The following is a 72,089-nucleotide window of genomic DNA, read 5'->3' as shown; positions in this document are numbered from 1 at the left end:
GTTCACCTGTTCGGGTTTATTTGGCTCAGCTCGTATAGCCCCGTCCCCCTTTGTCCGTGGGAAAAGTTTTTTGTTTCCAGATGCAACGAGGATTCCCCTGGCAGAAACATTACGTACCGGTACTCTATGCACACATTCGAAAATCAGCTTACGATTCGTTCAGAAATCAACTTAGAATGTGTTCAATGATATCTGAAAAGCAACAGGGATGCGTTTCAAAATTATATGAATAATCGATAGACCAACATGCGCTGGATGCTAGACGCTTTGTGAAATAAGATTTTTTTTTCGTCAAGAATTTGATTTTGACGCCCCATGAAATTGCCGCCTGGGGTAGATACCACATTTTGCCTCCTACCCCACCTCCACCCCCCCTTCCTCCGGATCCGGGCCTGCAGAAGTAGTACCATAATACGCCTGGATGAAAGCCTACTGATAAAAGCTTATTGATGAAACAAATCGAAACTTTGAAAGTGTCCAAGCGAACCATTTTAGACGCTTTTAGTGCCGACATTTGCAGATGCCAATAGTAAACTGTAGATGCATGCTATCTTGCTCAATTAAATTGCGATGTTATATGCTCTTTTATACTTTGTAATTGTGACAGTCTGCAACATCTTCTAATACATTGGGTCTCGACTCTTTGGGTCGTTAGTTCGTACCCACTTTGAGTGGACTGTTCCTGTTGCTCTAAAGGTGAAAGTCGTGTATTGCTTGAACAGCCACCTTTAGGTTCAGGTTCTTCCTGCCCAAAATCAGTATGCTTTCCAGCGTAACGTTATGTATTTCTGTGTCATCCTATTATATTTCTGAATTATTATGTTACATATTATATCTACGAACACACTGTCCTCAATCCCGATTTCATTTACATATTCACAGTTCGTTGCAACTTTGTCCCAAATATCTGGACCATATTCGTAGGATTATTTCGCTTCATAATATCACTGTACAAGTATTAACAGCAACCCTTACGCGAACACTGCAAAAGACACTTGCGTACAGTAGTTACACCGTTCACGCAGCTTTAGCACTTGCTAGTGCAGCTACAACAAGCCACTGTCTGATAGAAGCGCAATAAGTCAGTAAAACGTAACTGTCTCGATGTTGCAAACAAAGTGACTCCTAAAAACTTTAGTAGGCCTACAGTTTTGCTTGCTGACAGCCACGGAAGAGGAATTGCACGAATTCTTCGCTTCCAGCAGGATCTCAATGTGACAAGTGTTGTGAAACCTGGAGCAGGCCTAAAAGAAGTTTTGAAAAACTATAAAAACAATAATCACGTGACACAAAGTGAATGCATTGTAATATTGGGCGGTGCAAACGATGTATATAAGAATGAACAAATAGAAGCAAACAGAGTGCTAAGAGATGCGCTACGTACAACAGAGGATCAAAAAGTTATTGTTGTAGGCATTCCACACAGACATGACCTTACTGAATCTTCTTGTGTGAACAGAGAAATCCAAAAAGCAAACAGGATGTATGAAAAGATCTGCAAGACCACTTCAAATGCTTTTTTCCTCAGTATTGACGATCTTGAAAGACAGCACTTCACAACACATGGTATGCATTTAAATAAATGGGGCAAATCGCTGCTCAGTCAAAAGATCAAAATGGTAGTGGATATTGTTTCTCCTAGATGTAAGAAAAGTGATCCTATTCCACTACCACTGATAAAGGACGCCTGCAAAGTATCTTCCCTACCATGTACTCCAGTTGCAGCAGTAACACAACATCAGGTATCACTGATTACAAAAGAATGTGCTGGGAGAGAGGAAGCTGTAACTACAGTTACAACAGGTAGAACACCTCATTCAGGAACTAGGATAACAGAAACAGCAAAAATGGCAGCATATTCAGCAACAAGTGTACCAACAGGTGATCCAGCTGTCCATTCTGCAGCAACATTTGAACTACCTACAGTGGGAACCCAGCCACTTAGATCATGCCATGAACAAGAAGACGCGAAGAGACCTCCAAGAGTAGAAGCGGTATCAAGTGTAGCGGGCAAACGGAAAACTGTACCTCCATTACGTCTAAATGATTTTTTAGTAGAAGGCAGCAAGGGGAAGAAGCCCATAAGATAAATAGTGCCAGAGATTTAATAGCCTCTCAGCAAAATAGTGCATCTGTAAAGAAAGACAGGTTTGATTTTATAATCTGTTATCTTAACATTGAAGGAGTAAGGGATAAAGAATTTATTGTCAATGACTTTGGATTAGAAAATAAGTTTGATATCTTTTGTTTAAGTGAACACTGGGCTAGTGAGAGTGAACTTACATTTATTAAATTTGATGATTTTATTCTAGCCAGTAGCTACTGCAGAAAATTGCATTTAAGAGGTGGTGTGGCAATATATGTTAACAAGTCACTTAGCGGTACATTCAATAGATTAGATCTAGATTTTCTGTGTGATGAGCAGAACTTTGAAGCTGCTGGTATAGTAATAGACAGTTTTAAGTTAGTTGTAATTTCCCTGTACAGGTCACCTAAGGGTATAACCAATGTATTTTTAGAAAAACTGGATCTGCTGTTACATGTACTTACAGATACTAGATGGATACATTATGATATTATGATAGGTGGAGATGTGAATGCTGAATTCGATGTCACAACACAAAAACGTACTGTCACTAAACTCCAAAACCTACTAAGACAGTGCAACTTACATTCAGTCAATAACAAACCTACAAGAGAACATGCATGTCTTGACAATATTTTTGTAAATTTTAAAACAACAGAAGAATCATGTTTTGTGACGGTATTTCCATATTCTGATCATGATTCAGTATCTTTAAATTATACAAGTAGGTTCCCTCTTGATAAGAGTTATGTAAATAAGTTTGTCCCAGAAGTTGTGGTCACTAGACCAGTCACAGATAAGAAAATTGACACGTTTCGTACGTCCCTTTCTAACAGAGGTTGGTTTGGCCTGTGTTATGAGGAGACACATTATACTCTAAGCAATTATCTGCCAGCAAAGGTACTATTTGATAGGTTTCTCAAAGCATTTTTGGGACACTTTAATGACTGCATACCAATAAAGAAATGCAAAGTAACTGACAGAGTCCTAAAAGCAAAAGTTCCAAATAGACAAAATACATGGTACACAAAACAGCTGTCTACTATGAAAAATCAAGTTATGTTGTTGTACAATATTTATAAAAATCTGAAAACCAACCATGCTAAACTAGCCTATGTTAGATCTAGGAATGAGTACAAAAAAGCAATTGTGGAAGCCAAACAAGCACACAATCTCAGAAGTATTGAGAAATCCACCAATAAGTGCAAAGCAGCATGGACTCTAATAAATAGTGTCGCCAAAGATAAAAGAAGTGACAAAATTAGTATCTCTCCCCAGGAATTTAATGACTTTTTTATTAAATCAGTTGAGGAAGTAGGAAGTGCTATAATTAAACCTGAAATCAGCTCATCACAGTTACTGTCAAAAAATATTGCTAGGTCATCAACAAAAACAAGTACCTTCAATTTTTCTGAGGTCTCACCTGGTTTTGCATTAAGAATGGTGAAGCAGTTAAAATCATCAGACAGTGTAGACATATATGACCTGTCTTGTAACATGCTTAAGAAAGTAATAGACTGTATAGTGTACCCCCTAACATATTGTATAAACAAGTGTATACTGGAGGGTTTTTTCCCTGATGAGCTTAAACTGTCTAAGGTAGTTCCAGTACATAAAAAAGGAGATAAAAATTCTGTCTCAAGTTACAGGCCAATATCCATAGTCCCAGTATTCTCAAAAGTTCTAGAATGCATAATTTACCAACAATTATCTGTTTACTTTGATAACATAGGATTAATAAGTGGATCACAGTATGGCTTTAGGAAAAACCTGTCAACCATTGATGCCATAGACAATGTTGTTAAATACGTCCATCAAGTATTTGAAGATAAATTCTTTGCCCAAGTGACTTTTTGTGACCTAAGCAAAGCCTTTGACTGTGTAGAACATACACTACTACTCGAAAAAATGGACTTTTACGGTGTTAAAGGTAACAGCCTTAAGCTATTAAGATTATATTTACAAAACCGTAAGCAAGCCGTCTGTGTTGGGAAAGAAATGTCCAGTACAGAACAAGTTGAAGTAGGTGTTCCGCAGGGATCCGTGCTGGGCCCTTTCCTTTTCCTAATAATGATAAATGACCTGCCATCATTTATCAAATCCAGAACAGTACTCTATGCTGATGATACAACATTTCTGAACAGCAGTAATGATCTTAATAGCCTTAAAACATGTGTTACAGAGACAATTGAGCAAGCTTCACTCTGGTTTAAAGCAAATGGGTTCTTGCTTAATGAAAGCAAAACCCAGCAGATGGTATTTAGTTTAAAAGACAAGTTTCCATCAGATGATCCTAGTTGTGTTAAATTTTTGGGGGTATATTTGGATGATAAACTTTCTTGGAATCCACATATTAAGTATATTAGCGGTAAATTGTCTAGGGTAATCTATTTGTTAAGGCGATTAATGCACTGTGTACCTAAAAATTATGTTAGAGTATCTTACTACTCATTTTTCCAAAGCATCATATCCTATGGCATTATTTTATGGGGAAACTCCACTTGTGTGCATGATATACTATTGCTGCAAAAGAAAGCTATTAGGATAATTACAGGCTCACCACACAAGGCTCATTGTAAACCTTCGTTTACTCAACAAAAAATCATGACAGTAATAAACCTATATATTTATTATGTTTTAATCTACACAAAAAAGAACTTACGTAAAGTAAAACGCAGGGCAAATATACATTGTTACAGCACTAGGACAAACAGCTCTATCTATACGCCCTACCACAGACTGTCAAAATCAGTTAACAGTTATGAACTTATGGGCCACAAATTATTTAACAAACTTCCACAAAGTATACAAAATTTACCAGAGCAACAATACAAACAAACACTTTATGACTGGTTAGTTGTAAACCCATTCTACAATGTAAAGGATTTCATGACCTGTGATATTAAACTGTAAAGTTCTTAACAATTCTGTCCTTCTATAGCATTTACTGTACTGTATTGTATTATATGTATGACTTTGTCTATTGCTGTAATGGCTTAAGGACAATAAAATTATTATTATTATTAGTGATAGCGGACAAGTGCGGTGTTTTGCATGGAAATGACACAGACCACCGGTGTTTCTACGACAGATATTAGTCTAAGCATGGTTTCGTGTCGTTCTGGGCGTTTGAGATCAAAGGTGACACTTGTTAAAACTATGTAGCGAAACTACATTGCTGCCCTCAGGTCTTGCTCAGGGCCAGTTCCTCACCGTGACTACTTCCATCGTTGACCTTTAAAATAAGGGACATACTCCCAAGATTATACCAGGCTGACTATATATTTCTATAATGGAAGGAAACATTCCACGTGGGAAAAATTATATATAAAAACAAAGATGAGGTGACTTACCGAACAAAAGCGCTGGCAGGTCGATAGACACACAAACAAACACAAACACACACACAAAATTCAAGCTTTCGCAACAAACTGTTGCCTCATCAGGAAAGAGGTAAGGAGAGGGGAAGACGAAAGGAAGTGGGTTTTAAAGGAGAGGGTAAGGAGTCATTCCAATCCCGGGAGCGGAAAGACTTACCTTAGGGGGAAAAAAGGACAGGTATACACTCGCACACACGCACATATCCATCCACACATACAGACACAAGCAGACATATTTAAAGACAAAGAGTTTCAAACTCTTTGTCTTTAAATATGTCTGCTTGTGTCTGTATGTGTGGATGGATATGTGCGTGTGTGCGAGTGTATACCTGTCCTTTTTTCCCCCTAAGGTAAGTCTTTCCGCTCCCGGGATTGGAATGACTCCTTACCCTCTCCTTTAAAACCCACTTCCTTTCGTCTTCCCCTCTCCTTACCTCTTTCCTGATGAGGCAACAGTTTGTTGCGAAAGCTTGAATTTTGTGTGTGTGTTTGTGTTTGTTTGTGTGTCTATCGACCTGCCAGCGCTTTTGTTCGGTAAGTCACCTCATCTTTGTTTTTATATATGACTATATATTTCTTATGTTATATTTAACTTTATGGCTATCATCAACTTGGAATCTCCACTTGTATCGCTTAATGTCACAACATTTGTGGAGGGTCCCTCGTCCTGCTCATTACCTCAAAAATAACCAACAAACCATATTTCACTGTTAGGCCTCTTGCCATGCTTCTGCACAAACAGCTTCTAACTCTGTATTCCACACTTAAAAACTAAAAGTTACACTCTTACTAAATCGTCCTTGACACACCACTTTCAACAAAACATGGTCTGCCTGCATTAAACTCTTAAACTTGGCATCTCATCCGTCTATCCAGTGGTTTTTTTAACCCTTTGTTTTGGAATAACTTTCAGAACTTTCTCATTGCAACAACAGTTAACCTTACGCTTTCCCTGCAAACATAATACCAGAACTACCCTCACGAGAAAACCACATACACCACAACCAATCACAATACTTCGACAAGTACTCCCACTTATTCCTCCCACTGTATCATTCACTCCAAACTCAATTGCCCTTGAAATTGTTGGTTTTCCAGTAACCTTTCTGAACCAAAACAGATTCCTGGTGCCTGGTGGCATCATACCATGCGAATCACACCTTAGTGGATTTGTACACAGTTTAAGTGTTTCCCTTGCACATTAGTCACACCTCATCACAGCTCTACACTGGAAACACCTTTCTGTAACCGTAGGTTAACTCTGGTATGAAGTTCAGTTAGAATGTTTACTTTCAGGCTTGCCTTGTGTTCTTCAACCACTCTCCATTTGTCGTGTCACCGTGTGTCGTGATACCGACTCAGCATTAAATAGCTCACTGCGTATGTCAGCAATTCTGTGAATCAGTGCTTGTGCCCACACTACATTTTGAATCTCTGGCATACACTCTTCAATCCTGACAACGAGATCATCCGTTCTACGAACTTGTCTGCTCTTCCTTTTCCTTTGTTCGCCCTGCTTCTGAGGACATACAAGTGCCTATACCATTTCTGCCTCAACTGTCATCAACTTCTCATTCATTTCCTGTTGTACCTAAAACAACATCGTATGTACCTCCATTTTGCAAGACACAAACATGACAGGCATATGCACTTCCTTACTTACAAGTTGTTTTCTAGGCCACGTGGAACTGTACACCTTTTTGAGTCATCAGTCTTCTGACTCGTTGTGTGTGGCCAGCCACAAACTCCTCTTCAGTGGCAACCTTTTCATGTCAAAATAGCACTTGCAATCTGCTTCCTCAATAATATGCTGCATGTATTCCAATCTCCATCTTCCTTTACATTTTTAACCCTCTACAGTTCCCTGTAGTGCAGTAGAAGTTATTCCCCGTTCTCTTAGCAGATATCGTATCATCCTGTCCCTTCTTCTTCTCAGGGTTTACCATACACTACTTTCCTTGCTGATTCTGTGGAAAACCACCTCATCTCTTACCTTATAAGTCCACCTAATTTTCAATATTCTTCTGTAGCACCACATCTCAAATGATTTGTTTCTCTTCTGTTCTGGTTTTCCCATAGTCCATGTTTCAACAATCATACAATGCTATGCTTCGAAAAACACATTCTCAGAAATTTCTTCCTCAAATGAAGGCCGACGTTTAGCTCTAGTAGACTACTTTTGGCCAGGAATGCCCTTTTTGCTAATGCTACTCTGCTTTTTATGTCCTCCTTGCTCAATCCATAATGAGTTACTTTGCTCCCTAGGTAGCAGAGTTCCATAACATAGCCTACTTCGTGATCACCAATTCTAAGTGTCTTGCTTTTCTCATTTGTACTATTTCTCGTTACTTTCATTCTTCTTTGATTTACTGTCAATCTATATTTTGAAATTATTAGACTATTCATTCCATTCGTCACACCCTGTAATTCTTCTTCACTTTCACTGAGGACAGCAATTCATCAGCAAATCTTGTCAGTGATATCCCATCTTGAATTTTAATTCCCCTCTTGAGCCTTTCTTTTATTTCAATTGAAAGGTGGCACGTCACTAACTCTTTAACAACATTGTCAATCAGATTAACACATGTTAGGTCACGATCTCATTGTTGCCCAGTTCTACATTTGCTACACGTGGTTTATGACTTTTTTGCATGGGGAAATTGTGGGCAAAATGTTCTTATAACTGCATGTGTACCCTGTAGACAACTTGTACTCAAAAGGTCATGGTGAAGGCAACATAAAACTGGAAGAGAAATGAATTGGGAGCCATAAATGCTGAGTGCAGTGACCTGGCCATGTGAGTGATTTTGGAAATCAATGTTCATAGGACCGTTCCTGCTGGGGGGGGGCTTCTGGCCAAAGCTCTCTCCTCCTTCCACTTAGGACTGGACAGAAGGGCGCCAGATTACAAAACATTATACCTGGGCCAGACAGCAGTCCATTAGAAAGGCAACCAGACGGTCGAAAGTGGGTGGAGGAAGCCATTTACGAGAGACTGCTGTAAACTGAGCTTTTGTGCAAACGGTGGGAAGGTCATACAACTCCGTGCATTCTCATGTTAGAAGTTGGTACAATAAAGACAGAGCGGCTGGTGTACGTGTTTAGTGGAGGCAGAACTGTAGTCCCCCTGATGCCAGGGTGTCGCTAGGTTCTTCCAGTGAGTGGTAAAAACTTATATTTCACGGGCACGACTGTTTGGGCAGCTTACCAGTCTTCTTTCAGAAATTGGAAATGGTTGTCTGGGAAGATTAGATCGCTCTATATGTGATGGATTGTAGTTCTCTTTAGGTAGATGTTTTTTGCCAAAACATGACCTTTCTTACCATGAGAATGATGCTTCCCTGGTCTAAAATCATCTTTTTTCAGACAGATCCAGAGTCGCTGATTGGCTCCTCTCAGGATATACAAAGTAGAGGCTGGGACCTGACAAAAATGGAACTTAACCACAAATCCTTAAGCACTACAAATTATTAAAAAGCTGGTAAAGCATGTCTTTGTGGCAGCTGTTATTTGACGATATCTGTGCACCAATTTTTGAGAGTTATTGGTCAGTTTCAGAGGCAAATGTAAATTTGTGCACAAGTCTGATCCATCCTGACAGAACAATAAGGAGTGTACAGATGACGGTGGGCAGTATTCGTCCCAGATAACCACATTAGTGTCACCATACAATAAGTTGGCATCAGGAAAGTATCAAAGTCCAGAGTAATGTAAAATAGAGACGGCTAGATATAGCTGGACTTGCAATGTGTAGAATATAATTAGAAGTAAATGTTGCATGGTGTGAGAGTGCTTGAAGTATGACTGTGCAGGCTGTGCCAACTTATCCCATTGGAGTGCATGAGTGGCGTTGGGGAAACTAACAAAACACTGATATACACTACAGCAACATAAATTCAGCACTAGAAAATGCTTAGTTTATTTCTTTTAGATGAGTGTTAATTATCAATGTTTATTAAAATCATATAAGATCTGTAAAGGTTCTTTTTTTGGTTATGGAACCTTAATACAAACATAGATTAAATAAAACGATAAGGCATGTTACAATTTGTTGCAGTCATCAATTGTAAAGATCTAGCTGCATATTGTTAATGTATTTTGTTGTGATTTTCAATGTGTATTTTTGTAAACACTCATTGTAAAAACACCACACTAAAATACGCACAAAGGATTGTGCAGAGGACTATGGTGTTTTAAACAGCAATCTATAAGTAGACCCGCACAGGCCACAGCTGGAGGGATGCAGCGTGGCTAGATGCTGGGCAGGCAGGGCTGGTGTGATATAGTGTGACCTCGCAGGCAGCTGGCAGTGTGACACCACAACATGGTGACCACGCATAATGAGTGACCAGCTGACATGACATACCACATGGCCACACCAAAGCTGTCAGCTACAGGCAACTGCTGGCCGAAGTTCTCTCCTCCTACTAAGTCAGACAGAAGGGCGCCAGATTGCGAAACATTTTACCTGGGCCAGCCAACAGTCCATCACAAAGGCCGAAAGTGGGTAGAGGAAGCCATTTAAGAAAGACTGCTATAAACTAAGTTTTTTTGCATCCCCTGATGCCAGGAAGTCATGTTCTTTTAGTGAGTGACAAAAACATACTTCATGATCATGACCGTCTGGGAAGCTCAACGGCCTTCTTTCAGAAATTGGAAATGGTTAGCCAAGTAAATGAGGGACTGTGGTCCCATCTAAATAGATGTGTTTTGCCACAACACGGCCTTCATTGCCGTGAGAATGATGCCTCCCTAGTCTAATACCTTCTTTTTTCAGACTAGAGAAATCTGGAGTCACTGACTAGCTCCTCTCACAATATGCAAAGCAGATGATTGCTCCCCCAGTGTGGGAACCTCAGTGCTGTGTCTGGATCGGTTAACAAGCCCACAGAACAGTGAAGAGGGGAGATTCAATGAGTAGAGAATAGTTCTGTGAGGCTTGGTGGAAAGTGGTGGTGACAGAACTTCAGGTCTTCCCCTAGTGGGTGAGACGTGTGATCTGTATCTTGTGGTGGACTAAGAGCCAGTGACAGTTTTCGACTGTACCAACAGTGGAACTGCACATCATGGGCATATCGTGTGTCACGAGGGTGAACTTATTCATCCTGAATCAGCCATCTGACATTTGACAATTCCACTGTGAGCTGTTTGTGCCTGTGAGCCAAATTGGTTTGGCCAAACCAATGAATAAGTGCATCTCATACTGAAATCTGCTGGGATTTCAGGAGTGATAGGGAAGTTTCCCGCATTCTGATAATCAAAATGCCAGGGAACATAGTTTGCATATTTTCATGGATGTATCAGAACATACAGCTGCCATAGTGCACCACTCCTCGCCCACAATGTGCCATTTTCGGCTGCCACCTAAATCACGGTGAAAGGGTAAAGTATTGCTGTACCAGGGTAAGGTTGTTAAATGATATTCATAGCTCTCTTTTCTCAGGTATAACAAAGTTTGTGGATTCCATTTGAAGAGAGCTGGGCCTCACAGTGGACTCATGTAAACCAAGTCAGACTGGGTAGTAAAATGGATTACTTCAGGGGACAATTAGTATAGCTTCTACCCCAATGTATGCTTTGCCTATCAAAAACCATTCCTTAAACAATTTGTGTTTGTCATAAATTGTAGTTACTAAAAATTTAATAAAATTTGTCATTATTTTGTAAACTTCAATAGATCACTGTTATTCTTATGTTCTATACCATTCACTGTTTTTATGGTAATGTTGCGGTAGAGGGGCACATTAGCAATTTAAGGTTCAGTCTTATTAAATTAATTAATTTGTTTATTAGTTAGAGTTCTGAAAGTGATACAGGCACAGTGCAACAAAAGTGTGATGTTAAATTCAATAATTCATACATGAAAATTTGAAAGTTATTGCCATGATATTTTTCTTTATGTAAAGATAACAACATTTAGTTCACTCAGACATACACTACTGGTCATTAAAATTGCTACACCATGAAGATAACGTGCTACAGACACGAAATTTAACCGACAGGATGAAGATGCTGTGATATGCAAATGATTAGATTTTCAGAGCATTCACACAAAGTTGACGCCAGTGGGGACGCCTACAACGTGCTGACATGAGGAAAGTTTCCAACCGATTGCTTATACACAAACAGCAGTTGACCGGCGTTGCCTGGTGAAACATTGTGATGCCTCGTGTAAGGAGGAGAAATGCGCACCATCACGTTTCCGACTTTGATAAAGGTCGGATTGTAGCCTATCATTATTGCTGTTTATCGTATCGCGACATTGCTGCTCGCGTTGGTCGAGATCCAATGACTGTTAGCAGAACATGGAATCGGTGGGTTCAGGAGGGTAATACGGAACGCCGTGCTGGATCCCAATGGCCTCGTATCACTAGCAGTCGAGACGACAGGCATCTTATCCGGATGGCTGTAACAGATCGTGCAGCCACATGTCGATCCCTGAGTCAACAGATGGGGACATTTGCAAGACAACAACCATCTGCACGAACAGTTCAACAATGTTTGCAGCAGCATGGATTATCAGCTCGGAGACTATGGCTGTGGTTACCCTGGATGCTGCATCACAGACAGGAGTGCCTGCAATGATGTACTCAACAACGAACCTGGGTGCACGAATGGCAAAACATCATTTTTTCAGATGAATCCAGGTTCTGTTTACAGCGTCATGATGATCGCATCCCTGTTTGGCGACATTGCGGTGAACACATATTGGAAGCATGTATTCGTCATCGCCATACTGGCTTATCAACCGGCATGATGGTATGGGGTGCCGCTGGTTACACGTCTCCGTCACCTCTTGTTCACATTGACGGCACTTTGAACAGTGGACATTACATTTCAGATGTGTTATGACCCGTGGTTCTACCCTTCATTTGATCCCTGCAAAACCCTACATTTCAACAGGATACTGAGCGTCCGCATGTTGCAGGTCCTGTACGGGCCTTTCTGGATACAGAAAATGTTCGGCTGCTGCCCTAGCCAGCACATTCTCCAGATCTCTCACCAATTGAAAACGTCTGGTCAATGGTGGCCGAGCAACTGGCTCATCACCATATGCCAGTCACTACTCTTGGTGAACTGTGGTATCATGTTGAAGCTGCATGGGCAGCTGTACCTGTAAACGCCATCCAAGCTCTGTTTGACTCAAAGCCCAGGTGTATCAAGGCTGTTATTACGGCCAGAGGTGGTTGTTTTGGGTACTGATTTCTCAGGATCTATGCACCCAAATTGCGTGAAAATGTAATCACTTGTCAGTTCTAGTATAATGTATTTGTCCAATGAATACCCGTTTATCAGTTGCATTTCTTCTTGGTGTAGCAATTTTAATGGCCAGTAGTGTATATTTACAACTAAAGGAAGTGATGACTTGCATCGTCATTACTTCTTTGATTTATAGACTGAACAGTAGGGGTGAACAACCACATCCATGTCTTGCACCCCTATTAATCCCAGCGCTTTGTTCTTTGTCTTCCACTCCTTGTTCCCTCTTGGTTTTTCTACATACTGTATTATTAAGTGCCATGTCAGAACTGGTTCTCTGGTGCCTTTAGCTTTCCTAAACATAAAATGATTATCATCTAACAGATCCTCAATTTTCTTTTCCATTCTTCTTGTCAGCGACTTATATGCATGAGCTGTTAAGCTGATTGTGCTATAATTCCCGCACCTGTGAGCTCTTGCAATCTTTGAAACTGTATGGATGGCGTTTTTTTCCAAAATTCTGATGATATATTGCCTGTCATACATTCTACACAACAACATGGTCATTTTGTTGCCACTTCCCTAATGACACTACAAATTCTGATGGAATGTTATCTATCCCTTATACCTTACTTGATCTTAAGTCCTCCAAAGCTCTCTTAAATTGTGATTGTTATACTCTATCTTATATATCTTGCCCATCACCTTCTGTTTCTTCTTCTATCATGTCATCACCCAAGTAGTCCCCCCTCACAGAGGCCTTCACTATACTCCTTCCACTTATCCATTCTCTTCTCTCCATTTAACAGTGGAATGCCGTTTGCTCTCTTAATGTTACTGCCCTCGCTTGTAATTTCACCAGACATTGTATTGACCCGACTGTAGGCTGAATTATTCTTTCCAACAATCATTTCTTTTCTAATTTTTTAATGTTTTTCATACAGCCATTTCACTTTAGCTCCCCTGCACTTACTATTTATTTCATTCCTACATGACTTATTTCTCTATCCCTGAACTTCCCTGAACATTTTTGTACTTTCTTCTTTAATCTTACTGCTAAATCTGATGGGGATGCAATGGGTAGTTTCCCTTGTTAGTATTTCCATCTCTTCATCCTAACTAGTCTCTTGAACTTCAGCCTAGTCTTCATCGATATTAAATTGTGATATGAGTCTTTATCTTCTGCTGGATACACCTTAAAATCCAATATTATAATGAATTTTGGAATCTCTGCCTGACTATGATGTAATGTAACTGAATTTTTCCCATATCTTCTGGCCTTTTCCAAGGATACCTCAAGTCATTCTCCTCTCTCATTCCTACCATCAAGCCTATATTCTCCTATAACCGTTTCTTACTCATTTAGCATCTTCATGTATCTTCTCTATCCCTTCATCTTCCACTTACTACGTCGGCATGTATACCTTCTTCACAGTTACCTTCCTTGCAGCTATGTTTTTCTTTTTAGTTTCTGTAACTGTTCTTTTTAGATATGTCCATTCCTCTTCAACTGAAATGCCTACTGTTCTATTCATTAATACAGTATCTACAACCTCAGACAACTTGAACTGTTTCTCTTCCTTCCTCGGAAGAACTCCCCACTGCACTCGACTCAAGATTTAGTGGTAAAATGGCCCAATTCAGAGCCTGTTAGCAACTGAAAACAGATCAAGCATGACAACAGAAGGAAGGTGAACATAACTGTGAAAAAAGAAGCAAAACGGAAACAGTGACTGGCCCAAGCTCAAGATGAGCAATACTGAGCGCACTTTAAGTTCTGTAACAAGCTCTTTCTTCAACCTCAACCTGAATTGCTTCCTATCACTTAGACACCTTTGCAGAGTGTGTTCATATCTTATCCACATCAGCTGCCAAAATTCTCGATAACATCTCTGTGGTAGCCCCTTGCAGTACCAAAACCCTGCTCCTGCTGATACCAATCACAACATAACCTCTTATCAATTACGCAAACATAAGCTAGAAAAAACACTATCCCCATGCTTCTCACTACCTCACATGCTTAAATATACTGAGCCATATTGCTTTCTCTGCATAAAACAAAATCACGTTACGAGAACATTTAACTGTAACAGTATGATAGTATTCCTTTTTTTTTAATTTAACTACTCTCATCTAAGGAGCCACTTAGAATTACTACTACACATTGAAATAATGACTAAATTTAGCTTCACATCCTGAAAAATAATTACTCACAGTTAACTGCTTCTATACTATTAGACAATGAAGTACACCGCTTGCTCATGACACCCATATTGCCCCTACAACCAGACACAAACTAACAGTGATCTTTACACCTCTTCAGAAATATGATCTGTGTTCACCTGTTGCACACTGAACTTAACAAGCACAACTAAACCCCTGGCAAAATCTACTTAATTTCCATGATGTCACAGTCAAACGAAAATAAAAAAAAATATTGCTCTCACCTCTCAATGTGTCAACAAAACTGCATGCCTGCAATGTCAAGTCATCTTCTTCATACATGTGTGGCAGTCGTAGGCACTCTCCGCTGTTGCCAAATGGTGTCTTAATTGGCTTTAAGATGCCCTGCTGATATCACTCTGTAGAGTGCCAACAGCACTCAGTAGGGCGAGCGGACCAGGGACAGGCTAGTGGGAACCAGTGACACTAGTGGTCAAGAGAAATATTTTACTAGATTTCAAATAACCATCTTGTCATCAAGACTGTGACATAGAAATGTCCCACTCTGGTGCAACAGGCCAGTGATGGCTAGCAGATGGCTGGCTTCTGTCCTAGCCGAGAGATACATGCATCAGCACCCTGTGTTATGATGTCAGACAGGGCAACAGATTGTGGTTTGTTAGTAGGCCATGGGCTCGTTTCAGCAGCACGTTTCTTCTATTGCAGTGACTGGATTGTACTGTCAGACACCTGCACCCACTCAGGCCCAGTCTGCGTCCACTGCGGAGGTGAGGTAGACTGCCATACACAGGACGCAAACCACTGCCCCATTTTGAGCCTGTTGGCATCAGGTGTGGAGGACAGGTCACTGGTGCTGTAGCACGAAGTCCCACAGGGGTGACTGAGTGCAGATGGTGGCTGGTCTAACAAAGTCTCAAACCCATGGCTGCAGCTGGCAGCACCTGGCCGACTTCCTGTCTAGTTTGACCCTGGCATTGGTGGTAAGGCTGGACTCCAAATGAATTTGTCTCAAAATTCAAAGTTATTTATGTGGCTCTAGTGTGCTTTCATTGCACTGTTAACCTGCCCCCAATCACTCAGCTAATAATATGTTTCTTGCCTTGGTGTGGTGACACCATCCTGCCCACACCGGGCATTACCGCTGTGTTGCAAGTTTTCCCATGCATGGTTGACCTACCCTTTTGAGTATGTGTCATTATGAATCTTATGTCACCACACTGCATTTACCTGTACAGAGTAGCTAATGCAATCCTTCACTGTGGCTTTCTTACAAGTTCCCAAAAGTGTCACTTAAAACTAGATAGTGACAGTACACTGTGGTACCAGCACATCTCATTATTAGTGACTCTCTCTCATCTGTCTCCTCCTCTTCAATACACAAACACTCACTTCCAACACAAAATAAGAACATTTGTTCTGAAAGTATGGTGCAATCACCAAAGTGATGTCTTGTGTGACATCAGAAATCCATAGTCTAAATGCAAAGACTGACTTTTCTGGCCTCTTATTAGTGTGCAGACTGATTTCCCTCTGGTAAGAATGGGAGTAACACTTTAGTAGAAACTACTTTGTCCGCTTGTCTGACTACCACTCAGCCTGTGCTATCATGTTAACCCATTAATTTATACAAAAGAGTTCAGACATTCCTTTTGCAAGACCCTTGGAACTGTGTTGCTGATACACTAGTGCCAATATCGGCATCCTTTTTCTGTACTGTGGTAGCATGTTACAGTTCTCCAAGTACAAGGGTCACTCCAAAAGATATGCACACTATTTTTGAAAAATACAGTTTTCATTCTGCATGTGTGAAAGTTTTACAGAATGTAGATACGTCCTTCCCGCTTGTTTTCAAACTTAGTTCAACCCGTTCCCGTGAGTGGCATCATCACAGCATGTCTTCAGTATGGCTGCTACACTTTATGTTCATCAGAAGCAACGTGCTGTCAGATTCCTGTGCTGTGAAAACGAGACAGTGGGAAACATCCACAAGAGGTTGAAAAAGGTGTATGGAGATGCTGCTGTTGATTGCAGTACAGTTAGTCATTGGACAATCAGGTTACATGATGAAAGCGGGCACGGCAATATTGAGGATTGTCCTCGCAGCAGCAGGTCTCGTACTTCCCACTCTCCAGACAATGTGCAGAGCGTTAATGAATTGGTGGCTGCTGACAGACACATCACAGTGAACGAATTGTCAAGCTACGCTGGGATAGGGGAAGGAAGTGTTTGCAGAATACTGAAAGTTTTGGCATTAAAAATGGTTTGTGTCAGGTGGGTTCCCAGGATGTTGACAGTGGCTCACAAAGAAACACGAGAAACGGTATGCAGCGAACTTTTGGAACAGTACAAGAATGGTGGAGATGAATTTCTTGGAAGAATTGTGACAGGTGATGAAACATGGCTCCATCATTTTTCACCAGAGACGAAGAGGAAATCAATGGAGTGGCAGCATGCAAATTCAACCAAGGAAAAAAAAATTCAAATCCACACAACTACTGCTGGAAATGTTATGGCTACAGTGTTTTTCGATTCCGAAGGACTCTTGCTTGTGGACATCATGCCAAGTGGAACCACCATAAATTCTGATGCATATGTGACGACACTGAAGAAACTTCAAGCTCCACTGAGTCATGTTCGACCACATCAGCAAAAGCAGGATGTTTTGCTGTTGCACGGCAATGCACTGCCACATGTCAGTCAAAAAACCATGGAAGCAATCACAAAACTCAAATGGACAACACTGAAACACCCGCCTTACAGTCCTGACCTGGCTCCATGTGACTATCATCTCTTTGGGAAACTGAAAGACTCTCTTCGTGGAACAAGGTTTGAAGATGATGACTCCTTGTGCACATTGCCAAACAGTGGCTCCAACAGGTCAGTCCAGAATTTTACCGTGCGGGTATACAGGTGCTGGTTCCAAGATTGCGTAAGGCAGTTGAGAGGGATGGAAATTATGTGGAGAAATGAAAATATTGTTCCTAAAGGATGTATCTACACACTGTAAAACTTTCAAACATGTAGAATGAAAGATGGATTTAAAAAAAAAATAGTGTGCATTTCTTTTGGAGTGACCCTCATACAATATACTGAATGACAAACATAATACACATTCTGCATACAGCTTACATTGTTTATTTGATAACTCATTTCTTTTCTTTCTTTCCATAAGGCAAATCAGATACTCCTGAGCACTTAAGATATGGGCTAGCAATTGAAAATTTTTCTCAAATTTCGCATGATTTTATCTGATACTTGCACATCACTATGGTATAGCATTCTTGAAGACTTCAAATGACTATATGCTTACCCAGTGTTTCACATATTAGGTAGAAGACAGTAAATGACATGTCAGCTTTAGGCAACAGTTTTAGTTACCCAGAGCTTAAAAGGAAGCCACCTTTTTGAAAATTGGAAAATCTTTTCTTTTTGGATCTGCTGTACCCTTCAATACCCTCATTTCTCTGTCTCATAACATGCAAGCATACTTTCACATGTATGACATGTTACTGACTAATACATTTCAGGCGGTAATGTTCCAGTGGAAAACAACTAAATGTAACATATGGAAGGTCATATTCAATTGGGTACAGGTTTACAGCAAAATTAACAACACATTACCAAAGATCACATTCATACTCAAAACATGGAAAGACACATTTTGGTCTGTTACATATCAGCACTGAATTTACAGATTCCGGCACTTGTGCTAACCACTTCAAGCAAAAAGAATCAACAGACAAGATCATTCAGTAAACTTGTAAACAGTGAAAGTTAATCACAACAACTACAACATGCAGAAGACACAGAAGGACTCAAAGTTATAAAAAGTATTTTTTCAGTGATGGTCACGCACTAACACACACACACACACACACACACACACACACACACACACACACACACACACACACACAAGCAATAGCTGACAAACATCAGGTTATGGAATCGGATGTCCTTCTAGAGAGGAAGAAGACTGTAGAAAAACAGTATTTTGCTATTACCAATAACGGTCAACCTGAATATGATGCTGGGAGAAAGGCAGTACAACTATCTGTTGGAAATCAACAATTAAGTCAGACAAAATCAAGATTCCAAAACTATCTGGTGGCTTGGGCTTAGAAATTTTTGCTTCCAAAAATTGTTTTCCTCAGCCAGTTATCCAATATGTTTATGTTTCCTGCAGCCCCCCCCCCCCCCTCCCCCCACCACACTCTCTCTCTCTCTCTCTCTCTCTCTCTCTCTCTCACACACACATACGTACAATGCAATACCAAAGCAACATAAAGCCTGAGCTTTCAAAACTTGGAATTCCGTTTCTAAATATAAAGCAAAAAAAGAAGACAGCTTCAAAGGCTGCTGACATAGAAGATAAGGATTGTTGTATGCAATCATGAATCAAAGGAGAAGGTACAGAAAATAGAATAAAACAGAATGCTACAGTAAGCAGTAAATGAAATGAAACTGTCACTCTGAAGTTACCACTGACATGAAATTTTCTGGAAGATTATGTTGTAGCTTGAACTCACACCTTCATTCATAAAAGCCAACATCCTGCTTACCGAGGCCTCCAACCGTATCTCATGGCTTCACACTGTTACGATTTCCTTTTGAAACTCAATATACTTCTTTCTGTAAGTACTCACAGATTGATGCTGTAAGTCAGTCTGTGGGTTGTGTCTGGATGGTAAATTGGCAAAGCACTACCACAAAAATAAAGAAACAGATTCAATTTCTGAACCCGCACAAAGTTGCTTTCTTCCAGGAAGGTTTTGTATGAAGTAATGAATGAGACATATTGTAAGCAAATAAGAGCAAGAAAGAAAACAGACTAAGAATGATGGTTAAGAGCAAAAGTAAATGCACAGATATAAAAAGTCAGGTAAACTTTGGTAAAGTAAATCAATAAAACAGAAGATATAAACAGGAGGTGGGAAAAAGGGTTAAACTGGACTTCAGTAAATTGTGCAAAAGAATATTTTTTATATTTCTGGAAAACCGTACTTCAGAAAAATTTAAATATAACAATTAGAAATAAAATTATTTTATGACTTTTGTTTTTCCTTTCTTGCTGCTTCTGCTTCTGCCTCTTCCTTTTCAAATGCTGCTATTAAATCTTCTACTTCTTTAGCTGGTAAGATGCATATTTTTGTTTTCCCATTTTCACGTGTCAGTGTTGCCATTTCAACTGAAATGAATAATTTCAATAGCTTAGATTATCTGTTCCTTGTTCAACGTATACAAATTGCCTTTGATAGCAAGTTCATCATTACCCTTTTCTGCAGTAAGTTTTGTCATGTCCAGAGTTTTGCTAAGGACTTTTATAGCTAAGGCCTGGGCATCCTTCAGTGTTGTTTCACCTTCCTTGTACTCCTGCTTTAAACTGGATACAGCAGCCTAAAATGCAAGTGAAGTAAAAATTAAAAATTTTACTTAATAAAAACATATTTTGTTCTAAAATATTATGTCATTATCAGTCCTGTAGATATGACTACTCTTTTTAGCAAACCAAGTGCTATGTAACACTATCGCTTATTCTAACATGTTTCTAAAACATTCTTAAAGGCAATTATTAAAATAGAATTTTAAAAAACCAGGACAAGCAGAGAAGACACTTATCTTCCATCAAGTAAATTAAAATTATTTGGATAACAATAAAGGAAATTCCTGGATGGAGCAACATGCAAAATAAGGAAACGGGAGCCACTCACCTGCTGTGGATCAATGCAACCACTCACCTGCCGTGGATCGATGCATGGAGCACAGTAGAGCAACAGAAAACAGCATTCACACTAGCTCTCGAGCACTACCTCTCTTTCCAGCAAAAGTACACACACACACACACACACACACACACACACACACACACACACACACACACACACAACCACACAACCACGTAAATGCACCAGCAATCATTTCAAAGAAGTCTGAAAAACTCATCAATGCAACTTTATGTACATGTAGATACTTTTACAACTATCAGTGGTTGATACCCAAGGAATGCAGGAAGTAAGTACTCGCCAATAATATGGACACAGTAGTGTTAAAAGCTGATACCATTGGGACAGATTATATGACTGCATTTTTTACAAGCTTCAAAATATGAGATGCGATGGGAGACCTTAAATTCCTATGTTTACATTCCTTAATTACAGCAGCACAGTTGAAGGATTGGGGAGGTGGTCTCCTCTGCAATTCACACACGAAGATGGTTGCTCACATGGCTGGTTTTCATAATGTAGCCAAACAGTCTCCATAAATTGAGTAGATTACACTCCAGGATGTATATGCACCAAGTGTTAGCATTTAAAACATGGTATCTGGTGTGTTAAATACAGTTTTAATTCACAATGATAGAACAAGACATTCTCAGGAAGCTAATCATCATCAAAAGTGAGGATTGAACACTCCTGTGTCAACTTCATTGTCTGGCTGGCCTCAATGTAGCAAATGACATACGAAGTGAACTCTTCACTTCTCATAGTTTTCACATAATTACTCTTCTGTCTATAGCATTATATCCTGCTGAAAAATCAAAAACCCTATTTCACGCTCAGGCTCTTATGGCATGGTACAGTAACAGGTACATTACTAAGTTAGTTATACTCCTGACTGATTTGGATACAGTGTTTTAATTAACACTGAACCGCTCCACAACCTGCCAAGGGTAGAGGTTTCTCCAAATACAGTTTCGAAGTTCTTCAAAGAGAACCTCGGCATATAGCAGATAGAATAAACCCTCCATCAGACTGGCTGCAAACCAGGAACTCAGGGGAAAAGTTCCTGCATTTCACTTTATTTTTGTTTTTCTCTCATGGTATGACCATGGAGGTATAGTTCTTAGGGTCACAACTGCACTGAAAAAGTTGGGTATGTCTGAAGAGAGAGCTGGAGCCCCACAGCCACCGGTTGTCTCCGATTGCTCCAGGTATCTATCTAGGTATCTGTCGTGATATTGCCTGCTCCGAACATGAGATCTATCTCCCCTCCCCCCACAAAATGTGCACCACTCAGCCCCACCAACAATGACTTCCTGGCCTGAAGGCCATTGCCCAGAGCCCACATGCCCCCAAACAGAGAGACATCTACTCCTCTGCACGCACAGAGAGGTCACAGCTTGGGTGTAAATAGTGGGTTCCACGTGTAGCCAAGGAACTTTTTCTCACACACACACACACACACACACACACACACACACACACACAATGGCCCAAGGGGGCCCTTCCAAAGGAAATACCCCAGCATTCAACTTAAACGATTTGCAAAAATCATGGAAAACCTAAATCTGGATGTCTCAATGAGGGTAACTGTAGTTCTCCCGAACACAAGAAGAGTGCCTTACCACTGTGCCAGCTCACTTGGACCTGCAACCCAAGTTTCCTCAAATGACAATTCAGTAACTAATGCAAAACAAAATCTTTATGGATTATGTTTCATTAAGATGAGCAGTGCAACTGACAACAATAACGTAAAAAATAAACAACAAACTAACCTTGTCCTAAACTATGCCACACATCATATGTTCCAAGTATCTCTCTTCTGACAAAACTTTGCCCACTGGTTTCAAATTTAAACTAACAGCATGGCCCTTAATGGGTAAGAAAGGGCTAGCAGAGGAAGATCTTGTGCTGAGGGCATTCAGTAAAACCTGTATCTACTGAAAGTTTCCAATCCGTTGGACTGACAAGAGTCATCTCATTTCTTGTCCATGAACGAAACACACACAGACAGATATGCATACATTAAATCCTCAGTATTCAAGGTAACTGGAACCGAGCAGGGGAAAACTACAATTACATGAAGAGTCACTGTTACTTTGCCTACACACAACTAAACTGCTACCTTTTTTATAGTCTTCCCTCTGTCCAGTCTTTTCAGGGCAAAAACTTTCATTATCAAAGAAACAAATTTCCTCTGATGTTTTTAAGATTCAGTGCTCATATTGGCAAAATATGGCACAAACAATAATAAACACACAGTACGATCTGACTAACCATACACACTGCATTGAGCCTGGCTAGACACTGGCTGACTGGCCACTGATGAAACAACAATAGCAGCTAAAGCAGGTATGATTTAAACACTGTATACTGTAAAGTCTTCTGGAAAAATTTAGTGCAAAAGATAAGAGAACTGTATAAAAATGATGTAATAAACAAAGACATGGGACAAAGGAATTTTATCAGCATTTGTAAATTAATATACAAGTCGCATCTCAGATGCGACCAAACCAAAGAACACTCAAAGAAAATTGTTTCTTTTGTAATGTAGAAGCTATGGTCTTCTTTGTGATAATAATGCTTTGTTTCTTATTGCTGCACAGATTGTAATATCTGTATGCTCTTGTTTTGATCGACTGATATAAGGTCTGTACTGCTGGAAATTGCATACATTTAATCTTTAAAATATCACTCCCTCTCTGTCTGAGTATTTGCACATGTACTTTCAGACAGAGATTCTCACTATTATCAGCCACTACTTACTAGATCACTAATTTTTTTCTTAATATGGCTAGAGTGGCCCACTTATTCAGAGAAAAAGTATGTCACTACTACTCATGATGAGTTGTTATGCAAGTACTACTATTAAGATTTTACAGAACTTCAGCAAATTTTAGGTATACCAGGCGCTGAGTATCTTCCAACACAAACGCAAATTACACGCTTATCTTTTGACAAAAGTAATAATTGTTCTCTTTAGGTCTAAACAAAAGCTACATAACATCAGCAACACATATAAAGGAGCACACTTTCCCTGTAAATATGAAAACATACTCTTGACTGAAAAATTGATGTTATGTGACGAGGGCAATGTCTCACTTAGATCATTGCTAGCCATTCTTTAGGAAATCCTCTTTACTGTGGAAGGAACAATGTTACATTAGGAATTCATACAACAATGTTGTAATTCTCTCTCTGTCATAACTAAGCAGGTATAAACTGTTGGCACTTGGTGTATAAAAGCCAGCAACTGCAAATAATGTTAAATTACACAACAAATATCATTTCATATTATTACATTAGTAAAACCCTTTTTCGAATTGCAATGTGCATGCAACATGGCTGCTGATCACACCCACTCCCTGCGTATTTTCGATTTTATCCATAATATTGTTCTGATTTTTTTTTTTAACTTATTAGTCATCTACCATCCACCTTGGATTCAACTTTCAATAGCCTTCTATTGTCCCTCCCTCCCCTACAGCATAGTTACATTGCCAGTGCTGCTTCCTTTCTTAATGCAGAACTGCAGCAGCAGAGGGCAAAATATATACAACAGTAAATAAGTTTCATTAATAAATCAAAATACTAACCGCACTATTGTTTCCAATGCATGTTGCCTTCCAACCACCATAGTTTCCACTAGGATCAGACTGATATAGCTGGTAACCATAATGCTTGTCCCATCCCATATACAGAATGGAAACACCAAATGGACGTTTACCTGGTGAAATGGCACACAGTAAGTATAAAATAAACTACAATCACAATCTGGTCCAAAAGAATGCTTTATGTGAGACATGATACCTCCATATTGTGTGTAAGCTTGCTTAACATCACAGAGCCAGGAAACTAGCTGTTCACACGGGATTGATTCTCCATACTGGATCAGGTAACGCTGAGCTATCATTCTAAGTTCATTTGTAAGTACATTAGCATCTGACGTTATGCCTGCCACACTGCACACCATATCACTGGAACACAAAACAAAAATTTTAATCCAGATGGCCTGTGATACCCCAAAAACAAAATTACAGTACAAACAGCTGTAAGAACTTACTCGTTAAGTTTGTATATTTTCTCTGAGAAAAAGACTTCATCAAGAAGTTTGTTTGTATTTCTTCTCTCAGCAGCTAACAAAATTCCATCATTGGCTAAAATTCCCAGGCAAGTGCCAGCATGGCTGATTGCTTCCATTGCATATTCAACTTGATAAAGTCGACCTGAAAGTGTTTTTAAAAATGATTAAATTCTTCATGCATCACTATAAAATCACAGTTCTGTAGCTTAATCATTATTATGCAGATTCCAATATTGTAGTGAATACTTGAGGACACTACACAACAAATCATTGGTCCACTGTCCAGAGCAGCAACAATTCAATTCAAGAGAAGAAATTACCCACACCTTTCCTTCATTGCACTAGGATTTACTGTAATTAATGTAGTCAGTGTATAGTTTATCTACAACAGACTACAAGAACAAGTCCAATACCTTTTCAACATCTTCACGCCCAAATTGATTCAGATAACCGATCACAATCCAAATGCAGCAATAATGCAAATTTATCACAATCTGGATCATGGCCTGTTTGAGCTTCATAACTTCCTGAGCTATTATGCTGGTGATGGTGGAGGTTGTTTCAGAGCACTCAACGGCATGCATACCAGACCCCTTTCAAAATTTGAAGCAATACTTAGAAAAAATAGTGTTTTTCTCATAAGTAAACTTCTTTGGGCAATGGTCGATAGACAAATTTGACACTTTAAAGACTACATAAATGTTTGTACATGGGTCCACAGACACTATACAGTTTTCGAAAGAAAACTGTTGTCCCTTGGGGGCTGCACAATTTTCAGTTTATTTGCTATTGGCCAATTGCAACTTCACGGTCATTATCAAGCAACATATTGCTTCATAATAACTATAAAGTCAAAAACGGCCTATAGCAAATAAACTGAAATTTGTGCAGCCCATAATGGATAATGTTTTATTTTGTAGAGCAAAGACTGTGTAGTTACTGGTCTGTACTACTATTGCTCTCAACTCTTAGTGATTTTTCAATTCTGTATAGCGTTAACAACAGGTATCTGTACGGATGCGTTGACCACAATATTATGACATCAGAGTATGCTAATATCTCAGTCTGTTGAAACCTCCTAGATGGCTTCACAGGTTAAGATTGGAAGGCTGCTTCTCCTTTTGCAACTGGGCTAGTTCTTGCGCACTGTAATTTCCAAAGGCACAACAAAGCTAAAAGTGTGCCCAAAAGCAATGTGTATAAGGCCACCCACCCACAGAGTGACTGGAAAGGAATGTAACAAGCAACTAGTTGCTGACTAGCTTGAAACACAGTTCCACAAACATGTCCGGCCAGAAACGAGAAACGGCAGTTGCCGTGTGCAAGTGTGGAGGAGAGGGAGTGTTGTTTGTTGCACCAGAGCATCTTTTTTTTGCTACACTTGGCATGTCGAGCACAGATTCAAGCTCAGAGGAATGAATGTGCGGTTCTCTATGATGATGATTATTACATATGAATAAGAAAACACAGAAAATTCTGGATTCATTCATACAGAATATGTAGCAGTCAAGGAGCGGTAACACACAGATTCAAAATTCATAGCTTTCTACAGAACAATTAAATACTGCTCCACTGATATGGCAGAATTGTTTTCTTCTGCCATAACACATCATGACATTTACTTTGAAAACCCAAACATATTGAGAGTTACATACATGGCAATGAGGTGATGGTGGTTTACACTAACTAAATCATTTGCATGTGGACAACATAATCAGTGACTTGTGGCTTTTCACTGTTCGTTTCCACTTGAGAACCTATTTTTACAGAACAAAAAAGGCTGCTAGTCACATAAAAGAATACTATCAGTATGATTTACAATTTTTTTGTACTTTTGCTTCCATTAACAAACCAGTAATTTTAAAATTTTATTGTAAACAACAGAAATACAGTACACTAAACATTACATGAAATTCTTTCCCCACTGCACACCACACTTTTTCTGTCAATTCTCTCCTGCAGTAGCTTTCTCTGTCAAATCTCTCTGCAGTAGCCTTCGAGCTTGGAGTTGAATAAGATGGGATTTTTTTCAACTTCCCATATGGAGCTAATGTTCTCAACCTGCTCATTCATCTTCAAATTAAATCAATACAGAGTTGTTTTCGAGGACATGACGCAACTAAGAGCACCTGGCAATGCAGGCATCAAGTCACCTGCAGCTGGTTGGCAATGTGTTGCAAGCAATTGATTGGTGAGACTCTGCAATCATGCCATCTCCAGAGCCCTATTTAACTGCACAGGAAGTGATTCACTGCTCGCCTGTTACCAACTCACATCAGCAAGAAATTGCTTTTGAGTAGCTCCGTGTGCGGAGGGCCTAAGGCTTGCAGTTTACACTTCTGTTACCATGAATTTTCATCAGTCTTGCACCGTGCATCCACCACTACCACTGATAGATCTATCCTTAAGAATACTCCATGACAGGGCACTGTTCCACCTCAGCGACAATTAGCTGTGTCATTCTGACTAACTTTTCCACAAAAGAAAACGTGAAAAAACATTGGTAGTTTTAGATCACTCAGATCTACAGGTCTTTTGGCAGTTTCATTAAAATATTTAACTATTTTCCTTTGTCAAACGATTTTTAGCAGAGTCATCTGTCAATTATATCACGTCTACCATTAATAAATGCCCCTCACCACCACCAGCACCACCACCACCACCACCAGGCACTCCTTACCAGTCATCTTTCCTCCAAACACACCAGCATTTGCAGTGCCACTATGATTATAAATATAAATTTATTTAGCCTAGCATTATTCAGGTCACAAGACCACCTCTTAAATAAAACCTGGCTTTCTTCATATTCTATACATATAATAACACAAGTGGCCTAACCTGTCATATTTTATTTGATACATAACATTTAAAATGAGATTACAACAGAAACAGTCACTGTTTAGAACAATGTGAAAAATCAATGGAATACAGAAATGGAGGGGGGGAGAGAGAGAGAGAGAGAGAGAGAGAGAGAGAGAGAGAGAGAGAGAGAGAGAGAGAGAGAGAGCGGTGCGGGTGGGGGGGGGTCGGCGAAAGGGGGGGGGGGAGATAATGTAGCTCCATCTTTATGTAATCATTTATCGAGGAAAATTAACTTTACAAGGAACAGGGATAAATGTGATTCTTCAGCCATGGTAAGGCAGCTACTCACCAGGTATGAAACCACACAATTATGAATGTGTCTGGTCCCCAAGATCAGAGGGGAGACAGGGTGGGGTGGGGAGAGGGTTTGTAGTGAGTTAGTACTCTCCCCTTTCCTAGTTAAAAACCTCATACTACTAATTCACAAAGAAGTAGCTGCACGGATAGACTTCATACTTGAACAGAATGGACTGAATGGGCCAATCTGACTGATTACCAGCAATGCATTAAGTCATAAAACAGACAAAAGCTTCAATAGGGGAATGTAGTATATATATTGGCAGCAAAATTTTTGTACACTGTATTGAGAATCAATACAAAACACTAGAATTTATGTAAATCCTCACATTCAAAACTGCATGAATGACTGAACTTTTTACGCTACAAACTGTTCCAAGTCTCATTGCAACCATTATCTTAATAATCAACTTTTCTGATACATTTTGCTTCCTGTCTTAATACTGTTTCAGCATCTGTATTGGATTTAGTAACAGCAATAAAACATAAATGACTATTCTGAGCAAAAAAGGTTATTATTAAATGCGACATCATTTCTGAAAACAGGGTGGTAAGAGGAGTCGCCTGAAACTGAAATACTTTCTTCCTATCTTTATGATATATTTTTTCCCACATTTGCATGACAGTAACCAGGTAATGCATAGATGTAGCATTCCTGTAAGGGATAGGCAAAAATAATGCTTCAAACTTCATTTGTTATGCTCGCTTAGCTAATTGTTAAAATCACTGGTTACACTGAGAATAAGAAAAACTGTAGCATGTTATGACAGACTCTGGCCTGTTCTACCCGTCACATGACTTAGCAGCAGAAATAACTCAAACAGCATTCACAGTTAGTTCAGGCAATTACAGTTAATTCAGGAAATATTGTTTTCAATTTAAGCAGGATGTCAAAGATGAAAGCATCAAATTATTTACTGAACTCTGGTAATGTATCATGACCTCACAAATATTCGTAACATATTTACAGTTACTGACCAGACCAGGACTTCACAGCCAGCATGCTGTGAGAGCAGATGGTGGATTCAGGCCTGTGGGACGTGACTACTGTACTCCTCCATCCAGGGTGAGGAGACGTGTGTAAACAAGGAAATCAATCCCGAGGGAAATGTTTGGAGGAAACTAGACAGTCTTTGTGCTCCCTGTCGCATAGAAGATCAATTACTTCGACCTGCAGATTAACACAAATTGGGTGCTGGAAGCTTTTCATTTTCCCATTCAGTTGCACTGATAATCCTGTTTATTTTCCAACATGCCTAGTGCTCCCTCTGTAGACAAATTAATAAATACAATTACAAACCATTATTTTCTACACTTTCTTCAACACTGCCAACAAAGTTACATTCAGCTATATGCTTGTGATATCTACACCTCTGTAAAGTGCTAAATAATAAGCAACCAACTCTTTTGCAACCTGGCTCTTAACATCATCTGTCATTATCAGTGTGGGGGCAAGATTGTCATGTCCAATAACAACACTGCACAAAACTGTTCTACATGAAGTGGACACAAATGTCGAGCTGCAACTACCAAGCATTCTTTTATTAATCACCAACTGTGAAAGGGTGCAAGGACGTTGGTAGAAGTAGTTCAGTTCTGTAGCTCATCCAAATGGCAGATTCAACTGATTTTTCTTTCTCCTCTTCAGAGAACTTCCTTTTAAGTTTTATAACTTTTTTTAGATGCCTTGACATTTTCCATTTCTGTATTCTATGACAATTTAAGACAAGTAGTGCCTTTGGGCAGCAGCCTTTTAAGTAGTTGCAGGGGCAACAGTCTGGATGATTGACTAATCTGGCCTTGTAACATTAACCAAAACGGCCTTGCTGTGCTGGTACTGCGAACGGCTGAAAGCAAGGGGAAACTACAACTGTAATTTTTCCCGAGGACATGCAGCTTTACTGTATGATTAAATGATGATGGCGTACTCTTGGGTAAAATATTCCGGAGGTAAAATAGTCCCCCATTCGGATCTCCGTGCGGGGACTACTCAGGAGGACGTCGTTATCAGGAGAAAGAAAACTGGCGTTCTACGGATCGGAGCGTGGAATGTCAGATCCCTTAATCGGGCAGGTAGGTTAGAAAATTTAAAAAGGGAAATGGATAGGTTAAAGTTAGATATAGTGGGAATTAGTGAAGTTCGGTGGCAGGAGGAACAAGACTTTTGGTCAGGTGATTACAGGGTTATAAATACAAAATCAAATAGGGGTAATGCAGGAGTAGGTTTAATAAAGAATAAAAAAATAGGAGTGCGGGTTAGCTACTACAAACAGCATAGTGAACGAATTATTGTGGCCAAGATAGACACAAAGCCCATGCCTACTACAGTAGTACAAGTTTGTATGCCAACTAGCTCTGCAGATGAAGAAGAAATAGATGAAATGTATGACGAGATAAAAGAAATTATTCAGGTAGTGCAGGGAGACGAAAATTTAATAGTCATGGGTGACTGGAATTCGTCAGTAGGAAAAGGGAGAGAAGGAAACATAGTAGGTGAATATGGATTGGGGGGGAAGAAATGAAAGAGGAAGCCGCCTTGTAGAATTTTGCACAGAGCATAACTTAATCATAGCTAACACTTGGTTCAAGAATCATAAAAGAAGGTTGTATACATGGAAGAATCCTGGAGATACTAAAAGGTATCAGATAGATTATATAATGGTAAGACAGAGATTTAGGAACCAGGTTTTAAATTGTAAGACATTTCCTGCGGCAGATGTGGATTCTGACCACAATCTATTGGTTATGAGCTGTAGATTGAAACTGAAGAAACTGCAAAAAGGTGGGAATTTAAGGAGATGGGACCGGGATAAACTGAAAGAACCAGAGGTTGTAGAGAGTTTCAGGGATAGCATAAGGGAACAATTGACAGGAATGGGGGAAAGAAATACAGTAGAAGAAGAATGGGTAGCTCTGAGGGATGAAGTAGTGAAGGCAGCAGACGATCAAGTAGGTAAAAAGACGAGGGCTAATAGAAATCCTTGGGTAACAGAAGAAATATTGAATTTAATTGATGAAAGGAGAAAATATAAAAATGCAGTAAATGAAGCAGGCAAAAAGCAATACAAACGTCTCAAAAATGACATCGACAGGAAGTGCAAAATGGCTAAGCAGGGATGGCTAGAGGACAAATGTAAGGATGTAGAGGCTTGTCTCACTAGGGGTAAGATAGATACTGCCTACAGGAAAATTAAAGAGACCTTTGGAGAGAAGAGAACCACTTGTATGAATATCAAGAGCTCAGATGGCAACCCAGTTCTAAGCAAAGAAGGGAAGGCAGAAAGGTGGAAGGAGTATATAGAGGGTTTATACAAGGGTGATGTAATTGAGGACAATATTACGGAAATGGAAGAGGATATAGATGAAGACGAAATGGGAGATAAGATACTGCGTGAAGAGTTTGACAGAGCACTGAAAGACCTGAGTCGAAACAAGGCCCCGGGAGTAGACAACATTCCATTAGAACTACTGATGGCCTCGGGAGAGCCAGTCATGACAAAACTCTACCATCTAGTGAGTACGATGTATGAGACAGGCGAAATACCCTCAGACTTCAAGAAGAATATAATAATTCCAATCCCAAAGAAAGCAGGTGTTGACAGATGTGAAAATTACCGAACTATCAGTTTAATAAGTCACAGCTGTAAAATACTAACGCGAATTCTTTACAGATGAATGGAAAAACTGGTAGAAGCCGACCTCGGGGAAGATCAGTTTGGATTCCGTAGAAATGTTGGAACACGTGAGGCAATACTGACCTTACGACTTATCTTAGAAGAAAGATTAAGAAAAGGCAAACCTACGTTTCTAGCATTTGTAGACTTAGAGAAAGCTTTTGACAATGTTAACTGGAATACTCTCTTTGAAATTCTGAAGGTGGCAGGGGTGAAATACAGGGAGCGAAAGGCTATTTACAATTTGTACAGAAACGAGATGGCAGTTATAAGAGTCGAGGGGCATGAAAGGGAAGCAGTGGTTGGGAAAGGAGTGAGACAGGGTTGTAGCCTCTCCTCGATGTTATTCAATCTGTATATTGAGCAAGCAGTAAAGGAAACAAAAGAAAAATTCGGAGTAGGTATTAAAATTCATGGGAAAGAAGTGAAAACTTTGAGGTTCGCCGATGACATTGTAATTCTGTCAGAGACAGCAAAGGACTTGGAAGAGCAGTTGAACGGAATGGACAGTGCCTTCAAAGGAGGGTATAAGATGAACATCAACAAAAGCAAAACGAGGATAATGGAATGTAGTCAAATTAAGTTGGGTGATGCTGAGGGAATTAGATTAGGAAATGAGACACTTAAAGTAGTAAAGGAGTTTTGCTATTTGGGGAGCAAAATAACTGATGATGGTCGAAGTAGAGAGGATATAAAATGTAGACTGGCAATGGCAAGGAGAGCGTTTCTGAAGAAGAGAAATTTGTTAACATCGAGTATAGATTTAAGTGTCAGGAAGTCGTTTCTGAAAGTATTTGTATGGAGTGTAGCCATGTATGGAAGTGAAACATGGACAATAACTAGTTTGGACAAGAAGAGAATAGAAGCTTTCGAAATGTGGTGCTACAGAAGAATGCTGAAGATTAGATGGGTGGATCACATAACTAATGAGGAAGTATTGAATAGGATTGGGGAGAAGAGAAGTTTGTGGCACAACTTGACTAGAAGAAGGGATCGGTTGGTAGGACATGTTTTGAGGCATCAAGGGATCACAAATTTAGTATTGGAGGGCACCGTGGAGGGTAAAAATCGTAGAGGGAGACCGAGAGATGAATACACTAAGCAGATTCAGAAGGATGTAGGTTGCAGTAGGTACTGGGAGATGAAGAAGCTTGCACAGGATAGAGTAGCATGGAGAGCTGCATCAAACCAGTCTCAGGACTGAAGACCACAACAACAACAACAACAACAACAACAGTGCCTTTGTAAACTGAACTTACTGAAATCGTTCAGTGTGTCATGATACACTACACATTTTGCTTTTTCATTTTTTTAAATATAAATAGATAAAATTCCTCCCACTGTGGATTGAAATGCACACACACTGTTGGAGTGACACAATGCTAACTCGTCATTGCTGTTCTTCAATGATACCGTTGTCAAAACTGACCCTCCCTTATTTTGAAGTTGGCGATGCTCCTGTTTTGTTGTGACCATATGCTGTGTGTGCCTTTCCCTACTCTCCACCACATTGCAACGAGTCTGCTTGCAAGTAAGAGTGTGAGCAGGCTCGAGTGCTCACACTCGAAATCAGTGAACTGTTAAGCCCTGTATTAGACTAATATGAGCATTTATGTGGCATATGTTTACAGAATCAGAGATAAGTGTCCCAGCAGCTAAATGTATCCAATGAAGTAGTTGATTAAAACTATGTATTCCAAGGCTTTGGATACACAATGTAAAATGATGATTAGTAATTAACCACGAAACAGTTGAGGATATCTATTCATAAAGATTAGTCAGATAATGCATTGTTTCAATTCCTTTACTACTACTGGTGTAGTGTTTGTTTTAACACGTTTTCCACAGAAAGTGCTTAGAAGTTCTGGTGGGCAACAGTTTATTTTAGTAAGAGTGTTGAATCGTACTGAAATACACAGCATTTCCAAATATTCTGTATGAATGAAGATAAAAAAACGTCACCTTACCTCAAGGTATGTGACTTTTTAGTGGATTTGTGGAAGACTTAATTTATGTCCCTTCCTGTCCAATGCCACATAACAACAGCAATTAAGGCAGTAACCCCAGACAGGCTGGCTACAGTATGGAGTGATTTTGACTATTGTCTAGCTTTCATGCACCCATTGTGAGACAAATGGAAATTGTGATCCTAAACATAATTGTAAACAGTACCCTAACGTACTATGTGCAAGTATATAAAAGATACACCCTTGTAAAATCTGAGTGTTGTTTTGAAAATAACTTTCTAGTCTTATGTGCAAGCTCAAATTTAACATAAGTTTCTGTCTTTAAGTAGAACATATAGTCCTTCGAATATGGATTAATCTTTTCGAAAGCCCTTTTCACCAGCTGAGACCTGAAAAGAAAGCCTCAAGAGCTTTTCCACTATGGTGTTGACACCACGGAACTTCAACAGAACATCACAGCTCATTAGCTATTCATAACAGAATAGGCGTGCCTAGTCCAGCATTACATATGTGATGCTCTGTCATGTCTAACCATTTTCTCTATTCACTACAATGTTCTGGCATTGGACTTTACTCCAAACATATATGAGTATCATGACTACTGTTAACTGACATTACTCTCTCCTCACGTACACAGTTGGAAAAGTTTTCTTTCAAACTGTAAACAATGAGGGATATTTGTTTCAGCAAAACCATGGACTTGTCAATAAATTCATGAATTATGGAATCCATTGCAAGCTCTCATCATTTTCAGCCCTCAAATTCTAAGCAGCCACATGTTTCAGCATCACAATCTGCCTATTTAAGGTTCCTGCAACCTATATTCCGTAAGTTGCCCTTCATGGGCTGTGAGAAATATCCTGTCTCACTGGTGCATAAGACAGCAGTGTTTTTGTTCTGCATCTTGGTGTGCCTGTTGCTATGGTTTATTTACCAACTGTCATTTTCATTTGTAGTACACTGTTTCTATTTGAGTTTACATATTGTCACCTTGTCACACACACTAGAAAAATGGGGTGCAAAGTAGAGAAACCTTAGTATTTCCAACATATTATTATGTTTGATTTCAAATGGGAAAGTGACAGCAGTGGAGGCAGCCAGAAACATTTGCGCCACCAATGGGAATTATCCCACTGGACAGAGCATGTGAAGAAAATAGTTTTCTCGTTTCAAGGAGGATTGTTTTAACATTAGTGATTCTCCACATTCAGGAAAACTTTGGTGTTTGCTGAAGATCATTTAAACACTTGATCCACAATGATTCTTGCCAGTGTACTCAAGAACGCATATGTGATGAAATGTGATTATTACACCACAGTGCGATATTTGCATGCATTGGGAAAGGTTCAAAAATCAGGTGCATGGATACCACATGTTCTGAGTCAAAATCACAAATATCAGCGGGTGGCCACATAAGCACCTCTGCTTGCTCATCAAATGACTTATGAACAACTCCGACGTTTCCTATACTTTATCATTACTGATTACTAGAAATGGTCTTTATGCTAACATATGGAAAGAAGTGTGTGGTTGAGCCCAAACAAAGCAGCAACTTCCCCTAAAAAGACCTGTGTGCATCCACAAAAGACAATGTTATACATCTGGTGGAACAGAGATAGTGTAGTGTATCACAAATTGCTTCCCCACAGTGTAACCAGCACTGCTGACCTTTATTGTCCATGACAGATGTCTTGCAGATGCAGTCCAAGAACAACAAGTAAGACTGCATGAAGTGATGCTACTCGATGATGCCACTGGCTTGCATTCTGGTAGACTGACAACAAACACTAGACGGGAGTCAACTTGGAAAGTCATTTCACATCTACCTTATTCACCTGACACTGCACCATTAGATTTTCTCCTTTTCCGCTCTCTATCGAACAACCCTCAAGGAATGTCCTTCTCAATGAAAATGTGCTTCGAACATGGCTTGACAAGTTCTTTGCCTCAAAAGACGTGATTTCTACAGTTGGAGAATTGAAAAATTACTCCAGCATTGGCAGACTGTTGAAAATAGTGAAGGAGAATATATTATTGTTGACTAAAGTCTGTGTTATAGGTATCTGTTGTCTTTAGTAAACTCATGGAAAAACATCACGAACTCATGCACCAGCCTAATAAAAATAAAAAATACTGTCCCATATGTTTAAAGGCCAGAACCCTCAGCGATATATCTTACTTTGTCAAGCTTTTACATTGTGCTTGCCTGTATGCCAAAGTTAAACACTGGAGGTTGCTTATAAATATTTGTCTCCTCAGTTTTCTTCTTTACCATCGGACAGATCGTGGCTTTGAGAGAATAAGTAAAAGAAAATGTCATGTACCAAGAAATCAGTAACAAAGGCTACAAATCATAGATTATGCAACTTAACTCATCTATATTAGGCTTCCCTCGGAAAAGATGAGTGACACAACAGCTACGGTAGACTATGCAGGATTAAATGTATTCTTACTTCTCTTATTTGTTTATCTTTCAGCTGCAATGGTGAAAATGAAAGTCCAGAGTGAGAGTGCTGAACTTTCAATAATATCTGATAATCGCTTGATCTTGCGTCACCAAAAGTAAGATTATGTACATAAGGAGTGCAGCTCCACAAATGTCTGAATTACTTCTGATTGTGACAAACCCTTTTCAAACTTTCCTCCTTGTGTCATTATATCAGCTTGTTAATAGAAGTGACTAATTATATTTACATCAGCTGGGAGCAAATTTTGCCTGGGTTACTCATAGGATATTTGTATGTGTGATGAGAAGAAGCAATATTTGTGTAGACAAGAAATGGGAGACTTGATAACCTCAAATTTCATTGTCACTAGTTTGCTTCCATCAAGTTCTAGCAGATTGGGGGTAGGTGACTGGGGGTAGGGGGGGGGGGGGGGGGGGATACACAAGTAACAGCAGCAAGTCATGATACTGTGATTCTCAAACAGATAATGTAACTGAGATGTTTGAAATGAATGGTTCTGTAGGACATCCCAATCATACAGACTATAATCAGTGATGGACTGTGTTGACAAAGTTAAGCACAGGGTTTTTTTTTTTGGGCGGTCAACTACTGAGGTCATTAGCGCCCAGTCACAATTGATAGAGCACATAGAATATAGAATCTAGTAAAACTCAAGGGGGGGGGGGGGGGGACACCAGAAAGTTCTTACAAAGATGCAGATAAAATAAGTGAAAGAGTTAGATGTCTTTGGATAAGCCAGTCAAAGTAATAAAACGAAGAACACGAGCAGCTGCTCGAGCGTCATCAGCTAAAATATCCTGTAAAGTAGATGGCAGAGGCAGGACAACACGAGATTGACTAAAACGGGGACATGACAATAAAACATGGCGCACTGTTAATACATGACCACAAGGGCACTGCGGGGCTGGGTCACCGGAGAGCAGGTAGCGGTGGCTAAACCGGCAATGCCCAATCCGCAACCTGGTCAGAAGGACCTCTTCTCGCCGAGATGGTCGGGAGGAGGTTGTCCAAGCAGTTGGGAACGGTTTTACTTCCCAGAGCTTGTTTCCTTGAAGTGAGGACCAAGCATCCCACCACAACGATACAAGCCTCTTACAAACAACCCCACTAACATCAGATGACGGGACACAATGGGAGGCGGGCCGAGGCAGGAGGACTGCAGCCTTGGCTGCAGCATCAGCAGCCTCATTCCCAGGCATTCCTACATGGCCCGGAACCCACAGAAAGCTGACAGGAGAGCCACCATCAGCAAAAGAATGGAGGGACTGCTGGATCCGTTGCACCAAGGGATGGACCGGATAAGGAGCTCCAAGGCTCTGAAGAGCACTGAGTGAATCAGAGCAGAGTACATACGATGAATGGCGGTGGCGGCGGGCATACTGAACGGCCTGATGGAGAGCAAAAAGCTCGGCCGTAAAGCTGGAACACTGGTCGAGGAGCCGGTATTTAAAGGTGACGGCCCCGAAGACAAAGGCACAGCCGACACCATCGTCAGTTTTGGAGCCATCAGGGTCAATAAAGGTGTGACTGGCAAGTCGCGCACGAAGTTCGACAAACCGTGAGCAATATACTGCAGCCGGAGTACCCTCCCTCGGGAGCGAGCTGAGGTCGAGATAAATATGAACCGGAGCCTGGAGCCAAGGTGGAGTTGGGCTCTCACCCTCTCTGAAGGTGGTAGGGAGGGCAAAATCCAATTGTCGAAGCAGGCGACGAAAGCGGACTCCAGGGGGCAGCAGGGCAGACACATACAACCCATACTGACGGTCGAGAGAATCGGCGAAGAAGGACTGACAAGAGGGGTGGTCGGGCATTGACAACAGCTGGCAGGCATACTGACAAAGCAGTACGCCGCGCCGGTAGGTCAATGGTAATTCGGCAACTTCAGCATAAAGACTCTCGACGGGACTAGTGTAGAAGGCTCCGGTCGCAAGACGTAACCCCCTATGGTGGATGGAGTTGAGACGGCATAAGAGGGATGGCCGAGCAGACGAATAGACGAGGCTCCCATAATCCAGCTTCGATCGGACTATGGACCGATACAAGCGAAGCAGTACAGTGCGATCCGCTCCCCAAGATGAACCACTAGGAACTCTGAGGACATTAAGGGAACATGTACAACGGGCAGCCAAATAAGAGACGTGCGGAGACCAACAAAGTTTCCTGTTCAGTGTGAGCCCTAGAAACTTAGTTGTTTCCACGAATAGGAGAACAACGGGACCGAGATGTAAGGATGGCGGAAGGAACGCTTTATATCGCCAAAAGTTGATGCAAACCGTCTTCTCTTCGGAGAACCGGAAGCCATTTTCCACACTCCATGAGTATAGGCTGTCGAGACAACGCTGAAGGCAGCGCTCCAGGAGGCATGTTCTCTGGGCACTGCAGTAGATCGCGAAGTCATCGACAAAAAGAGAGCCTGAGACATTAGGTGGAATACAATCCATAATATTGATCGCTATGGCAAAAAGGGCTACGCTCAAGACGGAGCCCTGAGGCACTCCGTTCTCCTGGAGGAAGACGTCGGACAAGGCGGAACCCACACGTACCCTAAACTTTCGGTCTGTTAAAAAGGAATCAATAAAAAGGGGCAGGCGACCGTGTAGACCCCACATGTGCATAGTGCGGAGGATACCTCCTCTCCAACAGGTATCATAAGCCTTCTCCAAATCGAAGAACACGGCTACCGTTTGGTGCTTTCGCAAAAAGTTGTTCATGATAAATGTCAACAGGGTCACAAGGTGGTCAACAGCGGAGCAGCGGCGACGAAAGCCGCATTGAACATTGGTAAGTAGCCATCGAGATTTAAGAATCCAAACTAATCGAGCGTTAACCATGTGCTCCATCACCTTACAGACACAGCTTTTAAGAGAAATGAGGCGGTAACTAGAAGGAAGGTGTCTATCCTTCCCGGGTTTGGGTATAGGAACAACGACGGCATTACGCCAACGCAGGGGGACTTGACCTTCGGTCCAGACGCGATTGTAGGTGCGAAGAAGGAAGCTGTGGAAGGAGTGGACACAACTGAGGCAAACGAAGTTATCAACGTCACGGGATGGAGGCGGTCATACTTCTTCCTGGCCTCAGAATAAGAGAGACGATCCAAAGTTTATAATTCTTGAATCTTCTTCTCCTTCTGATACGTGGGGCAGTCTAAAGATCTAGGCGAGTGGATGCCAGGACAATTGATGCGCCGAGGTGGTGGGGCCCATGTATGTTCCTCACGAAGAGGACGTCCACAATCGCCACAAAGGGGCGCAGCCTCAACCGTGACGACATGTGCCCAAAGCGCAAACACCGAAAGCAGCGCATAGGAGGCAGGACGTAAGGTCGCACGTCGCACCGGTAGCACATCACCTTTACCTTCTCCGGGAGAACGTCTCCCTCGAAGGCGAGGATAAAGGATCCGGTGTCGATGCGACGGTCTCTGGGGCCGCGCTGAACTCGCCGGACGAAATGCACACCTCGGCGCTCCAGGTTGGCCCTGAGCTCCTCATCAGATTGCAGCAGGAGGTCCCAATGAAAAATAACCCCCTGCGTCCTATTCAGTGCCAGATGCGGGACAATGGACACTGGGATGTCCCCTAGTCGGTCGCACGCCTGGAGTGCCGCCGACCGTGTGGCGGAGGCGGTCTTTATAAGAACGGACCCCGAACGCATTTTACTGAGAGCCTCGATTTCCCCAAAGATGTTCTCGATGTGCTGGACAAAGATCATGGGCTTGGAGGTGGCGAACGTCCTCCCATCGGTCCGAGAACAGACTAAATAGCGGGGGAAATACTTCGCCCCAAGCCGGCGGGCCTGTCCTTCCTCCCAGGGAGTGGCCAAGGGGGAAAGGGCAGGAGAACCAGAACCAGAGACAGTACCTTTCCTTTTAAAAGACTCAGCCGCAGAGCGACCCGATACATGTTGACGTTTCATCTGCGAAACGTCCGCCCCGATACCACCCACTCCGACCAGGGGCTCTCCCCATCGGCGCCACCCAGCTGCAGCAAGGGCCACCTGGCAGGATGACCGTTGCCGGGAGACCTGATGCCCCAAGGAGATGGGCATCTACTCCTTGGCCGACGTGGGGAGGGTGCAGCTCAGGTATCGGCAGTACGATCCCTGTGTTGTCAGGGGGCTACAACCTAGAGGGTACATGACGACCCCACCACAACGGGCTGGCTACCGTGCTGGATTTCGGGTGGCATGGAAAGTCCATCATGATCGTAGGTGCAGATGGGGACGCACTATGGGCGGAACGTGTGCCACCCATCAGGCATTTAGGCCCAATTGGTTACAATGCTGAGTGCCAAGGTCTTAGTGCACTGAGGACCAGTGATACACCACGTAAGGCGTCCTTCCCCAAAAGGCTCGTACTTCTGTAGAATTTTGAAAAAAGGAGGTCAAACCCCAAGGGGGACCATCACATGGAATGCCGAAACGGTTGAAACTCCTTTTAGTCGCCTCTTACGACAGGCAGGAATACCTCGGGCCTATTCTTATCCCGGACCCGCAGGGGTTGCACAGGGTGTGTGTCTGACAGGGTACCTTTCTTCTACAGTTCACAAGATCGAAATCTTTATTGTACCACATGGGTGCTCTCTCAAAATGGTTGATCTAAAGCACTCATTGAAATCCATTATGTGTAACTTAAGTCCTAGAACAAGAATTATAGTTATCAACATCAAATTTGTTGACTTTATCAACTAAAAGCAAATCATACCTCCCTACCCAGCCCAAGCTACACTACGTATCAGTCAAAATAACCAACATAAAAAAACTATTTCAGTGTTTGTTCTGTCTCTATTGTGCATGTATCAGTTTAACCTACCTAAATAAACTATCTCAAATATTAACTGCTATAAATTAGTATTCATGCAGAATGTATGGGGTAATTTTCAACATTTATACTATGTGATCAAAAGTATCTGGACACCCCAAAACATACGTTTTTAATATTTGGTGCACTGTGCTGCCACCTACTGCCAGGTACTCCATATCAGCAACCTCAGTAGTCAGTAGACATTGTGAGAGAGCAGAATGGGGTGCTCCGCGGAACTCACGGACTTTGAACATGGACAGGTGATTGGGTGTCACTTGTGTCATATGTCTATACACAAGATTTCCACACTCCTAAACATACCTAAGTCCGCCGTTTCCAATGAGATAGTAAACTGGAAACATGAAGGGACACGTACAGCACAAAAGCGTACAGGCCAACCTCGTCTGCACACTGACAGACCGCCAACAGTTGAAGGGGGTTGTAATGTGTAATAGGCAGACATCTATCCAGACCATCACACAGGAATTCCAAACTGCATCTGGATCCACCGCAAGTACGACAATTAGGTGGAAGGTGAGAAAACTTTGATTTCATGGTCAAGCAGCTCCTCACAAGCCACCCATCATGCCGGTAAAATGCCAAATGACACCTCGCTTGGTTGTAAGGAGTGTAAACATTGGACAATTGAACAGTGGAAAAACATTGTGTGGAGTGACGAATCACGGTACACAATGTGGCAATCCAATGGCAAGGTGTGGGTATGGCGAATGCCCAGTGAACGTCATCTGCCAGCATGTGTAGTGCCAAAGGTAAAATTCGGAAGCGGTGGTGTTATGGTGCGGTCATGTTTTTCATGGCGGGGGCTTGCACACCTTGTTGTTTTGTGCGACACTATGACATCACAGACCTACAATGATATTTTAAGTGCCTTCTTGCCTCCCACTGTTGAAGAGCAATTCGGGGATGTCAATAGCCTCTTTCAACACGATCGAGCACCTGTTCATAATGCACGGCTTGCAGCGGAGTAGTAACATGACAATAACATCCCTGTAATGGACTGGCCTGCACAGAGTCCGGATCTGAATCCTACTGAACACCTTTGGGATGTTTTGGAACGCACACTTCATGCCAGACCTCACCGACAGACATCGATACCTCTCTTCAGTGCAGCACTCCGTGAAGATTGGGCTGCCATTCTCCAAGAAACCTCCCACCAACTGACTGAACGTATGCCTGTGAGAGTGGAAGCTGTCATCAAGGCTGAGGGTGAGCAACACCATACCGAATTCCAGCATTACAAACTTTTAAGTCATTTTCAGCCAGGTGTCCGGATACTTTTGATCACTGTGTAATCTGCTGATGTTTCACAGTGTGAGATGCTCAACAAGGCTAAATACATAAGCTAAATTCACAGTGGCTTAAGCCATTTACAACAAAGGCAAGGAAACATCAAGGTCTCAAGGCAAATTCACTGGAAGAGAAAGTGTGGCGAAAGAGGGAACAGAATTGAAAATGATGGGAATTATCTCACTCATTCTGAATAGCTGAAGTTCAGGAGATGCAAAATTTTTAATGCTTCGATAGCTGGTCTCCCTATATCACATTTTGATGCACTTTTGTAGCTTTCTCAATAACTATCGAAGTTAATTTAACTCAAAGACATCATTATTATGCTATTTCATGAATTTAACAGGAGAGAGAGTGCCCGTAAGAGAGACTTAATCTGGTTGAAAGATAGTTTCATGCATGATCAATAATTTTCATACTGCAAAATGTCCATACCTGAGTATATCTGAGGCAATCTTCCGTTCTTTTGAAGGAATTCATTAAGCTATTAAATGAAAGACACATCCCAAAAACAGCTGTTCAGTGTTAATGCAATGTCAGAAATATGCACTAATCTAACAGTACTTACATTTTAGCAATTTCTTAAGCGATTCTGCATGGAATATACCACGCAAGACCAAGACCAGTAGTGTACAAAATTAAGTATTTGAGATGAAATGTGGAGGATACGGATGCTTTGACTGGTATCTTTAATACTATTTTCAATTTATCTCTCCTGAATAATGCAGAAAAATAGTAAGTAAGGTGTCCAATCAAGACTCATTACTTTGCACTAAAAACAATCTCTATTTCTTCATATTACAAAGATCTCCAGAACAACTTAACTAATTTCTGTTTTTACTTCTCTTATTTCCTGTCTTCTATGAAATCTTATTGAACATTAATTCCTCCATGACTTGTCCTCAATTTGCATCAAATTATCTTACTGGTACTGTTTGTTCAATGAACCATTCCTGTGTATTAGTAATAATTTCTGCTGGATCAAACAGGCACACACAAAAGAGAAAACTTGCTAGCTTTCCGAGTAATGTTTCGTGCTGTTTGGACGCACAATGCTGCATTTTGACAGGAGGACTAGGTAGGGGTAGAGATTGTGTCAAGTGGGGTAGGGTGCGAACAGGATGACACAGGCAGGATGCAGGGAAAGGGGTTCAGGGTGGATGGCTATGAGCTCAGCAAGAGGCATCCAGTTTGCCAGCTAGGAATGCGGGGAGCAGGGTTACAGGTGTGCAGGCTAGGCATTTGATGGCTGGTTGTCTGAACCAGTGGGGAGTGACACACGCTGAAAGGGGACCGTGGGGTACCAAAGACTGAGGCCCATAATTATCCTTTCCTCAATCTCTGGTAAACCACTGCCCCCACACCCTAAAATCAACAGTTTCCCCTTCCTCTTGTCTTGTCACCCCCTGCCAAATTCACATCCTGACATCATCTTCTGTGTGTGCCACTTCCAAATGGCTCCGACAACCATGCATCACATGCCCAGCTTATGCACCTGCCAACCTCCCTCCCACACTCCTGCCTGGCAAATCCGCTGCCTCCTGCCAAGACACTAGCCACACACTCCCACCACAACCTAGTTCACCTGCCAAAATATAGCACTGTACATCCAGTTGGCACCATGTAGTGCCACAGGCGTGTGCATGTGTACGTGCGCGTTTCTGCTCTAGCCCAAAAAGTTACTCTACAATCTAGCAAATTTTCTTTCTTTTTGCGTGTGACTGTCAACTCCTCACTGCTCCCGCTTTTCAATCAGTGGTCACCATTAATCCAAAGGTATTTACATTCTAACTTAACTTTCCCACAAAATATTGGTTTCTATTCCCTTTTCAAGTGTCAAAACTTACGGAAACAATACAGCAAGTAATAGCTGAATATGTCTAATGCTCGTCATCTAATAACTGAGGTAAAAATTTCAAATGCAAAAGTGGTTCTGAATTTTTAGAAAAACAGCCAATTTCAGATCATAAATATCTGCTTAAATAAACTTATCAGCATATTCCACAATTTGTTTACTCTTGGATGAAATGAAGAAATAGAAGGAAAAAGGAATCAATGCATGGCAAATTACCCACAGTTAATTGTTTTCATCTTAGTAGAGCATCTCCCATAATGACTGTATGGACAAGTTAAAACTGTATGCCAGATCAGGATTCAGGTACACTAACAATTATGCATCAAACAAGGCACTACTTCCACTGTTCCATACAAAAACCTCTGAAAAGTTTCGAAAGAGAAGGAAGGAGTTGAAATGAAGAATTGTATCAGCAAGGTACAAGATGCACTACTCAAGTATGCACCTCCCTCCACAGTAATAAGTTGTTATTGCTGTTAATGGCTCATTCCTGCAGGAATGAAATGAGTGTCAACATTTGAGTTCTATTAGACTAAGAAGCTATGTGTATGGCATTGTGGCCTTAGTTGCCCGAGACTGCAATCGTCTCTCTCTCTCTCTCTCTCTCTCTCTCTCTCTCTCTCTCTCTCTGTGTGTGTGTGTGTGTGTGTGTGTGTGTGTGTGTTGCCATCTAATTCTGACTAAGGCCTTACTGGCCAAAAATTATATTTGTGTCAGTCTTTTTGTTGTGCCTATCTGAGACTCAGCATCTCCACTATATGGTGAGTATCCAGTTTCCTTTTCACAATATTGTTGTACTACCAGAATGAGATTTTCACTCTGCAGCGGAGTGTGCGCTGATATGAAACTTCCTGGCAGATTAAAACTGTGTGCCCGACCGAGACTCGAACTCGGGACCTTTGCCTTTTGCGGGCAAGTGCTGTAAAGTTTGGAAGGTAGGAGCCAAGGTACTGGCAGAAGTAAAGCTGTGAGTACCGGGCGTGAGTCGTGCTTCGGTGGCTCAGATGGTAGAGCACTTGCCCGCGAAAGGCAAAGGTCCTGAGTTCGAGTCTCGGTCGGGCACACAGTTTTAATCTGCCAGGAAGTTTCATTGTTGTACTATATTCAGTGAGATAAAGTCTAAACTACATGATTTCTACAAGATTACTTCATAACAATGGGAAGCTTAGAGTTTTATACACAGTGACACTCAAATTTCGAAGACTGTCAAACATACCTTCAGGAGAAAAAATTGTTGTTCGCGTGTCATACCGGCGTGCCTGTCAAACAAATAAAACAATGATAATTTTAACAAATTTTTAATATCTTTTATACACAATACAAAAAATTTAATGTTTAGTCTTGTTTAATATTTCAAGCACACATTTCCAAAAGAACATAAACGAGGAAGTAACTTTATTAGGTTCACAATGATCATCAGATACAGTAAACAAAACTAAACTGGACAACCTAAGACAAACTGATTTTATAATTATATGAAACCATTGTTAGGGACAAAACCTAAAATTTACTATTTTTTATGTACATAGGCCTTAACATGAACTACATACAGCCAAGATTTGATGAAGCAAGCTGTGTTCACCCGACTCTAAAGAAATAATAATGTAGCATTACAGGAATAACTCAGAAAATTGGGGACTAGTGTAGCAAGGGATACAACCCGTCGGCTTTGGACATTGACATCACAAGTCGCCAATCGAGAAGCGATTCTTCTTAGTGTTGTAGCTCCCTTCAGTGGCTGATAAGTGTTTTTTGGCTTTAAAAAAAAAAAAAAAAATCTCACGAGATAGAATAAACAGATCCACTTTATTAAGCAATCAGTAAAAAAACGAAACTGAAACATAACAGCAAAAGCGAAAATGGTAAACTGCTATCTGGCGACTTGTGACGTCATTGTCCAAAGCCGACGGGTTGTATCCCCTGCTGCACTAGACCCGAAAATTGGATGTTAATGAACAAATATTTAAAAGTTTTGTAATATCAGAGATTCTTGAATAAAAAGAGAATCTTGTAGTTTTATATAAACAAGAGACCACATTTATGAAAATATATCAGACATTAAATAAATTAACCTTAATTAATGTAAGTGTTACAGATGTAATGTTTTAGTGTTAAAGACTTAACTTTAACTGAAGGACTGAAATTACACACATTAAAATCATTAAGTGCTGACATATATATGAATAACATTTGGATAAGAGGGAACAAGACTTAGTTTTAAAGCTTTAATTTCATTTCAACGAAAGATAACACTTCCAGACAACCTACGGTATGCTTTTGTAAGTTCACAACACTTGGGAAAATATGAACTTCATTGGTATCATCCCTTTTTGTCCATGCAAATTTATTCCCTACTCTCCTAGGAACTTTATTTGTTCACATTCTTCACTGACAACAAAGCTGTGCAAATATCATATTCCAGATTTCTAGTTTAACAATAACCCACTGACCAAAGGCAGGGAAAGATTTCATCATTGCAAATGGTTCTGAAAGAATTCCAAGTGCTTATTCCTGCAGGAGGTGTAAAATGGAAGTGTGCTATCTTTCTCTGACAACAAACCAGTTTTAACTCTATATTTTCAAATGGTGCAGACATTGTGGACTTCAGTTTCTGGAAGAGATTTATATCGCTCCACTGCTGCTGTGACTGGTCAGCATGGTTCTTTAACTCATTTTCTGGAACTGCTATTATATTAACTTCATCAGTTACAAATTCCACATGTTATACAAAGAATGATCAATCAGTAATTAGTGCTTGTTTGTCATACGCTACCACACATTATGCTTCAGCATTTCTCCAACACTATCAACAACTTCCTCTCCATGGGATGTACAAAGCAAATACGAATTTAACACAAGACTACAATTTTATTTGCTGAAAGTTATATTGCCCGAAGTGTGCTGCTGTTTCAAATGTTGGCCAGCTCCATCAGAGAATATTTTCCATCACTTTAATACTAGAATTTTTTTATTCTCTAGTATTTTCTGAATAAAAGCACAACAGCTTGCTTATCATGATGCAGATAACCAAATATGATCGCATATGAAACTGGAATGGTAGCTGTGTAAATAGAGATTTGTTAATTACTCCAGTGCGTGCTCTGCACCTCATACTGATAAGCAATAGTGAAGTTCTCACTGAAATCAATCTCAAGAACACAAATTATGCTAGATGAATCATTCAGGTTTTGTCATTTAAAAGAAAAAGCTTTGCTTGCTTCTGATAAAAGAAAGTAACCAAGAAAATTCAGCAATTCGTTTTTCAACATTTTGAAAATATCTAATCTTTCTGCATTACTTTAAGTACTCTTCCCGTCCCTTCATTATTCCGTCGATACTAGCTGAAGAGATCAATAAACAAAATGCCAACGAGTTGAATTCTTCATACTTATTTACATTTCCATGCTAAATAAAAGAGCCTAATTTTTTGTTTCATTTAATATAAAATTACGGGGTCTAGTGTAGCAGGGGATACAACCCGTCGGCTTTGGACAATGACGTCACAAGTCGCCAGAGAGCAGTTTACCATTTTCGCTTTTGCTGTTATGTTTCAGTTTCGTTTTTTATCCCCTGCTACACTAGTCCCCTGCAAATGTAATATTAAATAACCTATTTCTCCTCTCATTTTTGTGTTTGGCAACACGCATCTCAAAGTGGTTCGATACACGATCTTGACAAGAAATAAATGACAGTTCTCAAATACTGGTATTACATTATTTTGAAATATACGTAACGAGAATGGAGAGCTAGACGATTATGGTTACAACGTTCTGAGGCTGAAACTGAGTTTTCTGTGGATTATTTACAGAAATGCTACACACATACAATAAACCACAAATTCGACACCGAGGGAATGTGTGTTTCTTAAAGCATCAGGTTCCGTCAGGCACTCATCGACAGACATTTATAAGCTCCTATGCCACTTACCATTGTTTCGAGGTTTCAGTATAATAAAATTGAAAACAATCACAATATTTCTCAGCAACTTTGAAGTCGCGTTACGAAGCAAATACACTCGACTCACGCTAAACAATTCACTGTCGTAACAGGCTCACCAACTTTTTCGAGCCAAAGCCGCTGTCAGAGATATTGATTACAGGTTCGAAACACATCCTGAAAATTTCGGGAAGCTTTTTTTTATGAAGCCAGTCACTCATATGATTTCCCTTAGATAAACCATATGCCTATGGAACATCAGTGATTGTCAGTGTTTTTACAAAATAATGTTATTTTTAATCACTATCACAAACAACTTTTCCAGCCACTACCATTTCCGAAGTTTGTATCATTTTCAGATATCGTCGCTCTTAAACCAACTGGGAGCGTCGATATCAGTAATCTAGCACGGTTAAATATGAATCTGTTGGTCAGCTTAGAAGCTGCATGCTCAGTTACTGAGCATTACTGGAGAAGAGGTCCCAAAAGGGATCAAGGCTCAAAAGAGGGGTGACCCTCCAAAAGGCAACATATGAGTCGCAACCCCTAATAGCTGTAAAGATTGTCGCCAAATATAATAGATGATATGACATGATGTGTTTGGTAAGTGGGTACCTTTACTATAACTACATGGCTCGAGAGCAACGAAGAAAAGTGTGATAGCTAGGATAAATCCCAGACAGAACTAACAAGACATTTATTGACAATCAGCAATACATCGTCTTAGTGGAAGAACAACTGAAGAACAGGGCCCAAAGTGATGGGGAAAAGAGACAGCCCTGCATATAGAATGTTTTGGTCATATGCCATATTGTGAATCCGAATATAACAGGAGCCGACAAAATATCGCCCATGATGAAGGGTGTCAGGGAAGAAATTTACCATGCTCTTCTGGTAAAGGGTGCCATAAAATCGAGGAATTCATCAAGTGTTGGCACCGTGTTGAGGAAATGCTACATAAAAGAGCCGGATGAAAGAAGTATGACCAAATCACGAATGTGGTCCTCCATGATCTTAGCCCCCTCATATGCTAGGTCAATAAACATGGGGGCCTGCAGGAATTTTTCCAGGAAGGGACAAGACCCTAAAATTTCCAAACAAATATGATTTGTACAGCGATTGCTAAAACCCTGTATTGTCTCAGTGCTATTAGCTACATAATGTTACAAGTGCCTAAACGAGATGTGCAGCGAATTAACAGGAAATCACTTCTAAGAATGTATGAGGATTCTGTAATGATGAAAGTTCTATTCTCCAGATTCCAATGGTATCAAGTGCCCCCATTTAACCTTCCCCTCCATCCTCCTTGCAGATGCATGTATACAGTGTGAGAAAAGATACAGCACTTTATAGCAACCAAAAAATGCGTGTTTCCACTGTAAACGCCCTTGACATGTTGTATGCTTCTTCAGAGAAAGACGGCTAGTTTTCAGTGATTATTATGCAAACAAAGGCCAACCATCACAGTAGTTCTATTCATGCCAGCTATCTTCAGACGATTATAGTCGACCTGTGAACTGAAGATTATAGTAATACCCTAGATGATATCATGCCCCAACACACTGTACTTGCTTCCCATTCCAATATAGAGGTACTAGGCATGCAGCTAGCTGCTGAATTCAGGTAAACTAAGGGAGGCATTCATCTGTGGAGGTAATGCTGCCACACGTGAAAATCCTCCATGGACGACAGTCACCAAAATTTTGGGAAATCTCAAACTGATTGGGCACTAGATGACTCAGGGGATTCCTTCTATGTAATGTTGAATGCTTATTTTCATCAGCTAAAAAAACTATGTGTCATGACACAAAAGCTGAAAGTCATAAATGGAAAATATGTCCAGCCAATGGGAACATATATTGCAAGAATAGCTATCAATGAAAGAAAACAGTCCTTAGAATTTGTCGTTTCAGCAGAACGTACTCATAATGTTATTCTTGGATGGGCCTTCTTGCAGGCATCTCAAGCAGTCATAAACTCTGGAAGATAATATCTGCAAATTGATGAAGCTTTTCCAACCAGTACAAAAGTAATGAAGATTTATTTTGGCAGTTGTTTGATGTTGAAGAAGATGTTATCGCACCATCATCAACAAGATGAGTTCCAGTCATCTATCTTGATGTTTGTACTATGAAGCTTTTTTGTCAGTTGCAAAAAAGCTACTGAGGATCACAAAAGACATCTACATGCCACTGATGATCACAAGCCTTTTAGTTGGTTCAAATGGTTCAAATGGCTCTGAGCACTACAGGACTTAACATCTGAGGTCATTAGTCCCCTAGACTTAGAACTACTTATACCTAACTAACCTAAGGACATCACACACATCCATACCCAAGGCAGGATTCGAACCTGCGACCATAGCAGCAGCGCAGTTCCGACAGGTGAACAGTGGTTAATTTAGAAGGAAGTGGGAAATGCTGCGAAATGACGTTATCGAAACTTGAAGGGGTACTTTAGCATCCATGGCTGGCACCTTACGATTCAGATACCAACTATACAGCAGAGAGCTATAGGTTGCCGCTCTGCCAAGGCACCCACGATTCAGTCATAGCTCATCCTACCTGCCACAGCCGCAGTGGTATCTGGGGGCGCCACGGCGCCACTGTTGCTAGCAACATCTCGCCTCCATACGCCGGATGATGCTATAAGATGCCACTCAGCAGCTCGTTAGTCGCACAGGGAGCGTGCGAGTTCCAGTTCTAGTTCACGAATTCGACATCGACATGCACTGAGCGCCATTCATTAGAGTGCAGTGCATGCCAGTCGGAATCAAGACTTCGATAATGCACCAGATATGGACCTGTTTCTGACGGTAACGGACGGTGTACTCAATTGTACTTCAAGAACCGTATTGAGCATCAGATCAGGATGCTCTTTTGGTAACCTTCGTTCAAAAGGCTGTTCAGTTGCTATTCAGAACCTAAAGTTGGGGTCTATTCTCTACGTCTGTTCTTCGTTACCTGAGCACATCTCTCTTCTTACTCTCTTCTTGTAGTGTGCAACACCTACATAACAACATACAAAAAGTACTTGGTCTCCCCCCGTGGTCTGTATGCAGAAGAAGGATAACAGATGACGTTTCTGCGTCGATTACCGACGACTGAATAAAACCACGAAAAGAGATTTCTACCCATTGCCACTCACTGAAGACACCCTAGACTTCTTAAAGGAGTAAAGTATTTTTCAAATATGAACGTGCAGGCAGGCTGCTGCAGTCTTCATAACACCTAACAGTCTCTATGAGTTCAAATTTATGCCGTTTAGACTGCGTAGCACTCCAGTCAGCTTCGAACATATGATGGACAACCGCCTTGGCACCTTGAATATACTATGTGTCTTTACTATCTGCATGAGGTTCTCATTTTTTGAAGACATTGAAGAACATCTAAGCCACGTGACAACTGTGCCGAAGTGTGTTCAACCTGCAGGCCTCTGTTTGGATCTGAAAAAGTGCCTCCTTGTCGCCCAAGAAAAAATAATCTTAAGGTACCTACTGAATGGCAATGGAAGTGATACCAATCCAAAGAAAATAAAAGCAGTCACAGATTTTTCCGACTCCGCGATACATTAGTGCGGTGAGAAGTCCTCTCAGAATGTGCTCGCACTACTGGCGATTCATAAATGACTTCTGTACCAAGGTACGAGCCTTGCAAGAACTACTGCAGAGAGATGCAAAATTTCCTTAGAAAAAGACCGAGAAAGATTTTTTCTTGTCCTTAAGGAGGTCCTAAAATCTTGTCCAGTCCTTTCACTGTATGACGAGAATTCTAGCGGCTATGGGATGGATGCAGTTCTAGTACAAATTCAGGAAGGTGTCATAAAGGTTGCAGTTTATGTTTCCAGAGCATTCTCCAAGTCCAAGATGAACGACTCTACGACAAGTAAACGTGCCTTGCAGTTGTCTGGGTCACTGACAAATTCTGGCCATATTTGTTTGGCAAACCATTCACAGCTGTGATGAATCACCACTCTCTATGCTGACTGACTAGTCTGACGGATCGGTCAGGTCGACTGGCGCTATGGGCGCTGAGGCGACAGGAGTACAGTTTCACAGTAGAGAACAAAAGTGGATGCAAACATAACGATACCGACTGTCTTTCAAGGAACCCTTAAGAGCAACGCCGCACTGTGGATGAAATCTCAGTCACCACTAAGTAATTGAGATTGCTTCTAAACAAAGGGAAGATACAGCAATGTTGAAAACTATCAAGGCCTTGATGAAGGATGAACCGACAGAAGAAGAATTCCAATAAACAAAAGGGACATTTTATAAGAGAAATTATGATCCAATAGGGTGAAAATGGTTGTTCAACATCCCAGCTCATCTCCATTCAAGTGTCCCAAAGTATTTCCGCGATACTCCAACATTTGGTCACCTGGTATTCGTGAAAACTGTAGACAGAATTAGATGCAGGCATCAATGGCCGAATGAAGATGCATCTCTCCACTTGGTCACATCAGCTGGCAGTCAGTCAAGCAAGCACCTCAGAAACTGGCATAGGCTCTCATACTTTCCATCCAATCAGTGGATTTCTGCTGGACATTGGTGTTGTCATGTCATTTATCAATGACGACATATATCGGTGGCTTGGCTTGCCTCTGCTAAAAGATGCTCAGCTGTGAGCTGTGTCTTACTCCAAAAAGACAGTCCCTCTCTTCGATGAACTGTGGCTTGCACCTGAGTATAAAGACGTTGAATACATACTACTGTTGTTGTAAATTCGACTAACGTTGTTAACATTTTTGACTTAGATGTCTTTACAGCATACGGTTTCAAAGTTGTGGACGACATAAGCTATAGGCAATGATCTTGATTCTCACTGTGCTACATCGAAGGAGATTTTCTAAGCATTACTGGGTTGTAAAAACATTTTATTGATCACATATATATGAAATCATTTTGTAGATTTCTCCTTAGGTCGATTTCTGATAGAAATGCTATTCAGACTGAGATAATATACTTCCAGCAATTACGCGTAATTTTCTCACTATCACATGGTCAATGGTCGACGCCAATGGTTGGCATAAAAAGACTGATCAGCCTGTATCCATTTTTGCCAATGTTAAAGCAACTGTCAATGCTCATTCATATAATACTCTCTACCCTATGGCACAGCCAGAGGATTTGTAAGCAAAAGTAGTCAGAGGACATTATTATTCAAAAATTTATTTAAAGACTGACATTTACAGCTCTGATTAGATGACAAATCAAAATAGCTGCTGGTCTCAAATATTCGATTCAAGATATTCTAGTATATAGTATAATCACTTACCATTTAATGTTGTAGCCACCAATTCTATTTCAGAAACTTTCGAAGCAATTTATTCATATTATTCTATATTGTGATAACTAGTTAGAAGGTATTATTACAACAGGGATACAACAGGGTCATCACAAGAGGGATATTTTATGAACCACGAACCACTTTTCAAACAGATCTCAAAAATAGTCTACGTTGTCAGATCGATGATACATATAGGTTTTTTGCCCTCCCCCCCCCCCCCCCCCCCGCCATCCCACCAGTACTAAATACCTGAGGCACAATCTTATCTCATCAGGTATCACATCTATGCATGACAAAGTCTACACAATAACACACTTGTTAGCATCCACTGACCTGTAACAACTGCAATCTTTTCTTAGTAAAATGAACTACTATGCTAAGTTTATACCCCAAGCAGCATAAAGCACTTAACCATTAAATGAGTTAAGTACAAGAGACTGTAACGAGTATGAAGGTTGTAGAAAATTTCATTTTTAATTAATAAAGCTACTACAAACAGCATAGTGAACGCATTATTGTGGCCAAGATAGATACGAAGCCCACGCCTACTACAGTAGTACAAGTTTATATGCCAACTAGCTCTGCAGATGACGAAGAAATTGAAGAAATGTATGATGAAATAAAAGAAATTATTCAGGTAGTGAAGGGAGACGAAAATTTAATAGTCATGGGTGACTGGAATTCGTCAGTAGGAAAAGGGAGAGAAGGAAACATAGTAGGTGAACATGGATTGGGGGACAGAAATGAAAGAGGAAGCCGCCTGGTCGAATTTTGCACAGAGCACAACATAATCATAACTAACACTTGGTTTAAGAATCATGAAAGAAGGTTGTATACATGGAAGAACCCTGGAGATACTAAAAGGTATCAGATAGATTATATAATGGTAAGACAGAGATTTAGGAACCAGGTTTTAAATTGTAAGACATATCCTGCGGCAGATGTGGACTCTGACCACAATCTATTGGTTATGACCTGTAGATTAAAACTGAAGAAACTGCAAAAAGGTGGGAATTTAAGGAGATGGGACCTGGATAAACTAAAAGAACCAGAGGTTGTACAGAGATTCAGGGAGCGCATAAGGGAGCAATTGACAGGAATGGGGGAAATAAATACAGTAGAAGAAGAATGGGTAGCTTTGAGGGATGAAGTAGTGAAGGCAGCAGAGGATCTAGTAGGTAAAAAGACTAGGGCTAGTAGAAATCCTTGGGTAACAGAAGAAATATTGAATTTAATTGATGAAAGGAGAAAATATAAAAATGCAGTAAGTGAAACAGGCAAAAAGGAATACAAACGTCTCAAAAATGAGATCGACAGGAAGTGCAAAATGGCTAAGCAGGGATGGCTAGAGGACAAATGTAAGGATGTAGAGGCTTATCTCACTAGGGGTAAGATAGATACCGCCTACAGGAAAATTAAAGAGACCTTTGGAGATAAGAGAACGACTTGTATGAATATCAAGAGCTCAGATGGAAACCCAGTTCTAAGCAAAGAAGGGAAAGCAGAAAGGTGGAAGGAGTATATAGAGGGTCTATACAAGGGCGATGTACTTGAGGACAATATTATGGAAATGGAAGAGGATGTAGATGAAGATGAAATGGGAGATAAGATACTGCGTGGAGAGTTTGACAGAGCACTGAAAGACCTGAGTCGAAACAAGGCCCCCGGAGTAGACAATATTCCATTGGAACTACTGACGGCCGTGGGAGAGCCAGTCCTGACAAAACTCTACCATCTGGTGAGCAAGATGTATGAAACAGGCGAAATACCCTCAGACTTCAAGAAGAATATAATAATTCCAATCCCAAAGAAAGCAGGTGTTGACAGATGTGAAAATTACCGAACTATCAGCTTAATAAGTCACAGCTGCAAAATACTAACACGAATTCTTTACAGACGAATGGAAAAACTAGTAGAAGCCAACCTCGGGGAAGATCAGTTTGGATTCCATAGAAACACTGGAACACGTGAGGCAATACTGACCTTACGACTTATCTTAGAAGAAAGATTAAGGAATGGCAAACCTACGTTTCTAGCATTTGTAGACTTAGAGAAAGCTTTTGACAATGTTGACTGGAATACTCTCTTTCAAATTCTAAAGGTGGCAGGGGTAAAATACAGGGAGCGAAAGGCTATTTACAATTTGTACAGAAAGCAGATGGCAGTTATAAGAGTCGAGGGACATGAAAGGGAAGCAGTGGTTGGGAAGGGAGTAAGACAGGGTTGTAGCCTCTCCCCGATGTTGTTCAATCTGTATATTGAGCAAGCAGTAAAGGAAACAAAAGAAAAATTCGGAGTAGGTATTAAAATTCATGGAGAAGAAATAAAAACTTTGAGGTTCGCCGATGACATTGTAATTCTGTCAGAGACAGCAAAGGACTTGGAAGAGCAGTTGAATGGAATGGACAGTGTCTTGAAAGGAGGATATAAGATGAACATCAACAAAAGCAAAACAAGGATAATGGAATGTAGTCTAATCAAGTCGGGTGATGCTGAGGGAATTAGATTAGGAAATGAGGCACTTAAAGTAGTAAAGGAGTTTTGCTATTTGGGGAGCAAAATAACTGATGATGATCGAAGTAGAGAGGATATAAAATGTAGGCTGGCAATGGCAAGGAAAGCGTTTCTGAAGAAGAGAAATTTGTTAACATCGAGTATAGATTTAAGTGTCAGGAAGTCATTTCTGAAAGTATTCGTATGGAGTGTAGCCATGTATGGAAGTGAAACATGGACGATAAATAGTTTGGACAAGAAGAGAATAGAAGCTTTCGAAATGTGGTGCTACAGAAGAATGCTGAAGATTAGATGGGTAGATCACATAACTAATGAGGAAGTATTGAATAGGATTGGGGAGAAGAGAAGTTTGTGGCACAACTTGACCAGAAGAAGGGATCGGTTGGTAGGACATGTTCTGAGGCATCAAGGGATCACCAATTTAGTATTGGAGGGCAGCGTGGAAGGTAAAAATCGTAGAGGGAGACCAAGAGATGAATACACTAAGCAGATTCAGAAGGATGTAGGTTGCAGTAGGTACTGGGAGATGAAAAAGCTTGCACAGGATAGAGTAGCATGGAGAGCTGCATCAAACCAGTCTCAGGACTGAAGACCACAACAACAACAACAAAGCATTCAGTGTTCAAACTATTAGCAGTTTCATGGAAACTGCAAATTGTATCACTGATATGGTACACAGTTGGTTCCTGAATGTGGAACTTCCCACCAAACACATATGGCAGGTGCAACAAACACAGTGGATTTCTGAGTGTCATATCCAAGCCCACTTTTTCTTGTACAACTGGTGAGTAACTTCCTTACGTCTTGCCTCATAAAGATGATTCATAGCCATCATTCTGATTTGATTCTTCTCTGTGGCCATACGAGATAACATGGATGCAATAAAGAGTATATACCAAGCGGCAAGTCGAAAAAATTCATTGCATCTAGAAAATGAAATTACGAAATATTTGGATGACACCTGACTTTTGGTTTATTGATAGAATCAATTACGAGAGCCAGTCTACTGTTAACACTCATAGCAAAGTTCTTTGGATACTAATTATTATCAAAGTACCATAAAAAGTGACAACAAAATCTTAGAATTCATACAAGATCGCACTTATATTTGATCCCTCTTTACGTAAAATCGCATTGCATACAATAAACTGTTTGTTGCCTCCCCAGAAACTGAACATTGACTAGTAGGATTAACACAGGACCACACAAACTCATCATCTAAGGCAAGTTTAATAAGTTATAATAAGTTATTCCATCTTTAACAAGATCAAATTTTACACCGATTCATGTATTACCTCCTTGGAAACATAGTGGATTAGTAGTGAGCTATTTTAAAAGTTTGGTATCTGCCTGATGAGGCCATGGTTGTGACTGGTTCTTGGTGTCTGCCAGTGACAATCAATAGTAACTGAAAGTTGTGATTATAGAAATTATTGATAACAAGCTCGCAGTGCAAGTAACATCAGCATGCTCAGTTGGAGATGCACATTAATATTTAAACATTAAATACAAATAATGAAACATACACTTTTTTGCGCCCAGCCTTGTAGCTGAATCACTGCTGTCTCTCTATACTCTGGCACAATACAGCTTCCACACACTAGGCTGTTCTCGTGCTCTAAGATCTCCTGGCACCTGATGGGTATGCTAGATTATCCTACCTCCTTTTTAGCTTCCATCAACGAAAATATTTCTATACTGTTTTTTTTTAATGTAACAATGGTGTGTAATGAGATGGAGGCAGAAAAAAGGTCAGAAAAGAGCCATAAGAATAATAACCAAAAATACCAGTTGAGCTCATTGTAAAGATCTGTTCAGAACACAGACAACCAGTCAGTTGTACACATCAAAAATAACTTTGGTAACTACTGCACAAACAGCTCTGTCCATGACCATGCAACAAGAGACAGACTCAACTTACATCTGCCAAGAAAGAATGAACATAAAACTCAAAAACCATTTTCTACCAAGGAATAAAACTGTACAATAAATTAAAAGAGATTAAAGAAATTGCAGAAATACACATATTTGAAAAAGCAACTAAAATGTACCTGTTATGCGATACATTTTATAGATTGAATGATTACTTAGCTAAAGCAGAGTAGGGGTTTGATAAAATTTGTTATACAAATAAATAATAATAATAATGATTATAAAATATCCATCACTCCACATAACACCTTCTCTCTATTTTTTTCCTTTGTATAATTACTTAGCCCCAAGATAAGCATGGCATAATACTAACACCTCTTCCTCTTTCTGAGCTCAAAATCTCACTCATTATAGAGTGATGCTGACTCAGCTTTTCAGGATAACAAATGGGAAGTTGCGGCACAGAAAATGGTCCAGAGATCACCAGTGTGTGTGTGTGTGTGTGTGTGTGTGTGTGTGTGTGTGTGTGTGTGTGTTTGAAGTGTTATGAAACAAAGTGTGTACAGTGTGTGCAGTGACTGATAGTGAGATATGAGTGAAGAATGTCGCATTACATTATTTAATAAGCTATTTGTAAAAAGAACTATTGTATACCATGAGTAAATCTAATGATTGTCTCTAAATGTTGTTGTTGTTGTGGTCTTCAGTCCAGAGACTGGTTTGATGCAGCCCTCCATGCTACCTTATCCTGTGCAAGCTTCTTCATCTCCCAGTACTTACTGCAACCTACATCCTTCTGAATCTGCTTAGTGTATTCATCTCTTGGTCTCCCTCTACGATTTTTACCCTCCACGCTGCCCTCCAATGCTAAATTTGTGATCCCTTGATGCCTCAGAACATGTCCTACTAACCGCTTCCTTCTTTTTGTCAAGTTGTGTCACAAACTTCTCTTCTCTCCGATTCTATTCAATACTTCATCATTAGTTATGTGATCTACCCATCTAATCTTCATCATTCTTCTGTAGCACCACATTTCGAAAGCTTGTATTCTGTTCTAGCCCAAACTATTCACTACAAACATCCATGTTTCACTTCCATACATGGCTACACTCCATACAAATACTTTCAGAAACGACTTCCTGACACTTAAATCTATACTCGATGTTAACAAATTTATCTTCTTCAGAAACGCATTCCTTGCCATTGCCAGTCTTCATTTTATATCTTCTCTACTTCGATCATCATCAGTTATTTTGCTCCCCAAATAGCAAAACTCCTTTACTACTTTAAGTGTCTCATTTCCTAATCTAATTCCCTCAGCATCACCCGATTTAATTCTGCTACATTCCATTATCCTCGTTTTGCTTTTGTTAATGTTCATCTTATATCCTCCTTTCAAGACACTGTCCATTCGGTTCAACTGCTCTTCCAAGTCCTTTGCTGTCTCTGATAGAATTACAATGTCATCGGCGAACCTCAAAGCTTTTATTTCTTCTCCATGGATTTTAATACTTACTCCGAATTTTTCTTTTGTTTCCTTTACTGCTTGCTCAATATACAGATTGAATAACACCAGGGAGAGGCTACACCCCTGTCTCACTCCATTCCCAACCACTGTTTCTCTTTCATGTCCTCGACTTTTATAACTGCCATCTGGTTTCTGTACAAACTGTAAATAGTCTTTCGCTCCCTGTATTTTACCCCTGCCACCTTTAAAATTTGAAAGAGAGTATTCCAGTCAACATCGTCAAAAGCTTTCTCTAAGTCCACTAATGCTAGAAATGTAGGTTTGCCTTTCCTTAACCTTTCTTCTAAGATAAGTCGTAAGGTCAGTATTGCCTCACGTGTTCCAATATTTCTACAGAATCCAAACTGATCTTCCTCGAGGTCGGCTTCTACCAGTTTTTCCATTCGTCTGTAAAGAATTCGTGTTAGTATTTTGTAGCCGTGACTTATTAAACTGATAGTTCAGTAATTTTCAAATCTATCAACACCTGCTTTCTTTGGGATTGGAATTATTATATTCTTCTTGAAGTCTGACGGTATTTCGCCTGTCTCATACATCTTGCTCACCAGATGGTAGAGTTTTGTCATGACTGGCTCTCCCAAGGCCATCAGTAGTTCTAATGGAATGTTGTCTACTCCCGGGGCCTTGTTTCGACTCAGGTCTTTCAGTGCTCTGTCAAACTCTCCACGCAGTATCGTATCTCCCATTTCATCTTCTTCTACATCCTCTTCCATTTCCATAATATTGCCCTGAAGTACATCGCCCTTGTATAGACCCTCTATATGCTCCTTCCACCTTTCTGCTTTCCCTTCTTTGCTTAGAACTGGGTTTCCATCTGAGCTCTTGATGTTCATACAAGTGGTTCTCTTTTCTCCAAAGGTCTCTTTAATTTTCCTGTAGGCAGTATCTATCTTACCCCTAGTGAGATAAGCCTCTACATCCTTACATTTGTCCTCTAGCCATCCCTGCTTAGCCATTTTGCACTTCCAGTCCATCCCATTTTTGAGACTTTTGTATTCCTTTTTGCCTGCTTCATTTACTGCATTTTTATATTTTCTCCTTTCATCAATTAAATTCAATATTTCTCCTGTTACCCAAGGATATCTACCAGCCCTCGTCTTTTTACCTACTAGATCCTCTGCTGCCTTCACTACTTCATCCCTTAGAGGTACCCATTCATCTTCTACTGTACTTCTTTCCCCCATTCCTGTCAATTGTTCCCTTATGCTCTCCCTGGAACTCTGTACAATCTCTGGTTCTTTCAGTTTATCCAGGTCCCATCTCCTTAAATTCCCACCTTTTTGCAGTTTCTTCAGTTTTAATCTACAGTTCATAACCAATAGATTGTGGTCAGAGTCCACATCTGCCCCTGGAAATGTCTTACAATTTAAAACCTGGTTCCTAAATCTCTGTCTTACCATTATATAATCTATCTGAAACCTTCTAGTGTCTCCAGGATTCTTCCAGGTATACAACCTTCTTTCATGATTCTTGAACCAAGTGTTAGCTATGATTAAGTTATGCTCTGTGCAAAATTCTACAATGTGGCTTCCTCTTTCGTTTCTTCCCCCCAATCCATATTCGCCCAATTTGCTTCCTTCTCTCCCTTTTCCTACTCTCGAATTCCAGTCTCCCATGACTATTAAATTTTCGTCTCCATTCACTACCTGAGTAATTTCTTTTATCTCATCATACATTTCATCAATTTCTTCATCATCTGCAGAGCTAGTTGCCATATAAACTTGTACTACTGTAGTGGGCTTGCGCTTCATGTCTATCTTGGCCACAATAATGCATTCACTATGCTGTTTGTAGTAGCTTACCCGTATTCCTATTTTTATTCATTATTAAACCTACTTCTGCATTACCCCTATTTGATTTTGTATTTATAACCCTGTATTCACCTGACCAAAAGTCTTGTTCCTCCTGCCACCAGACTTCACTAATTCCCACGATATCTAAATTTAACCTATCCATTTCCCTTTTTAAATTTTCTAACCTACCTGCCCGATTAAGGGATCTGACATTCCAAGCTCTGATCCGTAGAACGCCAGTTTTCTTTTTCCTGATAATGACGTCCTCTTGAGTAGTCCCCACCCGGAGATCCGAATGAGGGACTATTTTGCCTCCGGAATATTTTACCCAAGAGGACGTCATCATCATTTAACCATACAGTAAAGCTGCATGCCCTCAGGAAAAATGACAGCTGTAGTTTCCCCTTGCTTTCAGCCATTCGCGGTACCAGCACAGCAAGGCCGTTTTGGTTAGTGTTACAAGGCCAGATCAGTCAATCATCCAGACTGTTGCCCCTGCAACTACTGAAAAGGCTGTTGCCTCTCTTCAGGAACCACACATTTGTCTGGCCTCTCAACAGATACCCCCCCTTTGTGGTTGCACCTATGGTACAGCCGTCTGTATTGCTGAGGCACGAAAGCCTCCCCACCAATGGAAAGGTCCATGGTTTATGGGGGAGGGGGGTGTCTCTAACTAGAAGTATGTAAATAAATGTGCATACAAATTAGCTTATTTTAAATTGATCTAAATTTGTGAATGCTTTGACATGTCCTATGTCCTTGTAAAAAGAGATCTACAGATGAATAAAGCTACTACTACTACTACAATGTTGGACATGCTCAATGCAACAAACAGAATTTTAATAATAGCTTCAGACAAATCTAAATTCCAGGGTCTCATTCCAACCTCCATCTAGCCCTGCAACCTTCAGCTACTTGATGCCTCACATTAGGAGCACATGAAGGCATTGGTTTGACACGTGACTATTGGTGTGGTATTGATGCTGCAATTCAACGTGCCTACTTCTCCTGTCATGCTTGCTCCCTGAACTAAATCGTCGCTGCATGGCATTTTCTTCCATGGCCATGGCTGCATCACCCACACGATAGACATGTCGATCTTGCCTGGTCATTTCAGGGACCTATGTGGTTGTTTGTGGTGTAAGCTCTCTCCTACTTTCCTTTTGTCGTCCAGATGCCATCATCAGTTACCCATATGACTTCGTGTGCCAATATTTGTAATCAGGGGTGTGTCCACATAATGGTAGTCCCTAATTTACACTGCCACAATTCAAGGCCTTTAGTTGTTATGGCATTGGACACCAGGTCACCGTCCGCTTCCACCCAACCTCCAACTCGGATTGCTAGTGGATTCTCAGGACATTCAAAACTTAACTGTGTAAGGCCATGCTGACGGTTCTGGCGGAAGATCTATGTAGTTTTCTATGAATCTATAGAGCCACTCCTGGTAGTACCAGTCCAGTCGAAATATCACATATGCCTTGGCACTGAAACCTGATAGACGATTTGCACCCTGTGCAGTGTGTGCAGCCTAGTACCGATCTACCTACACACAGAGTAAATGTGACTAAGTGAGTGTGCTTGAGGGGGGAGAGGAGACAAAATGAGTCATTGTAGCCCATAGAGGGAATCAGCATTGCGACATTGAATTCTGTCACTATCTCATGACCTGTCACCATAACCTCCTCTAGCCACAACAAACGAAAACCCTACCACTGCCACCTCTGACACAGTGACCTGGCACACATACAAACGTCCCTTGGACCGACAGCTGTAAGCATGGGCCTCATTCGCTGCCCACTAACCAGAACAACCTGTACTTACACTAGCCCTCTCATAAACATGCAGTAAAATGGGCTAGAATGTGGAAGCCTGTTGATATGGAATCACACTCACTTTAGCACCCCTCCTAGATCCTGTTGCACCATCCCAGCTCTCTGCCTCTTACGCTGCCAACTCTGCCATCTTCCAGGACCATGCTCAGCTATCAGAATTGGTCATTCCAGAAAAGGCAATCCTGTTGCACGGAAATCAACCACTCCTTATGCCCTTCCTCACTGGCACCAGCATAAACACAGCGATCGTCAGTCCTATGAACGTATTAAAGAGGAAAGGGATTTAGTATTCCTGCCTACATTGAGTATCGATAGCAGGGGTGACGTAAGGACGCTGAAAGTTGCAAGCAGAAAAGTCACTGTGCCTAACTACAAAGATGGGACAGCAAGTGACATGAGCTACATCGCTTATATGGATATAAATCAGCCTGCAGACAGCAATGGCACTTGTTCTGTGTTGTAAGAAGTGTTCAGTCCATCATAGTACTGCTGTGGAGACAACAACCTTGCTTTGGTTTTGCACTGACTGGTTTTTGTTATTGGTATACGTTCAATGCTGTAATGGAACGGAGCATATAGATAAGGAGTCAGCCAGTTTAGTGTCAGGTGCTGTGATTACAATGAAACATGACGTGAGGCCTACTGGAGCTGATAATGGCAAGACAGGCTTGATGGGGATATTAACAGAGTCAACAGCCTTCCGTGGAGGATGCATAGAATGCAACAAGCAGGGTTCTGCCAAAGGGATGGCACCAGGCAAAAACTGTTGACCACCTGGTGGATCAGGCAATGGCGCAGTCAGCCACACACCCCTAAAAAAATACTGGAGTCTGCCCAAAAACGGAGTCAACGAATCACAGCAAGGGCACCTGTACGATAGTTTGTAGTGGGGTGGGGTTGGGGGGATGGACCTGTTTGTACAGAGTTTTTTTAATGTTTTGGAAGACCAATGGGAACTTTTAAGTAGCTGTAAAAAAGTTGCACTTTCGACCCTGTTATAAAGCTGTGTAATACTGACTTTTAAATCATTTTCTTGAAAGAAAAATACCTGACCACACGGTAATTTCTCCTTTCCCTAAGATCTAGGAGTGGGGGAGAGGGAGGGTGAAGACAGTTCTTGCCCCTGGGTATGGGCGCCCTTGAATCACAGCCTGCATTTAAATTGTTTATATCTTTTACTAACTAATTCTTAAATTCAAGACATATTGGTGAAGAGAGTCTGTCTCCCACCAAATCATCTGGAAAGGTTATTTACAATAACTATAGAATGACTTTAAATGCTAGAGTAGAATGACATTAAAATCTAAAGTATTGTAGAGGCAGGTACTGGCCCTTGATTTGCTAGATTAAACAGTGTGGAGTCGATACCTTTCAAAAAAATACACTTTGTCATAGACACTCATGAGCAGTGGACCCCCAAAACTTTATTATTGACACTTATAAGCTGGTGGATAGGTTTGAGTATAGTGGTGCACAACACTCATTAAATGTTGTGGATCTTCAGCTTGCTACAATGGTGTTTGTTTTCTGCACCTACGAACAATTCGTGGCTTAGCTCATTTAGTGTATACAGTTAGCGTAAAATATAAATAGTGGTCTTGAAAAGTAAATCTATAACACGTTGTAACTGGGGTGCGACTGCTGTAATAAAGAATAGTATTATTCTGAGCTTTGTTTATTCCTGTTTGGGAACCCAGTAGCGATCTTGACGTTTTTATTAGGTCTTGACGACGCTTTTTCAGATGCTGTGTTCAGAATCTTGGGTTTTTCGTTTTTCGTTAGGACACAGAGGGGAAAGTATACATGGAGGTTATTTGTGCTTGAGCGTTACAAAGCAGATATAGGAACAATGGATACCGCATGTTACGGAATTTGGATGCCCAAGTACAATATAACAACAGATTTTCAAAGTCCTAACGTCACAGACAAATTATAACATGGCAGTGTGCAGCTACCAACGGTTATTGCTCTTTTTGTGGTTTACTCTTTCATATCTGGAGTGAACAGAAAAGAAAACTCCAGGGTGTTCTAGTCTACATGAATACTACAAGTGAAGAGACCTTACAGATCATCACCTGTCATAGGATCCTCTGCCCAGAAATAAGAAAGAAAGTGCCAAAGAAATATTTTTTCAGTTTTTGAAAATTATGTTGTGGAAATCATACATTGTTTACTGTAAATGGAGTGATGCAGAAAAAGCATTGCAATAGAGACGTTATAAGAGAGCGTCATTGTGAATTACCATGAGACTTAACGTTCTCTGACAGTCGCTTACACAGTAAAATCATCAAAATCCTTATGACTCACAGCAATTTTATCAGATGAGAAACGCAACATCCAACAAGGTAATACACAGCGAATAGGCTTAGGCTAGAGGAAAAAGGTGTAGTTTTTTTCATGTTCTACATACATACATTCATTAAACCCTGTTTCATAGGTCTTGAATACGACGGTTCGTAATGATGTGGAATGTGTCACTATAACACAAGTTTTCTTTCCACAGATTAATGAATGAATTAATTAATTTTTTATCACATTCGTGACAACTTGCTATCATGTGGCTTGTATCGGTAGATTTATGAATAAAGTACTCTCTGTGAAAACATAGCGACTATTTGATCATGTAGATAATTGGATTTTTTAAAATATACAATGAAATCTGATATATGTAACCCAACCACAAACAGATGCACTCTATTCAAAAATTTATTTATGGAGTAGGAAGAAGTGACAATTAGAAATTATTACAATTTGTTGTAAAATTTTCGTTACCTGTGATCACCTTTAATTCACAAAGGAGTTGATCAAATATTTTAATGGCTGCATACTTCACATCTTCCTGTGCAGCAGGCATATTACACTGTAGATAGGGTATACTATTTCTGTTCTTAGTGTTATACTTATGAATGCTATGACTACTAAATAATTTTTGAAATTGTGCCTGATTCTTTACAAGTGCCTTCATAAAAAGGTATTGATAGACAGTTGTGAATATAACTAGTTTTTTAAACAGTTGTTTTCCTGAAACTCGATGATGGACCATAGAGTAAGAATATAGAGTGATTCTTCAGATGCCCACAACAGAATTGTTATCACCAACATACTGCAAAGTCACATGACTATGGAAAAGTGTATAAAGTTTGCCCATAAGCGTTCTGTATGTGCTGAATGTTATTACATCACTAGTACAGAAGTATCACATTAAAAAAAACTGTGGATTTGGAACATCATAACATCTTAATAATAATAGCAATCGATACCTGGTATGAACTTGGATTGAAGCTTGGAGGAGATAAATGTGGGGGAATTTTGCTTGTTTGTTTCAAGTGACACAGCTCAGATGTCGCAATTTTTGTTGTTATAGTGAAAGAAGGGATAATCACGCAATTTGGTAGATTTTGTGCTACACTTGACCTTATTTCTGAGAGTCTGTTTTAATAATTTGTGCTGTGATGGAATTGAGAAACGACTTTCTTGTCTGCCAAAGTGAAAGATTCCCCCCCAAAAAATATCGAATTCGAAGTTATGATGTGTTGCAATTGCGATTGACGACACACTGAAATATTTGTAGAGACGAATTTTTTCGGTTTTTATTTTTTGGTGGCATACGTTAAATCTTTGTTCATCCTTAGGAAATCTAAAATTTTAATTGGATATATTTACTCTCCACATCACAGGCACTGTTATAGTGTACTAGTGTTACAGTTTCCGATTTGACTATTTCAAGATAAAAGTCAGATCGCGATTCCTCATACAGATTCAAGATAAAAGTTTATCTAGCAAAATCAGATCAGGTGCATTTTGAAAACACATGTATGAAAAAGAGGAATTAGCAACACTGTCGCAGCATGCAGTGCATTGAAATTAACAGCGGAAAATGTATATTGCCCACACAACACCATAGCAGCTGTTGTAGCTCAGTGAGCAGGCTAGTAAGACATCAAATCCAAATCCACTATGCAGCGACGGTTCGATTCGTTTACAGGCTCCTCTTGACATCTGTTCGATAGTTCTTGTAATTTATAAGAAAGACACCATTTTGTCGCATGACAGTTGCCTGTCATTTGAGTGTGATTTACTGGACTACATGCATGTGTCTACTAATCACCCAGAGCACAACAATAACTGGTCCTGTGAACTTCAAATAAGGTGGCTTCATAAACAATGAATATGTCGATATGCTTTTGGCGCTAGGTGCATCTGATAAGCTCTACTGTTGCACATGCATGTGCTGCACACTATTCCCAAAGGCGCCAGCCCGATAAGAATGTTCCATTACCAGTGCTTTTTCTGATCGCATTCCCACCAAACATTTTGGAAGTACGTTTTGCTAGGTACACATTTGTCTGAGATGAGAAATCACTTGCTAAATTGGAAGTGCACCATTTTTTCTTCACCCTGTATAATACGGTGATAATGGCCCAAACTGTTATATGTAAATCTTATCTTCAGTTGGAAGTTGTTCGAAATAGATGCACATTCAACGGATTGACTGTCAGCACACTCCCACACAACGGAATTTCTCTCACAGATGTTACATAAATTTACGCAGTCTCGCTATTTTCCATCAAGTAAAGCGCCTCTGACTAGTATGACGATTAGACTGTGGTCCACCGAAATTGCAACACCAAGAAGGTAGCACCCAACAAACATCAAATTGACATGGATATGCAAATTTTTAGAACTTGAGGACAGTCACACAGAGCAGTTAGGAGAAATTCCATCTACACTCCTGGAAATTGAAATAAGAACACCGTGAATTCATTGTCCCAGGAAGGGGAAACTTTATTGACACATTCCTGGGGTCAGATACATCACATGATCACACTGACAGAACCACAGGCACATAGACACAGGCAACAGAGCATGCACAATGTTGGCACTAGTACAGTGTATATCCACCTTTCGCAGCAATGCAGGCTGCTATTCTCCCATGGAGACGATCGTAGAGTTGCTGGATGTAGTCCTGTGGAACGGTTTGCCATGTCATTTCCACCTGGCGCCTCAGTTGGACCAGCGTTCGTGCTGGACGTGCAGACCGCGTGAGACGACGCTTCATCCAGTCCCAAACATGCTCAATGGGGGACAGATCCGGAGATCTTGCTGGCCAGGGTAGTTGACTTACACCTTCTAGAGCACGTTGGGTGGCACGGGATACATGCGGACGTGCATTGTCCTGTTGGAACAGCAAGTTCCCTTGCCGGTCTAGGAATGGTAGAACGATGGGTTCGATGACGGTTTGGATGTACCGTGCACTATTCAGTGTCCCCTCGACGATCACCAGTGGTGTACGGCCAGTGTAGGACATCGCTCCCCACACCATGATGCCGGGTGTTGGCCCTGTGTGCCTCGGTCGTATGCAGTCCTGATTGTGGCGCTCACCTGCACGGCGCCAAACACGCATACGACCATCATTGGCACCAAGGCAGAAGCGACTCTCATCGCTGAAGACGACACGTCTCCATTCGTCCCTCCATTCACGCCTGTCGCGACACCACTGGAGGCGGGCTGCACGATGTTGGGGCGTGAGCGGAAGACGGCCTAACGGTGTGCGGGACCGTAGCCCAGCTTCATGGAGACGGTTGCGAATGGTCCTCGCCGATACCCCAGGAGCAACAGTGTCCCTAATTTGCTGGGAAGTGGCGGTGCGGTCCCCTACGGCACTGCGTAGGATCCTACGGTCTTGGCGTGCATCCGTGCGTCGCTGCGGTCCGGTCCCAGGTCGACGGGCACGTGCACCTTCCGCCGACCACTGGCGACAACATCGATGTACTGTGGAGACCTCACGCCCCACGTGTTGAGCAATTCGGCGGTACGTCCACCCGGCCTCCCGCATGCCCACTATACGCCCTCGCTCAAAGTCCGTCAACTGCACATACGGTTCACGTCCACGCTGTCGCGGCATGCTACCAGTGTTAAAGACTGCGATGGAGCTCCGTATGCCACGGCAAACTGGCTGACACTGACGGCGGCGGTGCACAAATGCTGCGCAGCTAGCGCCATTCGACGGCCAACACCGCGGTTCCTGGTGTGTCCGCTGTGCCGTGCGTGTGATCATTGCTTGTACAGCCCTCTCGCAGTGTCCGGATCAAGTATGGTGGGTCTGACACACCGGTGTCAATGTGTTCTTTTTTCCATTTCCAGGAGTGTATATTCTGTGTGAAAGGGAATGTTACGTGGAATGTTTATCATTTAGAAAACACACCTGAATGTTGGTTGTTTAAGAAAGATTGTGTAAGGTGGAGACATGTCTGTCACTACAGGTGGAAATTCGACAGTGGCAGAATGATAGCCCACTGAGACGATGGCTTATCATTGAGTGATGTTGCTACTCACATCGGCTGTCATCCTATGACTGAATATAGAATCAATGGGTCATACTCAAAGCCATACACGATCTAAACGTCCCTCAGCGACTAGCGTTCATTAGGAAAGAAATATTTTTGTTTGGCTTTGCAGGATTGTATAGCTACACCACATACCTTGAGTGAGGAAATGGACCTGTTTCCAGGAAGACTATGTACACACACATACACACACACACACACACACACACACACACACACACACACACACAAACACACATACACACACACATGTGTGTGTAAGATAAGCACTTTCCCTTGACAATTTCTGTCCTTCATACCTACTCTGTGTTAACACAGGTGAAATGTCACTGATCTCATTTGTACTAAGTTTGCAATACACATGAGGTGCCTATTTCCTTCCACCACTCTGAGTTGAATGTATAAGTCCTAATTAATGTTCACCAACCTGCAGTGTTCTATAGTTGTAGTCCCTTGCTCAGAAAACAGCACATAGTTCGTGAAACCATTGAGGCTATAATAAACTCTTAGGGAGGAACTGATGTTGCATAAATAATTATACCTTCAATTAGTTTGTTCATACAGGATTCCACTCGCTTTTTTTAGAGAACTCGTTTTTCTATCAGAACATAAGAAACTGCGCAATTATTATCCACTTTATGTGTCACAAATGATCTGCAACGTCACACTTTCATAGAAAATAAAGAAATCAATGAACAGTGTAATTGTGTAGTTACTATTAAATTGTTCTCTATTACATGTCTACGTAACTAGAGATCGCTAATTAAGTTCTCAACCGACACTGACCAAGGCAGACAACACGTCTGTCTTCTGAGACTGTTGCACCAGCTCTGGCCATACAGCTGAACCACTTTGCAGCCCATCCAAGTTAAAAGATCTCGCCTGTCTTTTCGTTTAGCAATTGTTTATTACAGTGCTGGTAATTACCGCTTTTGAAATAATGGAATTATAGCTTGTTACTGAGAGATGTGTTTTTTTATGGAAGGCAAGAAAATACATTGTTTAGTTTTTTAATTTTAATAACAGAAGTTCATCATTTTGGTGCGCTATTTCCGAATACAGCAGCCAATCGTGGAGAAGACCCACAATTTAGGTGGTCCTTGTCACAAAACCCATACCAAACAAACCATCTGTTACTGTTACCTTACACCACATTATGTCATTTTCCCAATGCTGCCTTCTCAACTGTTGTAAGAAGGGCTTCTTGTAGCTGAACATGATGGCTTAAAAGCCAGCAATATTGCACATACCCCTCATTTCTGATGTTTCCAAAAACTGGAATGTTCTTGCAGACAACAATCAATTTTGGAAATAAGGAAATTTTTATAATTTTTTATTTATCATCTCTCAAGAGCCATACCATTCCACTAATCTGTTATTATTTTTCAAAACTTGAATCCACTTTGCATTTTTTCATTCTCAGAATATTAATTAATTTATATAACCATAGACATACTTACTTTCTAGTTATAAAAAAACTAATTGCTACCATCAATAAATTTGTTCATAAGCTTATATACGAAAACCATTAATCTTTAGTTACACTTTCTACAATAATTACATTATTCTTTTCATAATAAAAATTTTCAATGTTGCATTATTCTGCATCTTTATGTTGTTAGTAGTCTTACATTAACTTACAATTTATCATTTCTGCTAGAATACTCTATAGCAGTCCACTATCACTTAGTCAAGTTTGAATTACAAAATTTTATACTGCTGCTAACCAACTATCAGAACATTACCATCCACTAAATTCAATTTTTTTTCCGATGAGAATTTAAACTGGTATGGCGTATTATCATTCTTTAAATTAACCAAGTATTTGTTATAAGAAGTTACACTGCTATACAACTACTATTGGCACATTGCCATCCTTTCAGTTTGATGAAACAAATTTTACACTTTTCATTTTGCCTCACTGTTATGTCAGCACCATGCCATTATGCACTTATTTATTTGAATGTCTCATTAAGATGTCCACTTCACACGGTTACAAAAAAAAAACACAACACCCACACATTTCATAAATACGTGGAGATGGAAGAACATTAGACTCACACCTTTTACCAGAACATACACTTGCAGCCCAAAACAGCAACCCATATTGATGGTTCTGTTGTCCATGATGTGGTGTTGCATTGTGAAACTCCATACTTGCTCAACTGGTGTTGATATCAGCAGCTGTCAGTCCATTCTCCCATCTCCAGGTTAGGTTATAAAATATGTTGGTTCCAGATATGTTAAGAAGAGAGTTTTTAGTTCAAAAATGTGGTGTAGGTGCAGCACAAACTATATCCCGTACAATGATTAACGATACAAGAAAAGGAAATGGTTCAACAGTGTATTACCTTGATGAAAAATTGGTCAGTTATAATCATTCCAGGAAGATCTGCTGGAAAATGAGTGATGGTACTGGCAGTTTTAAAGTTCTCATAGGAACAGGTTCTTGGATAATTATTCTGCATTTTTACTCTTCTTATGATTTTGCTTTTGAGAATAAACTTGTATTTACTTCCTAGAAAAACAGCAGTGATTAACATTCGGAATGGAACGCTGTCAATTTCGTGAGGTGATTCACAAATTGAAATGGAAATGTCGTGTGGCTAGGGCCTCCAGACTGGTAGACTGGTCGCCTGGTTCATGTCTTATCAATTCTTGTCACAACTTGGTTTGAAGTTGGTCATTGACAGTTGTAATTCTGCTGTTACAGAGAAAACACCAAACTGTCGGTGTAGCCCTATGGAATTAATTTGGGCAAAGGGTTTTAAGGCTATGTGGGAGAAAGAAACAAAACATTCAAGATAATATACACTGAGTCGCTTGTGCATGAGGCAACAGATAACATCCCAGCTGTAATGTAGGCACAGTCTGTGCGGCATGCTGAAAAGCTTCAGAGAGAACTTGACAGGGAAGTGATAATGGATATAAGCCTAGAACCTATCATCATAAATTTACAATCAGATTGTTCAGGAACAGACTCTAATAGAAGTGACGATTTTATTACGATGTAGACTTTGGAACAAAGTAATAATATTTCTTAGTTTTAAAGACTCGTGGTTTAAAAAATGTATTTGTCAACATATCAGT

At 40.6% G+C, this 72,089-nt stretch overlaps 1 protein-coding gene across 1 annotated transcript; it reads right to left on the bottom strand.

Moving 5' to 3' along the window:
• Nucleotides 1-19,813: 19,813 nt before the first annotated feature.
• LOC124796366 (proteasome subunit alpha type-4) lies at nucleotides 19,814-47,932 on the bottom strand. The gene is made up of 7 exons (XM_047260525.1): nucleotides 47,814-47,932; nucleotides 45,103-45,145; nucleotides 24,634-24,796; nucleotides 24,381-24,547; nucleotides 24,167-24,297; nucleotides 20,124-20,247; nucleotides 19,814-20,038 (listed from the first exon to the last, which is right to left on the bottom strand). The coding sequence occupies exons 1-7, from the start codon at nucleotides 47,814-47,816 to the stop codon at nucleotides 19,896-19,898; spliced, it is 774 nt and encodes a 257-aa protein (XP_047116481.1). The 5' UTR covers nucleotides 47,817-47,932; the 3' UTR covers nucleotides 19,814-19,895.
• Between the last annotated feature and the right edge of the window lie 24,157 nt (nucleotides 47,933-72,089).

This window comes from Schistocerca piceifrons, chromosome 4, assembly GCF_021461385.2.
Source record: "Schistocerca piceifrons isolate TAMUIC-IGC-003096 chromosome 4, iqSchPice1.1, whole genome shotgun sequence".
Taxonomy (NCBI): Eukaryota; Metazoa; Arthropoda; class Insecta; order Orthoptera; family Acrididae; genus Schistocerca; species Schistocerca piceifrons.
Note: the sequence above shows the minus strand (reverse complement) of the source record. Positions and strands in the feature narration are given on the sequence as shown.

What these genes read in the sequence shown, in the direction of transcription:
- LOC124796366 (XM_047260525.1), bottom strand. An exon ending in AGCTTACACACAATATGGAG is followed by an intron (nt 24,298 to 24,380) that starts GTATCATGTCTC and finishes CCATTTCACCAG; the next exon opens with GTAAACGTCCATTTGGTGTT. An exon ending in AAAACTTACTGCAGAAAAGG is followed by an intron (nt 20,039 to 20,123) that starts GTAATGATGAAC and finishes TATTCATTTCAG; the next exon opens with TTGAAATGGCAACACTGACA.